This window comes from Euphorbia lathyris, chromosome 5, assembly GCF_963576675.1.
Source record: "Euphorbia lathyris chromosome 5, ddEupLath1.1, whole genome shotgun sequence".
Taxonomy (NCBI): domain Eukaryota; kingdom Viridiplantae; phylum Streptophyta; class Magnoliopsida; order Malpighiales; family Euphorbiaceae; genus Euphorbia; species Euphorbia lathyris.
In genome coordinates this window covers 4,957,008-5,029,096 of record NC_088914.1, presented here as the reverse complement: position 1 = coordinate 5,029,096, position 72,089 = coordinate 4,957,008, and the positions used below count along the sequence as shown (strand labels likewise).

Here is a 72,089-nt window from a genome sequence, read left to right as displayed (position 1 = left end):
AACGCCACTCCAAAAAACTATAAATAGACCCTCCATTCTTCCTAATAACACACACTCAACACAACAAAACCCCCCTCTCAAAGCTCCAATGCTTAATCTCTAGTTCCTTTTGTTCTTAGTTCTTCAAGTTCTTCTTTTTGTTCTTTAAGTTCTTAGTTTTAATTCCTTCTTTTAGCTTCCTTTAGCTTTAATCCAAGTTCCAATAGCCTTTTTCCAAGTTTTTTCAATTCAATTTAGCATTCTCAAGCCTTTAATTTGCTCAATTCATAGCTAGAATTCTGTTTTCAAATTAATTTTTCAGATTCGTCCAAGTACTTTCAAAGCCCGATTTCGTCCATTTAAATTCATTTTTTGCTTTCGATCCATTCAACAAAGTTGTTCCTGACGTTTTGAATTTCAATCTAGTATATTTATTTTTCCAATTCCGTGATCAGAAACTATAGTTACAATCCAATCTTTACAGCCCAAATTCCTTTAGCTAGTCTGTTTTCCAGATTTTTTCAGATTCGTCCAGTTATTTTCAACTCCCAATTTCGTCTACTTAGAGTCCGTTTTAGCCTTCGATCCCTTAAAGAAGTTTGTTCCTGACATCCCAAAGTTAAATTTAGCCTATTTACTCGTCCAATTCCATGTCCTTAAGCACTCAAACGAGCCCACCGAAGTCAAAGGTTAAATCTGCCCCATTTGCCTACCACACGTTTTGACATTGCCAAGATCGTACACCATACGGTCCCGACCGACCGCATTGTTCCAAGAACCTCAAGCCGACATCAAAATTCAACGTCCAGCCGAGATAGCTATTGTGGCTCCGAGTTTGTCGTTGAATTTCAATTTTATTTTAATTGCATTTCAATTCTTTGTATTGATTTGTCTTTTCCCAATTCAATTGATTGTCTATATGTTTAGTATAGAAATTTTTCAATTGTAATTAATTATCTAATTTCATGCTTGTTGAACATATCAAATCAATAAAATACTAATTTTTTCACCAAATCTCGTGTCAAATTCGTACTTTCAATTTCTTTATTTTACCCGTCTTCAATTCATACGCTTAGCTTAAATAAAATAATTAATCTAGCAAAGTTTTTATAACGGCGCTAGAGATCCAAGATGGACTTTTTCAATCCTTGCGTCCCTCGCCAATCGCTTCAATTAGAATTCATGTTTTCGGCGCACAATTTCATAAATTTAACCGTCTTTCATAATTGAGAAATAATTTTTCTGGCACGCCCGCACCCTAACCACACGTGACAAGGTTGAAATTAGCACATTTCGAAAATATCGCTAACAATTTTTGGCACGCCCAATGGGACCTTTTGATTTTTATGCTTTGCCAAAAATTTTAGAACCCGTTTTTGTACCTGTTTTCTTCCATAACCTTTTTTCATATCATATTTACTTGTTTTGCCCCACTTCCGCTTTACCAAAATTTATTAGCTAACGCTAACAATTTTTGGCACGCCCAGTGGGACCTTTTGTTTTTTTAGGCTACCAAAAATTGCATATAGGACCTAAAAATTTTTTTTACACAATTTATTATTTTTCGGACCTCGTATTGCATTTTTCTCGCCCCACTTTACCTTACCAAAATTTATTAGCTAACGCTAACAATTTTTGGCACGCCCAGTGGGACCAATTGCTTTTTTTTTAAGCTTAGCCAAAAATTTAAATACCAGTTTTCTACGTACATATTTTTTGTTTTTTCAATTGAGCTTTGTGTTCATTCTTTGCTTCACCAGTGCTTTAACCAATATTTATTTATTTATTTATTTTTCTTGCTTAATTCAAGTTACTAAGTAATCATTTTTGCTTACCGTATTTCATGGAGAATGCCTCTGAATATCAATAGGTGCAAAGCAATCAAACCATGACGAGGACATCATACGAAGATGCAAGGGATGCTACGATACCGGTGTATTTTTGTGGTTTCAATCGAGATCGATATTTTACAATAAGTACAACCGGATTGTGGGTGCATTGGTACACCGTATTTAGATGCTACAATGATGGATATATTCAGTTTATTCATAGTGACGAACATAATATTGACTGCAAGTGTTGTACTTATGTTCAAACTACATCATTCTATGATGATCGATATGCTTGCTATATGGAACAAGTCCAGGAGTCCCATAAAAATCCACATGGTCCTGATTATGTTGAAATATGGAAGCATCTACGGATGAGTAATCCTCATTACCGAAATAATTACATTTGTAACTATAGGGATGAAAACCTCCATTTTGATCGCCCTTGTCGGCAATCTTGCTTTGAAAGGAGTATGTTCGTGACTCCAGTCGAGCATAAGACATATGAAAATGTTGTGTGCTCTAATATGAGTTATGACCGAAATTCTTTCAAGGATTCTAGTCGTGTGGAAGAGGTGGAAGCAGTCCAAGTTGTTGAGGATGATGGAGAAATCGAATCATTACTTATGGAGGAGAACCAATCAAAGGACGATGAATATCAATGATTTTTGGATCAACTCGAGAAACAGACGGCTAATATAACAGCTTCTTTCAGAGCCTGCATTGAAGGCTGTATCGGGGCCATCCAAGATGGAATACTTCATCATAATACAAAGTTAGAAGCATTTTCCACTCGCCCGACTCTTCCAAAAACGAAGATTCCTAACGGTGAGACGACAATAGAAAGTCAAGAGGATGGAGACGATCCCTATGACTATGATTCTAAGTCCATGCAAGAGGATGACGTCGCTTCCAATGATCTTGATTCGGGGGGCATCCATGAAACTCCTATAGAAATTCAAGAAGAAGAAGGAGATGTTTTTTGACTCAGAATCCAACGAAGTGGATGATGTCGTGTTTAGTGATCTTGATTCGAGGGGCAGCATAGAGGAAGCAACTCAATAAGAACCCACTCTAGAAGTATTGCCCATATATGCAAATCCCCAAAGGTCAATGGGATTTTTATGGAGCCTCGACATGAACGAGAAGGAATTTGTGCAAACTCAAGACGAGGATGAAGATGTATCTCATGACCTCAATTCAGGTTCCAGCCAGGAGGATGATGACCTATCAGATACTCTGAACTCGGGGGGCACCCACGAAACTACTATAGAAATTCAAAAAGAAGAACGAGATGTTTCTAGGAGCTACGTTTCAGAATCCAGCGAAGAGGATGATGTCGTGTCTAGTGATCTTGATTCGGGGGGCAGTAAAGAGGAAGCAATTCAGCAAGAACCCACTCTAGAAGTATTGCCCATAGATGCAAATCCCCCAAAGTCAATAGAATTTCCAGGGAGTCCCGACGTGAACAAGAAGATAGTTGTACAAGCCCAGGAAGAGGAGGAAAATATATCTCATAACCTCAATTCGGATTTCAGTCGGGAGGGTGACAACCTATCAAGCACTTCTAACTCAGAGGGAATCCACGAAGGACCTGTAGAAATTCAAGAAGATGGGGAAGACGTTTCTTGGAGCTATGATTCAGAATCTAGTCAAGAGGATGAGGTATCCAACCCGGGGGGCATCCAAATGGAAGAGGTGCAAGAATTTATTCTAGAAGAATCTCTCATTCTTGTGAAGTCTTTAAAATTAGAAGATCTTATCAAAAGTTGTGATATCGAAGAAGAAGCGGCTTCAGAAACACAGGAAAATAAAGAAGATATTTTCTACGATTGTAAGTCGCAACTCAGTCATGATGAAGAAAACTTCTATGATCATGGTTTGGGGGGCAGTCAAGATCAAGAGATTAATCGAGAATCCACCCCAGAAATACCTCTAATGATTCTTCCAACAACTCATGTTTTTCCAGAGCCTATGATCACTATGAAGTTTGTTAACTCGAGTAGAAGATCAAGTTTGCAATCCATGATTCTACTTGTCATCAGTCTACTTCAGTTGTCCTACCATCCAGACAAGTCACAAGGTTTTTACTTCTTAACCGTGTTTATTCATTTAGACTCTAGTTTACAAATACTTTTTATTATGCGGAAAGAGAGTCATAAAAATAAAAGTCTAGACATAGAAACTCATATCCCTCTTGTAGAGATGTTACTGAGCATTTTATTGTATGAGGCAATAACATAATGTTGTACTTACAACGTAGCTCATAATTCGTGGCCAAAATAAGTTGGCGTTTTTGCCAGCACAAAAAAAAAAGACGAAGCAAAAACAAAAATCCTAAATACATTCTTTTGTGTACAAATTTTCAATCCTAGTCAATTTATACACAAAAGAGGGGGGCAATTGTTGGCCCAAAATAAAATAAATTTTATTTTATGTATATAGAAAGTTTGGGTTTAATTTTAGGGTATAGTTTATATTCTTCTAGAAAAATAATAATGGTAAAATAAAAATAAAAACACATATGTAAACTAACCTCCAACCGATAAGGGCGTCTTGCACCACGCGGGGCGTAACACCAGAGACGCCACGCGTAAACCTTGGCAATAAGACGTTCCAGGTTCAGAAGTGGAGTGGCATTCCGCTCTTCTTCTCCGCTTCCTTGCCTTCAACCGGCCTTCAAAGTCATAGTTTTCCCTGCTGGCCATTCATCAGGTTCACTTCTCTGATCTTGGCCTGTGATTAAGAGGAACTCCTTGCCAGTCATAAGGGTCCCTCCTCGGCAGTCATAGTGGCTGCGCTCCTTTCCTCTGTCTTTGACTTTGGTCCCAGAGTTTTGAGGCTGGCTTTATTTAGTGGTCGGTCGGCCTTCCTACCATCATGCCTCCGTGGACATTAGCAATGTGGCTCAGTCTGAGTGAGGTTAGTAATAGAATAGGCTCGACCTTTACTTGAGGGAGAAGTTCGACATTTAGCTCGGCATTTAGGGTAGGCATTCCAAGGGGCGAAGAGATAATAGCTTTACTTCGAGTAGGTCAACCACGCGGGGTGTTCCTTCTCATACGCGGGGCGTATACCACACATCCGAAGACGTTCTAATTCAGAGACTCCTTTACGTGGGGCGTACCTTCCTATACGCCACGCGTAAAACGCATCAACAAGACGCATCAGGTTTACAGGCTCCATTACGCGGGGCGTAACCAGACTTACATCGGGATGTGTTCTTTGTCTCGGCAAGCTAGAGGCTAGTTCTCGCCCAGAGCCCGTTTTCGGTCACCGACTTCTCCGAACGCGCCCGAACACAACTACGAGCTCACCCCCACACCTAGGCCCAAGCTTTGAGAATCTTTCCAACCACAAGGTAGTGGAGTGATGTGGCATGGTAGTTAGTGGTGGTTTGTGGAAGTTGAGGAAGTGGGGTGATGTGGCAAGATAGTGGGCAAGGTTAGAGAGAATTTTAAGGGTTAGTTGATAAACAATTACCAAAATACCACTCAATAATTACCAAAACACCACTCCAAAAAACTATAAATAGACCCTCCATTCTTCCTAATAACACACACTCAACACAACAAAAACCCCCTCTCAAAGCTCCAATGCTTAATCTCTAGTTCCTTTTGTTCTTAGTTCTTCAAGTTCTTCAAGTTCTTCTTTTTGTTCTTTAAGTTCTTAGTTTTAATCCCTTCTTTTAGCTTCCTTTAGCTTTAATCCAAGTTCCAATAGCCTTTTTCCAAGTTTTTTCAATTCAATTTAGCATTCTCAAGCCTTTAATTTGCTCAATTCATAGCTAGAATTCTGTTTTCAAATTAATTTTCCAGATTCGTCCAAGTATTTTCAAAGCCCGATTTCGTCCATTTAAATTCATTTTTTGCTTTAGATCCCTTCAACAAAGTTGTTCCTGACGTTTTGAATTTCAATCTAGTATATTTATTTTCCCAATTCCGTGATCAGAAACTATAGTTACAATCCAATCTTTACAGCCCAAATTCCTTTAGCTAGTCTGTTTTCCAAATTTTTCCAGATTCGTCCAGTTATTTTCAACTCCCAATTTCGTCTACTTAGAGTCCGTTTTAGCCTTTGATCCCTTAAAGAAGTTTGTTCCTGACGTCCCAAAGTTAAATTTAGCCTATTTACTCGTCCAATTCCATGTTCTTAAGCACTCAAACGAGCCCACCGAAGTCAAAGGTTAAATCTATCCCATTTGCCTACCTCACGTTTTGACATTGCCAAGATCGTACACCATACGGGCCCGACCGACCGCATTGTTCCAAGAACCTCAAGCCGACATCAAAATTCAACGTCCAGCCGAGATAGCTATTGTGGCTCCGAGTTTGTCGTTGAATTTCAATTTTATTTTAATTGCATTTCAATTCTTTGTATTGATTTGTATTTTCCCAATTCAATTGATTGTCTATATGTTTAGTATAGAAATTTTTCAATTGTAATTCATTATCTAATTTCATTCTTGTTGAACATATCAAATCAATAAAATACTAATTTTTTCACCAAATCTCGTATCAATTTCTTTATTTTACCCGTCTTCCATTCATACGCTTAGCTTAAATAAAATAATTAATCTAACAAAGTTTTTATAACGGCGCTAGAGACCCAAGAGGGACTTTTTCAATCTTTGCGTCCCTCGCCAATCGCTTCAATTAGAATTCATGTTTTCGGCGCACAATTTCATAAATTTAACCGTCTTTCATAATTGAGAAATAATTTCTCTGGCACGCCCGCACCCTAACCACACATGACAAGGTTGAAATTAGCATATTTTGAAAATATCGCTAACAGATCCTTAGTTAAATTACTAAATATTGCATGGCCATTATAGTGGGTACGTAAAATTGAAAAGGAGAAGAAAAAGTCGATTTTAATTATTAAACATATTAAATTTATTTGTAAAATCAATTAGGTCGGTCTACAATTGATTTTCTTTTTTCAAATTAAATTAATTTATAAATAGGTTAATTACATATAAATGTTTGGTTTCACCGATTTGCGGATAGATATTTTTTTTTTTTTTTTTTGCAAAGTGGAAAAAAAATGTAATATTTTACAACCATATGGTTACGTTTGTAAACAGTGAGATTCACATGCGAGAACAATTCTTTTTATTTTGAATTTGAATTTACCGGATTTTGGATTTTGACTTTATCATCATCGAGTTTATTCAGTTCTCGTGGTCACATTTTCCACATTTTCCCTACTTTGTGGTTTAGGAAAGAATCTTCGTGGGTTTTTAAGGACATGATCTTACGATATCGTGAGATTTGGGTTTCGATTATCAACAGGACGAACATCTGTTCTCGAAGAGTAACGAGAGTTGCCATTCGGTTTCTTCCACTATATACCAAGAAATAATTGGTATAGCAGACGCTGCAATGAGACTACCATACCATTAAGAGAAAGAGTCTGTGGACTTAACCAAGCATCACTCTCACCATAGCCCCTTATTGTTCTGATACTTTCATTGCGACATCAGGTTATCCCGCTTCAGATTTCAGTCAATGTGGGTCTCTCACTCAGGCCTCAAGGAAGTCATAAAGGATTTTTAGGACGACAATCATCCACCACTTGATCCAATGCATTTGCTCTGTCACAAGCTTCATAGCCTCCGGACTGTTCTGCGCAATTGGAACAAAGCAGTTTTTGTTAACTTGGACAGAAACATCTCGGAAAGTGAAGGGAAGTTGCTTAATATCCAATTTAAGATTGAGTCTTCTGGTTTCACCACTGCGCTGCATCAACAGGAACTAGAGGCACACGCTTAGTTAGATCAACATTTGCTTCAGAAAGAAACATATCTGAAGGAGAAAAGCAGGGTGAATTGGCTTTAGGCTGGGGAACGAAACAATACGTTTTCCACAGAATCGCCACTTAGCGGCATGCCTCTAGGGGGATCTTAACGCTTTTAATTGGGGATGAGTTGTCAACTGAGGGTACACTGATTGCGGATCATATAATAACCTTTTAGGCCTGTCTGTTTTCCAATCCGTCAACTTCACAAACTGATCTGTCTATTATTCAAGATGTAATTCCGGGTTTGGTCACATCAGAGATGAATGATATGATGCTCCACTGTCCGTCGAATTCAGAAATCAGTAGAATTGTGAATGATATGAGCTTAGATAGAACTCCTGGACCTGACGACTTCATTGTTAAATTTTTCCAATCTTTCTGGGAAATTATGGGTTCAGATGTTTGCAGGATGGTGAGATGGTTCTTTACCACATGGGTAATTAGTACGGGCTTGAATTCTAACTTAATGGCTCTTATTCCTAAGATTCATGGTGCAGTGCGTATAGAACAGTTTTGCCCCATTATGATGAGTAATTTCGGCTTCAAAATCATTTCCAAATTACTTGCGAATAGGCTTGCTGTGGTGGCTAATTTGATCGTGTCCCTCAACTAGTTTAGCTTTATAAAGGGTAGAATCATTCACCAAGGTATAGCCCGGGCATCTGAAGGAGAAACAATTTATAGAAAAAATGCTTTGAGGGTAACATGAGCCTAAAGATTGACATTACAAAGGCTTTTGACACTTTTGACACCAGTTCCAGGAGGGCATATACGTGGGGCGTACTCCCAAGGGCGCAGAGCGTGAAGACCACCCTCGAGAACCTTCAAAACTAGAGATGCACTCACGCGGAGCGTGAGAAGATATATGCGGGGCGTGCCTCATCCAAAGAATACTTCCTCCCCAAGTTCTTCATGATATGGACCACTCCTTAATTACACCTTTGCCACTCCCTAATTACAACTCTACCACTTCTATATTTACAATCATACCACCCCTTTACCATTAACCCAAGTTACCCTTATCTTTATCATTTTAATTAGTTAATTGATTTACCCTTTTATATAATTTGTTTTAGGGTTTTGAGATTGTATAAATACATCTCTTTCTTTGTAATTGAAAAACTTTTATCAATACAAAATTATATCTTCTTCCTTGTGAAGTTTGTTAAGGTTTGAAACCTTCAACAATGGGGAATCATTGATTTCCTACGGATTTATCCGTAAAACCCGGGATTCACTCCTTCTAGTTTAGCTAGAGAAGAACATCTTTGTTAGTTTACGATTAAAACTAACACGTCCCAAAATCGATCTGTATCAGTTGGTATCAGAGCCGATCGTTTTCCTTAACGGAGACTTCTTTCGACTATGGTTCAACCAAGTTCATCTCCAAGATATGAAGAAACCTTCAACGAGGGGTTGGAAAATCTCAAAGCCATGGTGAGAAGGAATCAAGCGAGTTATAGGGAGGATTTTCGGGTGATAAACGAGCTAACGAGGAAGCTTACGGCATCCGTAGAAAGTCTCAAGTAAGAATTCTGAAATAGCTCCCAACCAACCATGGAAGTCCCTCCTAAAGATCCATCACCAATATTTTCTCCATCACACGTTGTAAAGGTAAATCCTAAACTTCCTATTTCTAATATTGAAGTTGTGGTTAGTCCTATTGGTAGGAAGAAATTGGATGTTTGTGATATTGTTTGTGATGTTTGAGGGGATTTAGATTCTTCTTGTGGATTTGTTGATAATGAAATTGTGGAGGAGGATTTAGATTCATTTGTGGATGAGGAGGAAGGGATGCTTGTATGTGAGAACATGGGGGAGGTTGACTTTGTGTGTGCTAAAAATGAGAAAACCCATGTAGCAAGGGATGCTTCTTTTGTGTTTGATAAAATGCCCCTTGAACATAACTTCATAGATATGCTTGAGGGAAGTGAGGGCATTGATTTTGAGGTTGATGAGAATGAGGAAATCACATTATGTGTGGAGATTGATGGTTATGGAGATGGAAGAGATGTTGGTGGTTCAACCATGTTGGGTGGTTGCACGTCTTTGGATTCAAGCAGCTTAACATGTGAGTTAGTCGGCTTGGACTATGGAGAGAAGCCATTAGGAATGATAGGTCATGGGAGAGAACGGATTGAGGATGAAGAGGGAAGCGAAATGGCGTATAGTCAATAAGAAGATGATCTAAGAGAGGAGATTGATGGGGAAGGGAACTTCGACATTGAGCTAGTTAACGATGACGAACTTGACTATGATGAGCGAGAGTTCTGGAAGGGAATGGAGGAAAGTGGTGATGTTGGACCAACGTCCGAAGATGGGACGTATGTGTCCTTCAACGGACAACCACTGGGCATTCTACCTTTGGGGAAGATACCACGTGACATTGCATGGGATCCCGGAGGTCGTGTGCTATTTCTTCCTCATAGTCACTTGGGCTTCAAGGAAGCGGATAAAGAGTACGTTGTGACACCTTTAGGAAGAAATTAGACTCCTAGCACATGCACCTTAGCAATGGACCGAGCCTCCTACTTGGTAAATTCGGAACTTGTTGTTGTGCTCTTGATTGAGATGTATGTGTTGGGATATATGTTGTGTTTGTTGAGGGGACATCAACCCTATGTGGAGATCAAGGAGGTTCGAGGTTGGTCGGTTCAACATGTCGTGGGAGTGTGGAGGAGCTTCCAAGACATTGTGGAGGGTTGGTTCGATCAACTTCGTCGAGATATTCCGCTCGATGTTGGTCGGATATTAAGGCGAGCATTACGGGGGATGAGCACCGGGGGCAAGACACAAGTTGAGGTGTGGGGAGAGTTCATGAAGAGAAGGAGAAACCGACAACATATGGAGTGGATAGCACCTACCAAGCACCATTCTTGTTCTATAGTTGAGTTGGGAACCAACTCTTTTGAAGAAGAGGAGTATGATGAGGGCATCTTGCACTCATACACGAGGCGTAAGATAGAACACGCGGGGCGTGAATCCGGAGCCGAGAGAAAGGAAGAAATCCACGCGGAAGGGGGATCAGTAGGGCATTCCACGCGGAGCGTGTTGTCCAGTACGCGGAGCGTGGATCAAGCCTTTGGGGAGAACCAGTTCCAGGAGGGCATATACGCGGGGCGTACTCCCAAGGGCGCAGAGCGTGAAGACCACCCTCGAGAACCTTCAAGACCAGAGATACACTCACGCGGAGTGTGAGAAGATATACGCGGGGCGTGCCTCATCCAAAGAATACTTCCTCCCCAAGTTCTTCATGATATGGACCACTCCTTAATTACACCTTTGCCACTCCCTAATTACAACTCTACCACTTCTATATTTACAATCATGGCACCCCTTTACCATTAACCCAAGTTACCCTTATCTTTATCATTTTAATTAGTTAATTGATTTACTCTTTTATGTAATTTGTTTTAGGGTTTTGAGATTGTATAAATACATCTCTTTCTTTGTAATTGAAAAACTTTTATCAATACAAAGTTATATCTTCTTCCTTGTGAAGTTTGTTAAGGTTTGAAACCTTCAACAATGGGGAATCATTGATTTCCTACGGATTTAGTCCGTAAAACCCGGGATTCACTCCTTCTAGTTTAGCTAGAGAAGAACATCTTTGTTAGTTTACGATTAAAACTAACACGCCCCGAAACCGATCTGTATCATTCACATTCGGCAAAATAATAACAGTGTAAGGAAAAAAATAAAAAAGGGTACAAATGAAAAACTAACCTTCTTTATAGCCTTGTCGAAAAGGCAGTTAATAAAATCTCCTATTGTAGACACCGAGTCGGAGGACCTGTGACGAAAACCTGAAAACAAGACAGTCGAAGCGATTGATTCCGGAAGTTTTGAAAAATATATAAAGAATAATAAGCGGAGGAAAATTAACGGCACGGCGCGGGCACGCAACGGCATCCCGCAAGCGGACGACGATGGTCGAACGCCCGCTTGACGGCTCGAGACGTGCGCGGGGCGTCCGTCGGACGCACCGCGAGTGGCACGCTCTCGACGTCCGAGCAATGCCTGGGACCGCTGGCGGTGCGCGCCCTCGTGGGCCGTTGAGCGCACGTGCCTGGCAGCGTGGGGCGCGCGTTCAGCGGCCGCGACGTGCGAGCGTCTGGCTGCGCGAAACGCGCGCTCGACGGCCATGGAGTGCACGCGTCCGACGGCGCGGGGCACGCCCCGAGGGTCGCCGGGCGGGCACCCAACCACGTCGGGCGAACGCCCAACGCATCGGGCGGACGCCCGACGAGGATTGGGCGCTCGCCCAACGCCGTTGGGCGATCGCCCAACATTGTTGGGCGGCCGCCCAACCACAATGGGCGACGCCCAATTTTTTTTGGGCGTCGCCCATTGTTCCGAGATCCGTTTCCCTATATAAGGGCACGGATCCCAAGGTGAGAAGGAGGCCTTTTTTTGGGGAGGAAAAACTTTCTCACTCTAAACATTTTTAGAGAGAGAGAGTGGATTTTTTTGAGAAAAATATTTTTTTTCGCAAAAATTCCGAATTTCCTAAGTTCAATTTTTACTAAATTTTTATTAAAATCGGGAGCTCGCGGTTCGTGGAATCAATCGGCTTCGACTGTCAGATACCGAATCAAAGGTATTATCCGAGGACTAGACTCTTTATTTTATTTAATTTATTCTCTCCTTCTATTTATTTTTTTTTATGCTATAGTTCTTATTCCTTTAGTTATTTATTTATTTTGTCACGTTTTATTTAGTTAGCGTATTTATTTAATTTTCGTTTCGTGTTAAATAAAATTCGGTTTTGTTTTAAAATAAAAACCTCATTTTGGATATCCCAATACGAACCGTGATCCAATAAAAAGGTAGTTCGGGTATCGAAAACGTTGTAATTATAAGTTTTTTTTTTAATTTAAAAGAGGTTTCCAAATAACGTTTTAAAATAAAAACATCGTTTTAGGAACTTCCGTTTTCGACTATGATCCATCTTTGGTAGTTCGGAAGTCCAAAACGATTGAATTAGATTTAATTTAAAGCTTTTGAATAAATCTGGAAAATATTGGAGTGCTGCTGTAATTTGTCAATTCTGTCACTAAATGCTGTTTACCGACGGATTTTCCGTCGGTAAATTTGTCAAAATGTAAAAAATGTCATTTCGGTCCCTTTTTCTTAACTTTTAGACTTTTAATCCTTAGTATATATATATATATAATTATGTAATATATTCTTTTCAAATTGTTTTAAAACTTTAACATATATAATTATTTTAGGAGATTGGTATTCCATTTTTATTCTAATTTTTTATATATGTGCATATTACTTTCTTTTTTATTATTATTCATTTAAATTACATTAAATTCTATTTTAAATGTTATTTACTTGGGCATTTTGGGAGATAATTAGTAGATATTGGGGGATGAACATATAGTCTTGTTGACATTAGGATTATATTAGTTATGTATATATATAGTTTTGGGGTATATTTGGGTTATCTTAATTATTGTTAAATAAAATTATTTTGAGTGATAAATGCTATTTTCTTATTTATGAATTTCATTCACTATTTTCTTATGTTTAAAGTATAAATATATTATTTTCATTATTCTTTCTTATATATGTATTATTAGATAGTATATTTTCTTTTACTCTTATTTTATGTCTTTTGGGCTAAAATGTGTAAATATATATCTATATTATTTTCTTTATTTCTTTTGGTCATTTATAAGTCCATGTTTCAAATGGGCTTCACTTGGAAAAATTAATTTTTGGGCCTAAATGTGTTTATTGATGTAATTATAATAGGTAGAGAGTCCATTAAATAAGTGGGGAAAATAAATCACAAAAAGAGAGTTTTCAATTGAATTACTTAAACTAATGAGTTTTTAGAAATTTCTAATGTAAATAAATAGAGTCATTCTTGTTAATATTGCAAATCGCTTCTCAAAACACCACGTTTTAAAACCTTAGTCCGTTCCAACGACGGATTAAGCGAACATTGTAAATAAAATCGTTTTCTTTATGAATAATAGATTTTTTTTGAATCATTTTCTCAAAAGATTTGTACAAAATAAAATTGACTTGTATGTTTAAACACGTTTTTCTCATTAAAAGGTTTTTATCTCAAACGTTTTCAAACATTCGAGTCGTTCCAACGACGATTCGGGTAAACTTCATCAAACGGGGTTTTAAAACGCACCTAAATCGTTCCAACGGCGATTAAGGTGCGAACCATGTAAATAAACTCGTTTTGGGGAAATAAGTTAGCGTAGAATAGACACACGACATAATATTTAATACGGTTGTAAATAAATCACTTCTTTCTTCCCCCTCTCTGTGTATGTATAAACATAAATGGGTGATTCTTTACTGATGTGGCTTTTCAATATCATATGCTCAAAACGGTTTCTAAAAAGAGAAAGAAAAGGGTTTCAAATGAATTTTAAACTTAAAGAAGTATACGATTAGTCCGTTATCGCCTAACATGCTGAGTAGGAGGCCGGTGGTTCATAACCGGGCGATGTCGGGGTGCCTAGTAGCCTTTCTCCGGAAAGGAGCTAGCCTTCTCGGCTCGTACCTAAGTTTTCCGAACCCACACCGGTCTCCCGCAAGGGATCGGTGTTCATTTTCCCATTCGTGGGTGGCGACTCTTCCATATCTCCGAGCTCCGGTCCTGCCGAGCAGCTTGATTCCACGATTGGTTGCTTTCGGTGCCAATCACCGCTTACGTCGCCATGAGGTTGTCCACCCCCCGGTCCGCCCGGGAGATTAGGCCGCGGCACCTCGTCTAACACCTATGTTCCGAGTTCTCCGAATCATTTATGAAGGCGAAAGGGTTCCTTCTCAATCAGATCAAAGTTATATACCCATTCATTGTCATACTATAATAAATGGTCTATAAATCACATCCATCAATCACTCAAGAAATGTCGATTATTCCTTGAGAATCGCGCATCGAACAACAGACATTTAAGTTTTTAAGGGATAATTTCAAAAATAACTCTTGTACTTTTGCTAATTTACAGATCGATGTCTATGGAATTTTTGTTGCAAAAAGAGGATTGGGGTTCTCCCCAAAACCAATGACTTTTAGATTGATACTCCCAATTTGACTGTTAATGGCCTCAAAATAGAAAATTTTAAGAATTAAATTTGTTTAGTACCATATTTACCATGGAACCATATTTTTTATTTTTCAAAATCAGCTCTCCTAACCAAAAAACACCTAAATGACCTCAAAACTAAAAAGTTGATAGAATATCATCAATTCTTTGAATTTTTTATTTTAAACCTATAATTATTTGGTTTCGCAAATAGACGAGGACCCCGGTCCTTTTTTTGCAACAAAAAAAAACTACATGTACCCATCTGCAAATCATCGAAAGTATATGGAATGTTTTTAGAATTATCCATTTTTTATTTCGCATGTAATGATTCGAAATACACATGAGGGGGAGGACATCTGTTAAAGATCTTCTAAATTAAAGATCGAGGCCCAAATGAGCTTGAAGCTCTCAAGAGGGCTCATCCCTCTAATGGATATGGAAAGCTCTCTCTCCCTACAGTTGACCTACAGCCGCCATCTTACCAGGGATAGCAAGGTAATTTCATTCATTGGGACCCTATAAAATGTACTTTCCTCTCTTTTTAGGATATATTCTACTTTCCACTTTTAGTATTTTTCCTGAAAATTTTACTAACTTTGGCATCGGAGATCTCACCCCAGTGCAAGTCAAACTCTGAAGGCATAGTCATCAATCGAGTTCTTGTACCAGGTCTAACAAAGCTTAATAATCCAACAATACGGACGGAGACTAGAAAATTCTAATGGACCAAAATCTTAGATTTACCAATAAGTAACTAAACCGCAACCGACCTACAACCACCATCTTACATAAGGGTACTAAGGTAATTTCACCCATTAGGATCCCTATAAAAACACTTTCTCTCTTTTAGGACATTCTACTTTCCACTTTTAATATGTTTCGTGACAATCTTACTGATTTTGGCATCAAACTATATCCAAGAGCTCATCCCACCGCAGATCAACCTCTGAAGGCAGAATTATCGATCGAGCTTCTGGGTCAGACCCAACAAAACTTAATAATCCAACAATATGGATAAAGACTACAAATTTCTAATACCAAAATCTTAAATGTCGACAACTCATAGTTTCATTTTCTTTTATAAGAAGAGAACCCTTATCTCTTATTTTACTTAGAATACATAAAAGGCTTAATACATCTCTAACCCCCCAAGTTGTTCAAAAACTGCAACTGACTTTTAAGCTTCAAAACGTTACAATTAATCTCATCAACTTGCTTATTTTGAATAAATAACCCCTCAAATACCAAATGGCAACGCGTGATTAGCAGGAGGTTAGTTGTAATATTTTGAAGTTCCAATCACACGCTACCATATGGTATTTGAGGGATTATTTGTTCCATATAAATAAATTGACAGAGTTAGTTACAACGTCGTGAAATTCAAGAGATCGATTGTAGTTTTTGGACAATTTGAGGAGCTCGGGATGAGATTAATTGTAACATTTTGAAGCTCATGAGTTAGTTGCAGTTTTTGGACAACTTGCTTATTTGGAACAAATAACCCCTCAAATACCAAGTGGCAACGCGTGATTAGCAGGACGTTAGTTGTAACGTTTTGAAGTTCCAATCACACGCTACCATATGGTATTTGATGGATTATTTGCTCCATATAAATAAATTGACAGAGTTAGTTGCAACGTCGTGAAATTCAGGAGATCGATTGCAGATTTTGGACAATTTGAAGAGCTCGGCATTAGATTAATTGTAACATTTTGAAGCTCATGAGTCAGTTGTAGTTTTTGGACAACTTGCTTATTTGGAACAAATAACCCCTCAAATACCAAGTGGCAACGTGTGATTAGCAGGGGTTAGTTGTAACTTTTTGAAGTTCCAATCACACGCTACCATATAGTATTTGAGGGATTATTTGTTCCATATAAATAAATTGACAAAGTTAGTTGCAACATCGTGAAATTCAGGAGATCGATTGCAGTTTTTGGACAATTTGAGGAGCTCGGTGTGAGATTAATTGTAACATTTTGAAGCTCATGAGTCATTTGCCGTTTTTGGACAACTTGCTTATTTGGAACAAATAACCCCTCAAATACCAAGTGGCAACGTGTGATTAGCATGGGTTAGTTGTAACTTTTTGAAGTTCCAATCACACGCTACCACATAGTATTTAAGGGATTATTTGTTCCATATAAACAAGTTGACAGAGTTAGTTGCAACGTCGTGAAATTCATGAAATCGATTGCAGTTTTTGGACAATTTGAGGAGCTCGGCATGATATTAATTGTAACATTTTGAAGCTCATGAGTCAGTTGCAGTTTTTGAACAACTTGCTTATTTGGAACAAATAACCCCTCAAATACCAAGTGGCAACGTGTGATTAGCATGGGTTAGTTGTAACTTTTTGAAGTTCCAATCACACGCTACCACATAGTATTTAAGGGATTATTTGTTCCATATAAACAAGTTGACAGAGTTAGTTGCAACGTCGTGAAATTCATGAAATCGATTGCAGTTTTTGGACAATTTGAGGAGCTCGGCATGATATTAATTGTAACATTTTGAAGCTCATGAGTCAGTTGCAGTTTTTGAACAACTTGCTTATTTGGAACAAATAACCCCTCAAATACCAAGTGGCAACGTGTGATTAGCAGGGGTTAGTTGTAACGTTTTGAAGTTCCAATCACACGCTGCCATATAATATTTGAGGGATTATTTGTTCTATATAAACACGTTGATAGAGTTAGTTGCAACATCGTGAAATTCAGGAGATCGATTGTAGTTTTTGGACAAATTAAGGAGCTCGAGATGCAATATGCCTACATAACGTCGTGAAATTCAGGGGATCGATTGCAGTTTTTGGACAATTTGAGGATCTCGGGATGCCATATGCCTACATAAAATGTGAGCATCGGTCATGTTTAGGTTTTACCACTAAGTAACTTATGTAAAAAAAGAAAGAAAACAAAAGAAATGAAATGAAGAAGAAAGAATAATTTGGAAGCTAAGTGGGGGCACGTGGGTGAGGATTATGTGGTTGTGTGTTAAGAATGAATTTTGCTATTAATTTTCCACTTGTCATGCACCCAAAAATGAGTTCAATACGCACACTCTCTCTTCTTCTCTCTCATTCATTCAATTTATATATATATATGTACCTATCTCTCCCTTCTCCTCTCCATCTCCATGTGCTCTTCTCTTCTTCTTCTTCCTTTTCCTAAAGTACTACACATAGAGAGAGAAAGAGAGAGCTTTGTTTTTTTCTTTTTTTTGTTCTTCCTATACATAATCTTAGAGAGAGAAAGTTCAGAATTCTAGAGAGAGAAAGAAAGTTCAGAATTCTAGAAAGAGAGAGAGAAAGTTCAGAATTTTTGTGTGTAATTATTAGTTTTCAAGAATATTATGGCTATAATTAGCACTCACCCTCCTTTGGCATTTGCATTTGGCCTTCTAGGTATATATATATATATATATATATATATATGTATATATGCATTCACTTCTACAATATTTCTTTCTTTACTTCTATTAATTTATGCATTCTTGATTCCTCTTCTTCAAGGAGAATTGGAGTATATACAACTTCACCTTCAGTAGTTAAGGGTCTCAAGTCACTCAAGCTAGATCTCGAGTTTGAGTCCTAGCATACTTAGAAGGTTTTAGTTGAAAGAATCCACCTAGAGAGTGTCTGATAAGTTTCGAATCGAGAAATCAGTAGTTAAGGGTCTCAAGTCGCTTAAACTAGATCTTGAATTCGAGTCCTATCGTATATAGCTTTAATGGAGAGATAATCCATCTTTAAGGTGTTTGGCGAGCTTCGAACAGAGAAATCAGATAAACTATATATATATATATAAGTATATACAACTTCAATTATACTTCAAAAGAATGTAGTACAAAAGGAGAGTATGCGGAAAATTTTGATCATTAATTAACGTGTCTCGTAATGAGTCTGTTTGATTTAGTTGTTGTTATTTAATATTTGTTTGTTGATATTTTTACTGGGTTTTTAGTATCGAGAGTTCTTTCTCAATTTTATTACTGGGTTTTCAGTATCAGGAGTTGTTTCTCAATTTTAACCAAATAATTTACGTTTACAATTCATAACTAGTTATAATTAGTTAGTTTCAAAAAGAATGCAAAGTGAATGAACACACAATATGATTAGTTTTTCTAATCTAAAACATTGATTACTTATCCATCTAATTTTGCTAATTATATTCCTAATTTTGAGTTTGAGTGTTTGTTTCTCTAGATAATAACTTGTTCTATACTAATGAATATCTTGTTTTTTTTTTTTCTTATATAGGTAATGTTATATCATTCTTGGTTTATCTAGCTCCAATGTAAGTCTATATTTATTTTTATCTTACCCATAATTAATTGATAATTAAAAATTTATTAATTTTTTTAAATAGATCTAATTAATTAAGTTTTATTTTTCTTACAGGCCAACATTTTTGCGGATTTTCCGAAAAAAATCAACAGAAGGTTTTCATTCCGTGCCTTACCTCGTAGCATTGTTTAGTTCAATGCTATGGCTATATTATGCAATGTTGAAGAAAGATGCATTCCTACTCGTCACCATCAATAGTTTTGGATGCGTTATCGAGACTATATACATTATTATGTATATTGTATATGCGACAAAAGAAACACGGGTAATTATTTTCTTTATGATATGGAGAGAGATTGTGTGTGTACAGAGAGTCCGTGCATTTCTAGATGCCCCACTGCTTTAGGGTACAATAATTGCACCGACATATATGAAATTCTGACTCCGTCACTGTTTACTGCTAATTAATTTCAGTTAATAATTGAAATTATGTTTATATATGTGTAGGTATCAACTTTCAAGTTTCTTGGATTGATGAACATGGGTTTGTTTTCTTTTATTCTCCTTTTCATAAATTTTGTGATGAAGGCCGGTTCAGTTCGTGTACAAGTTCTCGGTTGGATTTGTGTTGCTGTTTCTGTTAGCGTGTTTGCCGCACCGTTAAGTATTGTGGTAAGCTCTCATATACAGATTCGAATCCTCTCAATCTCAAATAGGAAAAATCTAAAATGATTCGGATCTATTAGTATTAGAGATTCTAATAAACTATATTATTGAGATTGAAACCACTATTTCTTAGATCAAATGTTTCGAGCCGCCGCTATTTCCAGTAATTTTTATTATTATCTCTAATAATTAGACTTAAACAATAAGAAATTGACATATTAAAGTGTCAATTTCTTATTAATTAAGTAGATATGAACTAGAGCATTCTAGAATTGATTTGTAACCAAAAAAAATTGTACAATTAATTCACTAGAATATGATATAATGGGAAATTTCCACCATTCATTTTTAAAAACAACATAGAACATGACCTATCATTAGGGTAATTTAATCTGCATTTATTAATGAATTTTGAAGTTTGATTTTGATTTTGATTTTGATTGTAGGCACAAGTTATTCGGACAAGAAGTGTTGAGTTTATGCCATTTAATTTATCACTATTTCTCACATTAAGTGCTATTACATGGTTTGCTTATGGTTTAGCCTCCAAAGACCTATGTGTTGCTGTAAGTATTTTGTTTATTTATTATTATTATTTTATAGAGCAAATTATTAAAAGCATCTGGTTCTTCATGTCAAATGTAGGACATTTCATACATATTTTGACACGTGTAAGACGGATCCACTTATATTCTAAGAGGCCCCACTATTTTAATTATTACGCGGGGTCACAATACACGTGTCCAAATGTGAATTGGGGGTCCTCCGAGTAACATGGAAGACCTGATGCTTAATATAAGAACTCTATTTTATAGTGTTTCGATTTCTCGGTTTAAAGCTCGTTAGACACCTTTTAGATAGATAGATTCTCTTGATTAAAGGAACTTTTTCCGTATGTTAGAACTCGAATTCGTTATTATTTATGGTTTTACAAAATTGGAAAAAAAAATAATTATTATTTATGGTTTTACAAAAAAAATTAAAAAAAAATATCCAAAATTATGAGGTATTATTATATATCAGAAAAGTCATTTTTAGTGATATTTAAAAATAAAATAATACATGTAACAAAAAGTAATACTACTTTCTAAAAAAAAAAAGTATACAATTAAAATTATTTTAAATAGGTATATTAATAAATAAAGTGGGACAGAGAGCTCTTCATGCATGAAGCTTTGGGATTCTAGATTCAACACGTAGCAACTCCTCTTTCTATTTCATATATATATAATAAATAAATGGTAGGTGTAGAAGCTTTGGGATTCTAGATTTTCTTTTTAAAATAGTTTTTTCTTTATAAATTTTTAAAATAGTTAAATTCTATTGTACTCTCGTGTAATACATCCGGCCAATTAAAAGAGACCACTTATAGGTGTTTATTTCTTAACACCAGACATATTTTATGAGTTGATATCCATCATTCTTTTGATTGATCGGTGTATTATACTTGGTGTACAGTAGAAGTTCTCATTAATAAATGTGAGAATTTTTACTGTATACCAAATGTAATACACTCGACCAATTAAAAGAGGGATGAATCAGTTCATGGGATATGATTTGTGTTGAATATATACAAGTGGTATTATTTGATTGGACAGCTGTATTGCACTAAAGGTATAATAGATTTTTTCTAATAACTGTTTTTTCGACTCTAACCAAACACTTATAAATCTACTTTTTAAAAATGAAAACAATACAAAAAAAAAAAAACCAAGCGACATTAAATCTTGAAAAAAATTCTATTGTGTGGACGGGACCAGTAATGACGCTTCCACTCATATGATACCATGTTATCCTAACTGTTGATGTGGTATTATCTAACTGGAGGGATCACTACTGGTCTTGATCCACAGTAGAATTTCTCGTAAGTCTTCTAATACTAATCAACTAACTTAAAAGCTTAAGTTGATAGAATCCTCAAACTCTAGATCTTAAAGAAGCACTAATACTCTATGAATAGTGGTAAATACATAACTGCTATACTTGAACACCAATTTTACACATACCCATACAAAAAAATGACACGATATAAAATCTAACCACACCTTTTTCGACCATTTTTCCCAATCCCATCAGAGTCATTTTTTTCTCATTAAATAGATTTGCAAGGCCATCTTGCACCCCCCACTCCAACTCCTAATCTACCGGAGACAGGGAGCCAGAACCACCTTTGACAGGGGGTGGTTCCAAAGGCTATGGAAGTTGAGACCTTGTCAACATCCCTCTCTATCAGAGAACCAATTAACCAAAATCCAGAGGCCGAGGCCCCCCGGCTACACCCCTATCTATGAGAGAACCAACTAACCGAAATCCGGAGGCCGGGGTCCCCAGGTTACACCTCTATCTATGAGAGAAATAATTAACACAAATTCGGAGGCGGAGGACCCCTTGGCTCCCCCTATCTACACCTTATCTATGAAAGAACCAATTAACTGAAATCTGGAGGCCGAGGCCCCCCAGATCCTCCTATATATACCCCTATCTATTAGAGAACCAATTAACTGAAACGTTTAAGCTGATAAAACGTTTGCTCTCTAAATTTAAGAGATTCTGATATCATGTTACATCGTTTATATCATTTGTGACGAAATTTAGCCCTAATTTATGTGATGATGAATGTTTTGCAGCTTCCAAACGTGATTGGATTCATCTTGGGAATGCTTCAAATGATGCTACATGCAATATTCAGAAAAGCAAAGGTAATAATAATAACAACAATGGAGGAAGAAATGAAGAAGAACAAGGTTCAAGACAACAACAACATCAACAATAACAACAACTTAAATAGCATTGTAATAATAAGTTCATTAGGAAATTCAGATCAAATACATCCAATGGATGTTCAAACTCCTCAACCTCAACCTCAACAAGAAGAAGAATCCAATGAAGTTATTATTATTACAAAAAACCAACAAAACAATAATGACAAAAACATAGGAACTTTAATCCCAAATAATGAAACTTATCATGTTGTGTGATTGATTGATATCATTCACATGCTATTGTATGTAAACTTTCTTCCAATGTTTTTATACTTTTTTTCCTTTTTTTTTAAATGTACTTCTCAATGATTCTCTTTGGTAAAAGGGATAATAATTATTGTATGATGATGATCATGATGGGAAAAAAAAATATTGTTCATTTATTTTTTATTATATAAATAGTGACTCGTCATTGACTGTTGCTGACTCATGTTTATATCAGCACTCGTTGGATTTATATTTAGTTTTTTTATATCAATGACTGTCGTTGACTCAAGTTTATATCAGTAGTAGTTGCTGAGTCAATTTTATACTATTAAAAAAATTACTGTATATCAGATTAATTTATTTCATTTAATATAATGATAGTTAAAATAATAATAATAACTTAATTGGAATGTTCGCCTTCCATTCATTTGTTTCTTCCCCATTCTTATTAAAAAAAATCCACATTTTTAGAAATAATATTATAAATAAAATACTATTTCTACATCGGCTAACTGCCTTGTTCATGGTAGTCGCTCAATCAACTTTATATTATTTAATCAGATTAAAAAAATTATTTCGGATTAATTTATTTCATTTAATATAATGATAGTTAAAATAATAATAACAACCTAGTTGGAATGTACCTAATTGGAATGTTTGCCTTCCATTCATTTGCTTGTTCCCTGCTCTTATTAAAAAAAATCCATATTTTTAGAAATAATATTATAAATAAGGAACTATTTCTGCATCGACTAGCTTCCTTGTTCACGGTAGTCGCTCAGTCAACTTTATATTATTTAATTAGATTAAAATAAATTATTTCGGATTAATTTATTTCATTGAATATAATGATAGTTAAAATAATAATAATAATAATCCGTATTTTTAAAAATAATATTATAAATTCCTACCAAAAAAAATAATATTATAAATAAAGAACTATTTCGGAATTGTTCACTGTATTTTTTAAGATAAGTAAGTTAAGTTTCCTAAAATAGTACTTCATACATTCTAAAATATATGTCAATTAAGATAAAATTTTATAAATTAAGAAGTCATTAAGTACCGCTTAAAATAAAATACTATACTATAATCTTATCTTTAATGATTAATTCTCATACGATATTCACTCTCTTCTCATTAATTACAATTAAAAATAGATAAATTTGTAAAGTGACATAATTTTTTCTTTATTCTAACGCAATATTTTCTCATACACTTTTCATATTCTTAAAAATATGAGTTATTAAAAGGAAATTTTGAGTAAAATGAGTGAAATTTAGTACGATTTATAATTCAGAATGTACAGTATTAGGTTACTCTCGTATATTCAGTCTTACAAACATTTTCTTCCCGATATCTAACCTTAAAATGTGAATGGTGTGTTAAACATCCCATATTAACTAGTTATAGAAAGAGTTTGACATTTATAAGTATGAAACAACTCAAAATATCTTTTTGAGTTAAGCTAATTTTTTGAATAATTAATCTAAATTGGATATGATAATTAATTATTATATATTAAATAGAAAACGTGCCCATAATTTTATAATGTTTTTGTTGCATATACAAGTTGATAACTTGACTAATAATAATATGATCAAACAACACTTCTTCCATCAATTAATTGTATTCTTTTTTTTTTTGTCTTTATTTATACTAATAACTGTCCCTGACTCACGTTTATATCAGCACTCGTTGGATTTATATAAATGTTTGTCGCTGACTCAGCTGCTGCTGAGTCAGCTTTATATATTATTTAAACCATTTAAAAGAATTTCTTTTATTTTTAAAAACTTTTAAAAATATATCTCATATTAAAAAATTATTTTTTATTTTAAAAAGTATTTTAGAAAATAATATTATAGATAAAATATTTTTTAACTAATTTTTTAATTTATATGCTAAACTTGATTAAATTATTGATGTTAAGTATTTCGTATTTACTAACTTGTGATTATTAAATATTTATATATGAGTATGAATTAATTCTCTCCGTTCAAGGTATCTTTTAGTTTGGATATGTAAAGTTTTTTAAAATGATATTAAAGTCGCATTGTATAATGATATGTTAGCCGCACTACAAATTTTTCGTTTTAGATGTTCAAACCCGAGTATGAGATGCGTTAAACATCTCATATTAACTAGTTATAAAAGAATTTTGTATTTACTACAACATAACTCTCTTCGTTTAAAGCATAGGTGAATACAGACTATGAAAGCTGGAGATACGAATTTGCACATTGTCTCCATAAAAGGGGGTTGTATCACATCTCTCTAAGTTCTTATATTAAGCACTCGGTTTTTCATGTCACTCGGAGAATTTCCGATTCACATTTGGACAAGTGTATTGTGACCCCACGTAATAATTAAAATAGTGAGATCTCTTATAATATGTGTCAAAATATGTATGGAAGGTCTTCCAAGTGACATGGAGAACCGGATGCTTCTAATAATTTGCTCATCTCTCAAGAGTGGTTTCCGGAGATCGAGAGTACTCTGACACCCTAAATCTTCTGTCTCTGCCCCTGTTTTTAAGTATCTTTTCAAGCCCATTAGGATAAGTTTTTCAATAATTAAATTATCATACATGAAAACAAAAAAAATGTGCCCATAATTTAGAATTTTGTTGTTGCATAGAAGTAGATAACTTAATTAACATGCATGATGGTCAAGCAACACCTCCATCAATTATTTTTATTTTTTGTCTTCATTTCATTTGTAATTATAAACTATTCAATAAAAATAAAGGTGGTTAAGGTAATTGGATCAGTTTAACCTTTCAATTAGGGATTGAATTCTGAAGATGGGAATATAACTGTAATTAAAATATTTGGTGTGAGAGCTTTACCTTCCTAGGATGATCTGTAAATGCTAAATAAGACTTAGGGTCCGTTTGTTTTACCTACTGTTTGCTGTTGCTATTTGCTGTTTGCTCTTGGAAAATGCTGCTTTTCCAAAAAAAACATGGATTCTCTGCTTTTATAAAAATACTACTTTTCAGTCGTAAAAGGCAAACACGAGATCACTAACCAAACACCTAAAACTCTCATTTTTTAAGTGAAAAGGCAAACAGGAGCATGAAAATGAGCTACCAAACACCCCTTTAATTGGAATAATTTTTAGCTTAATTGATTAGGGTTTAGAAGGTGTATATTTATACAAGAGATTGTTTAGTTGTTCTTGAACTCTAATTAACATAAACCCTAGATAAGTATGGGATTTACACGATAAGTGTTGACTGTTTTATGAGGGATATAATTCCTAATGAGATATGTATTGATAGCCCCCCTCAAGCCGATATCGGAGGATGAAATTCCAGACAATCCTGAAGAAGTAGGAAGCGAGTGCTCGATAGTGGCTTGGTTAGGATGTCTGCCACTTGATCATCGGTGGAAATGAACCATATAGAGATGAACCCATTAGCCACTTGCTCACAAATAAAGTGATAGTCTAATTCAATGTGCTTGGTCCGAGCATGAAATATTGATACCATGTAAATGCTAAATAAGACTTAATTGGAATAATGTTTAGCGTAATTGATCAGGGTTTACAAAGTGTATATTTATACAAGAGATTGTCAGTGCTTGAACTCTAAGTAACATAAACCCTAGATAAAGGGATATAATTCCTAATTAGATATATACTGATAGGATCTACCCGACTCGAATCTGAATTAGTCTCGGTTGTCGGCGTAGTATATCAAATAGTTATACACCAAAAATAAAATAAAATAAAGCGTGTTACAAAGTAGAATGGGAGTTTCAATTGTTATTGTTAGCTATTTACATGTTATTTGTAACTCGTATATATAAACTCGAATTAATGGGACGGTCAATATTCGAACCCTACTACTTGATCTAAGAGATTTTGATAATGTTTTAATGAACCAATTCAACGAAAAGATTAAGTTGATATGTAATTAAGGTCGAATAATAACTTCTTTTTTTACCTTTTATTATTATGCTATATAAATATTTGTTTCAATTTTAACTATAAATATTTTATATCTAATGTAAAAAACTTCAAGCAAATTAAAGAAATATTATGAATGATCTTTTATTAACATATAAACAATTACAACTTCTACATTCTTATTTATAGCAGATCTGTTCATGGGACGAGGTCGGGCAGGGATCAGTGAGCTTTTTGCCTAAAAATACTCAACTCAAGCTCAGCCCGTTGTTAATTTAGACGGCGTGCGGTGCTCGGGTTCAAAAATCAAATCTCAAGCACAGTCCATATAAGCCCACCTAAATATATATGTATAATTTTTAATAATAAAAAATTAAATTTATACTTACAAATAAATATTAATATTAAATATATAAATTTATTAATTAATGTTAATAGGTGGGTCGGACCAGACTGGCCCATGCTATTTTTATAAATCCCAAGCCCGTCCAAAAAGAGACGGATTTTAGCGGGTCTGGGTCAGGCTGGACCTAAAGACAAATATTTTCATGTCCAAGTCCGGTCTAGGGGACACGGGTCTGGGCAGGGCGGGTTACCCCGGCCCGTGAATAGGTCTAATTAGTAGAATCTAACACAAGAAAGTCATGAACCTCTAACTAATCTTCCGGCCAAAACAACTACACGATCCCTCACGTGAATGTCCTCTATGTTTCAAGCGTGTACAATACAAGCTCATCTTAATATGTATTGAAATTTAATCAATAAATGGGGTTGCTAGGATTCCGACCCTCGACAACTTAGTTTAATAGACTCTGATAAAATGTCAAGAAACCAATTAAACTAAAAAATTAAGTTGATAATTAAAACCTGAGATTAACTTTTATTATTATCTCTGACATTAGCTGATCAAAGTAAGTGAAACATGGTTAAACCATATATATCTCAAAAGTTAGACTTATTCAGGTTTCTACCGAATAAATGGTCCATCTGTAGATGGAATGTACCTAACCCAAAAGAGAGAATGAGTCTCTCCTTATAAACAGACAGTTAGCTGTCTAAATCTAATACAAAAAATTACTGAAAAGACGAGACTGGCTCTCTCTCTACTTACCCTATGTCGCCCCCTCTCTCACACACAACTACAGTCGTTCTTAGCTCGTGGATCAGTTGTTTCCTTTCTCGATTAACCTCAACGTAGTTGAAGCATGACCAGTAATACAAAGATCGTGGCGATCCGTACTTCCACTCCAAATCACATCAGAAGTTATCCGTACTGCAAAAAGTAATCCGATAACCCCTATAATATTTATCCTTTATCAAATTTAAAAAAACCCACAAAAACATAAGGAAAACCCAAAATACACTAAATAATTGGGGGTAGAATTTTGGTATTAATAACATGATTGCCTAATAATGGTAGTGTGAAATAATGTTGACTTGAAAGAGTTTGTAAGAAACATAAAAGTTGAAAATAGTGTTTGTCATGATATGGATGAAGATTGATTAATGTGTATGTAAGCTTTATAACATGGTTTGGCTCTTTTTAGGCTATCTTTTTTTTTTTTATATAAATTTGTGACCCCAACTCAATCAATTTGCTTCAATACGTACTCTTGATTTTAGGCATGTTTGTCCAAAGTTATGCAACGTGTAGAACTTTCCAAACATCCTTTGTTTTTATTTTAATTAAAACGTGGTCCTAAAAGTTTAGAACAATTTTCAAATAGTATTTAATTATCAAATTTTCTTATGTGGTTCCTCATACTTCTAACATAATTAATAAATTTTGTGGAGATTGATTTTCAATTATCCATAGTTGCATCAGAATTTCAGTGTAAAAAGATATTCAAGTAAAATGTTGAAGTTTGTAGATAAAAATAGAATAAATAAATAAAATATGAGATTCTAATTTGATGATAATTTAGGGTGATATAAAGAAACAATGTAGTCAAATTTATTATTGTAATCATTTTGTTAAATTTTTAATAGAATTTCATTGATTTAAATTTTAGTGTTTTTTTTAAGAATAAAGTTTAGTGTTAAAGTAATATAAAATTCAAGAATTTTTATATATATATAAATTAAATTTAGGGGCTATGTATTAATGAGGTTATAGTTTATGTTAGGATTAATTCGACCCATCCGAAATGGAACGGATCAGACCCATCTTATGAGATGGAGTAGTTAGAGTTTTGGGCTCTATATAAAAGGAACACCACTAAACTCTAATCAATGAGTTCTTATATTAAGCATCCGGTCTTCCATATTATTTGGAAGATCCTCAATTCATATTTGGACATGTGTAGTGTGACTCCATGTAATAATTAAAATAGTGAAGTCTCTTATAATATATGTGGGTCTGTGTTACACGTATCAAAATATGTATGGGAGGTCCTCCGTTTGACATGGAGAACCGGGTGCTTCTAATAATTTGCCCTAATCAAGATATATAAAAAGCTGATCATGATCAAATACACTGTCTCCCTCTTTTCTCTGCCTCATGCGCCTCTTTATCTCTCTCTCTTTCTCGATATCTCAATCAGTTCATCTTCTAGTCTGTGGAACACATTCTTCCCGAGCTAAACACCGAGTGGTTGATTGTCTCCGGTGGTGACAAGCTCAAATCTGCTCACGCTTAAAGCTTAAAGCTGCTGAAGTTAATAAAAGAAACTGAAACAAATTTAGTGAATAATGATGATGCTAATGATTGCATCATATGGTGTATTCTTCATGTATTGATATTGATGAGAAGAACTTGGGGCGAATTGATGACATAAACTTATATCTTCTAGAAGAGAATTCCCATAATTGCCATTAAGCGTGGATGTCGTTTGAATAATATGATCGTTAATATTCTGTTACCTTTTGTGCGCTTTCAACTAATTTCAATACATTTCATTTGTAGTTTCATCTGGTTTTTCATAAAATAACGTATCTCTCCTCCCCCTCAAACTTGTCTAGGAAATGGTTAAAGAGGTCAAGTTTGGAAAGAATGAAACAAAGTTGTGGAGAATGTTGAGCTTTAGTAAAAAGGTCAACACGTCTTAAGGCCGAGGAAATATGCATAAGACGAATCAAGCCAGGTTGAACCTAATCACAAAATAGTATGGAAGGGGTTGTTTGTAGGATAGAAAGATCCCTGAGAAGGTTTAAGAGCCAATAAAGTTTGCATGATATGGATGACATGACATACCCGACTCGAATTTAGATTAGTCTGGAATGTCGATCTAGGACGAGTGTATGCTATCGTATCAATTAATAAATTCGGTAAAGACCGCGTTTCAAATCCATAAAAGTTATTATTAAGAAAGTATTGTCTTACCAGACTACCTTAATGTTTGGGCGAATAAAAAAAAATTATTTTGATTTTAAATTAATACTACTCCTACTCCTATTTTATGTGAGATGTATTTTTAGCATGCCTTTTTCCAACTAGCACAAATAAGTTGAAGTGTGGTAAGATTGATTCAATGAATTGTGTCCTAATGTTCTAGCTTAGTTTTATGCAAGTAATTATATTGGTCTAAATCTAATCTCATCAACCCCCTTCTCATGTTAATCAACCTTTTTAGCCCCGCTACGGTCGAACATAAGCCTAAAAACTAAGAACTCGTAAGTACTCGTGTGGTTGTCAAGCCTATAATTTTTGGAGGTTTTAGTCCCATTAAGGTACACTCGTATGAACTTGGATGAAAGATAAGGTGATTTGGACACAATTAGAAAAAGGAAAAGCAATCATAATAATCAAGTAACAAAAGATTGAACAAGTATTGAAATCAAGATATGTAATTGTATTGATGAACACAAACACTTGAAAGATAACAATCATACATACGAACTAAGTTCAACCAAGTACTATATATCCTAAGAGAGAAATAGAAATCTACCATTCTAACAATATAATTGTTAGACATTTTCTTATCATGATTAGTATTAAGTGTGGAGTTCGTGTGAATAATATAATTGTTAGATATTTTCTTACCGTTGTGTGTTTTTAACTGATTTCAATAGATTTCACTTGTAGTTTCAGCTAATTTCGGTTGGTTTCTCCTAACATAACTTGTTATAGACGATTGCTTAATTATCGATAATGTTTATGTATAGTTAGAAAAATTCAATTTGTGATAATAAAAGAATTGAAGTTTTATGTGTTCTAACAAAATCACATCAACAATTTTCTAATAATTTCAAGTCTAAAATATTAACTAATGCTTAGAACTATCAATTTAACTTAATGTCACTTAAACGCCACGTGTCAAAGTTCAAATATCTATTGCTTTTGGATAATTCATTAAATAAGGCCACATTACCCAAATTTTTCAACAATCTCAAAAAAAATCATTGACTTAGCATTTTAGTTTTTGTGATTCATATTACATATTATTTAGAGAACTATACAGAAATTAAAAATATTAAAAAAAAACTTTAATATCTTTTATTTATTAATTTCATTATTTATTTTATTTTATAATAAATTTATTATTCTAATTAATCTCTATAAATTCACGTTTTATAGTATAAATAATTTGATTTAATATATATTAACCATATAATATAACATGCATTATAAAACAAAAAATAATTTTTAAAAAACATATAATATGAAAATGAGGGAGTACATATGACACTAACATAATATTATATGGATTAAGTAATCATGATTTGAAGACTCTAATATCATGATTTAAAATATCATTTAATTTTTTAATATACATATAAATTTTTTAATTAGAATAATATATTTATTTAAAAGTATTTGATGAGTCTCTGGATCAAATAATCGGATAAATTATATTAATAATAAAAAAATTCATTTAATTCAAAAGCCTAGACCATATATAAAACTTCAAAAAAAAATTATTATAAAAGATAGGCTTAAAGTACTTTTTGGCTCTTGACCTATCTAAAATTTGTGCATTTGGTCCCTGATCTATTATTTGGTCACATTTGGTCCCTGACCTATCAAATTAGATAAAATTCAACCCATATTGAATGAAAAATTAACGTTCTTGGAAAATTAACAGCAGTCATCAATACAAAAACCACACATGACACATAAATAAGATTAATTTTCAACTAGAGATGGTATCAGTAACTATTTTACACAGTAAAAAAATCCTAAAAACTTTTTCTAGTGTTCCGATAGAGTGAAAATTAATTTTATTTATGTGCCATGTGTCATTTTTGTATTGGTTACTGCTGTTAATTTTCCAATACAGTTAATTTTTCATTCAATATGGATTGGATTTTATCTAATTTAATAGATTAGGGATCAAATATGACCAAATAATAAGTCAGTGGCTAAATACATAAATTTTGGATAGGTCAAGGGCCAAAAAGTGCTTTAAGCCTAAAAGATACAATGAAAGTTAAAATTAAAATTATGTAGATAATACATAATTAATTTGGAATAATTGGTTGTCTTTTAATAAGAAAATTTGACTGGGAAAATGTTTTTCTAAACGACAATAATAATTATTCACAAGCAAACAAAAATATGTATAATTTAAAGAAAGTGGATTTACTTTATAAAAATAATGAGATCCTTGGACCCTATTCTTTCAGAAAAATCTTACATTATATATGTATATATAGATATAAAAATGTTGTCTAATACTTTATCAAGTGGACCATAAAAACAAAATAGATTTTATTTCAAGGTAATAATAGTTTTAAATTTAACATATATATTAAATTATTTATCAATTATAATTGGGCATATTAAATATTTGAAGAATTTCTGTGGCCATCAGTCTCACCCATAGAGGTGCAAACCATCTGCGAAAGTGAATAGCCACTGCTATCGGCGGCGGATACATTTACGAACCAAAAAAAATATTTGATTGGTAGGGAATTAATTGTGAATATAACACTCTATTAAAAGACTATTATTTATTTCATAAATTAAAAACTATATTTAAGATTTTAAAAATAAATTTTTTATGTATGATATAGATATAAAATATTATGAAAATGTCATTTCTAGCAACGTAAATAAAATTTTCAGACTGTGAAATTAGTAATTTGGTAATCATATTTAATTTATATAATTATAATTGAATTAAGAACTCCATAAATTAAATTGAAAAATAAAAGATTTAATAATAAAATAAAAGCTTATTTAATTTAAATGTTAGTTGACAGCTTTATATTAGTATGTAAAATGTTTAATATAGATATATTTTAAATTAATCAATAAATAAATTATAAAAAATATAAAATATGAATTTCAAATATAATTCATGTGGTTTCGCTGATTTAAAATTTGGTGGATAGTTTTTTTTTTTATCGTAAAAGGAGGATTGAGGTCGTCGTCGTTAGCAAAACTAGATATTTTTAGATTAGCACTCTCAGTTTTGACTGTTGATGAACTTTTTAATTTTAGGGTCATTTAGGTATTTTTATTAAGAGAGAGAAAGTGCACGTTTAGAGAGTGAACGCCGGACATTATGATTTTCAGACAACCGAAAATGCAGTTCATGGTAAATGTAGTACTAAAAAAAATTTATTCATAGAATTTTCTAATTTGAGGTTATCAACGGTCAAAACTGAAAGTATCAATCGAAAAGTTCTTAGTTTTACTAACGGCGAAAACCTTAGTCCTTTTTTAGCAACAAAAAAAACACAAGCACTCATTTGTAAATTGGCGAAATCACAGTGTTGTATTTGGAATTTACCTAATAAAAAATACAATCCAAATTAATAAAAATAATCTAAATATCTAAATAATAATTTTATTAAATGAGGCAAAACCTTGTCCTTTTGGCAGTAATGTTATAGAAATATAAATAATATTAAAAAAGTTTTATCAACATTAAGGGGGTGTTTGGTTATTCCATTTTCTCCCCTTGTTTGTTTTTTTACTTTAAAATTGAGAGTTTTAGATCTTTGGTTAGACAACTCATGTTTGCCTTTTATAACGAAAAAGTAGCTTTTACAAAAGCAGTGAATCTCTACTTTTTTGGATTACAACTTTTCCAATAAAAACCCATAACAGCAAACAGTAAATAGCGACAACAAACGGTAGGTATACCAAACTTTTCATGAAAAACTCATTTTTCGTGAAAAGCTCCAAAATGTTGTTATTTTCACATAAAAAATGTTAAATTGTATTGTTATATAAACCTAAGCAAACATTATATTTTCTGCGTTTTGAAGTGAAACGCTAAACGTTGCTCCGAAAAGCAGATACAAACATTCTTTTTGGATATTTTCTTTTTATTTATTTGAAATATAGGTTTTAGTGTTTCATTTTCAACCTTATAGCATAGCTTTTCTAAAAGCTGATAATGGCAGGCAGAATATATAGATAGATATATATAATATGAATATATGAACACATGTTAGAGTATTGATAATTACGTTACATGATCAAATATATGGCCCTCAATGTTATCTTTTCATATTAAATTTTAGAAAATGATAGAGGGGCCATATGTGTGAAAATTACATTACAATAATATGTAAGTCCAATTTTTTGGAACTTGTTGCAAATTTGTATGAATCAATATTTCACCATATATGTAACGTAATTATCACTATTATATGATAAGGTATCTGTAATAATAATAAGGTAGGGGCACGGCTAGGGAGAGTTACTGAGCGTTGGATATTGTGGGTACGTCTGTAAACGAGCCGAGTTTGAGCAGGCCAAAGCTCGGCTCGAAAGCTCGATTAGAACATTTATAAACAAATTTTAGTTTTGTAGAAAACTATATAGTTTTGTGTTAGTTCACAATAATATCTAAACTTAATATTATTTCATTTGTTGTTAGATGAGTTCGTTCACAAACATAATAAATGAGTAATAGACGAACTATTTGTAAACATCTTGTTTATTTATTCACGAACTTTGCTTGTGAGCTTGTTTATGTACACAATTAAAGAGTTATTTGCAAGAAAACTTCACAAATATAATTAACGATTTACTCACAAACCATTCATGGTTAGATAATTTTCTTAATGAACCAAGTCCAAAGAGGATTTTGCGCTTGAAACAAGCTCGAAGCTCGGCTCGAGCTCGTTGAGCAAGCCAAAGCTCGGCTCGGACTCGAGCTCGTTGAGCAAGCCAAAGCTCGGCTCGGACTCGAGCTCGTTTATTTTATAGCGAGCCAAACTTGAGCAGGTCAAAGTTTGGATCGGCTCGATTACCGCCTTAATTATGGGTGGGTCATTCTTTATGGAACCCGGTCTGATTGAATGAAAAGACATGACTTTTAATCGTGACTTTTCATTCTGTATATAAAGAAAAAGAAACGTTCTTTTTCAAGGTTAATTACAGTAATACTAAAAGCATCCCTAATAGAGGTTACTTTAAAGAGTGTCAAAACTTAACACATCATATTAAAATATAATATTTTATTAACTTAGTTATCCACATCATTCTTGGCTACTTTTGTTAAAAAAAAATGTTTCAATAATAAGCAACTTTAAAAGTTGCCACAATGGCCCTATTAATCATTACTTTATATATAATTTATTTTAATTATAAATATTATCAACCAATAGTGAAATGAGAAAGACTCCTAAAAAATATACATCAGTAGTAATCAAATAAATCACTTTTTTTATATTAAAAAAAGTTTGGCAACCTTAAAGCAATGTTGTCGAAAAGTGGTAATCTTGCTAAGCAACTACCCTTACTCAAATAGATGGCGGGTTACCTTTTGAAAGTTGCTAAAACAATTGTCACATCACCAAGCACTCTTCCAAGCACCCTCTATTGAAGATGCTCTAAAAAACAGAAAACGCTTCCTCTCATCTCTCGGATTTCTTCTTTGTGATTGACAATCAGAGTTTCTACTTGGGAATCCTACAAGAGGTATTCATACCGTGAAACTAATCTTCATAGTTCGTCATTAGGTTGATGTGATTGTGATTCAATTAGAGTTTCTATTTGGGAATTCTACAAGAGGTATTCATATCGTGAAACTAATCTTCATAGTTTGTCATTAGATTGATGTGATTATGATGTTTGTTTCATGTTTTATGATTTTAGACATGATTAATTGTGTGTTAATCACTTAATATATCAACCGCCTCCTGATCTTATCCAAAAAAACTTGATTGACCCTCTGAACTTTGAATGTGTACTAATAGTCCTCAGGCCTTCTAAATTTTTATAAAGTGTATTTAATTTAATTTAATTATTGTACGAAGGTATTTTATGCAACTTGGATTAAACACCACTTTTTATTTTTTATACTAGGCAATAATTTTGTTATATACATACCAATCCTTGCATTCAAATCAATATTATGGAAATCCACAACAGTATCAATTTGGGTTTCCCATATAAAACATTACTTTTTATAAAATAATATTAATTTAGACTTGGATAATGAAACATGATATAAAATTCATATTATGTAGTTTACGATCGTTACCTATTTGTAATTGTTGCTTCAAGTTTTGCAAAAACCATTTTATAGGGTCCATAAGTTCACCAACAGCTCCACCATTAGTATGTTATTATCCGCTTTGGGCCAAGCCCGTATGGATTTGTTTTTGGGCTCCTTCTCAAAATGCCTCATACTAATGTAGTTGGTGAACTTCTTTATAAACTATGCAACTCCCTTGTATCTTTCCAATGTGTGACTTGGGATGTATACCCAACACACTTCAATTGCATAAATGGCATGTCAGATTTCGTTACCGATGTCTAAATTGATAATATTTTATAAACATTAAGCATGCATTAATTCTATTTTGTACGTGAAATCTAAATTGATACTCCACCGAAAACCTTAGGTCTATTTTGGTACCTTATCCCATGATTCGGACGTGAATCTTACGTTTTTTCCATTTTCACTGTTTTTCTCGTTTTTTTCCGTATTCTTCATTTTTCTGGTTTGCTGTATTTCCCAATAATCTACGTTTTATTATGTGTTTTTCATGTTTTCTTATTTTTCATATCTTTTACGTTTTTCTTGTATTGTGTATTTTCTGATTTGAAAACACAGTCATGTGCTTTGTGCAGTTTGGAGTTAAAAGATTTACAAGTCAATTTTTCAGTCAAAAAATATTTGTGGTATAATTAATTTGTAAAATCAGACTTTATATGTTGGGTAATTTACAAAGTCATCATTTTCAATTGCTATAAATCGCTCCCATCTTGGGTTAATTCCGATTACTTTTTTTCACGGAATGTACGAGTTTGTAAAACTGCACAGACCACAAACCTCTATTTGGAAGTTTCAAAACCGTTGCACTGTGTTTGCGAAAAGGTCAAATTATAAAGTTTATTTTTGCCTTTACCAACAATAACATAGCTTCTAACTATTTTATTCTCTGTAAATTTTCTAAAAGATTGATCTTTATTTAGTTCTTCATGATCCAGTCAAGAGTTAATTAAATTTTATTTTTGTTAATTTAAATTTATCACAGAAATAATATATGAAAGTTTGGCCTAGAGCCTCTAAAATACTGAAATCGCCCCTAATTACTTCCATATTGATAGGTTATGAGCTGCAAGTAAGGACCATTCTACATTTCTTGGCGATTTGGGTTTTTATGAGGGTTTTTCTATAAGAAGATGGGTTCGAACCTACAATCTCCCACTGCTGATTCCAGAGGTGTACCAATTGAACTATGCTGCTTTAATATCTACTAATACTATTAAATTCAAATTTATTTTTAATATTTATCAAACAGTTACACTATATAATACTTTCAGCATTTATAATATTCAGTATTCAATATTTATACTTTCATTACTTAATTTTCATTTTTATGAAACATCATAATATCATTATTAATATATATTGGTACAAATTTTTGGAGATGGTTGTAACAAGCATTGTGATTATCAATAATGTAAGATGAGATATTCAATTCGGTTTATAAAGTAAATTACACCAATGATCCTTTAACTTAGTCTATTTTTATAATTTGGCTCGTTAACTTCATTTTATAAAAAAAAAATTACTTATAAACTTCATTTTGGAAAAAGAAAGTTCATATTAATTAAAAGTAGAATATATATTTCACTTTATTTAATGTTGATGAGGGTTATAAATGTGCCAAATATATATATGTATATATATATATATATAATCAAAGTTATCTAGGACAAAAAAATCATTAGCTATATATTTTGATAATTCCTATTAAAATTGGACTTTTGTGTTACATTTTAATGAAGTTTAAATTTTTTTTTTGTTGCAAAATTAAGTTGATAGGATAAAATATAAAAAGAGTTTAAGTAGGAGGACCATGGGTGTAGTTTAACTGTTTTTCTAAAACCGTTTAAAATTACATTTTAAAATTAGGATAAGGTATCAAAATAGTCTCGAGTTTTTTTTTTTTTTTTTGGAAAAGAGTCAATTTAACTGCACAATTTCAGTCTTAACATTTATCAAATGACACATTAAAAGACAATGTTTGTTAGTTTGTTATTATAAAAGATGAAAGTGATATTGAAATTGAAATTTGTGAGGCTTAGGTGTAGAATGGTTAATTTAATTGTACCATTCGACAAAATTTGAAACTTAAATTATAATTTTTTTTTGATACGTGAAGACTAAATTAACTCTTTCTCAAAAATCTTGAGACTTGTTTTGGTAGGTTGATGATGTAAATGACACATCATCAAAATATCGCCATATAGAATATATATATCCAGGTAAAATATACCAATGGCTACGAAACTTCATTCATTTCCACAGTCGGATCACTAGACTTTAAAATGTAATATAAAAGTCACTCAATTTTATATTTTCTAACATTGTAACTACTAAATTTCAATTAACATTTCAAAATTACCGTTGATGACCTCAAAGTGAAAATGTTCAAAAATTAAAGTTGTTCAAAACCATATTCTTTATTTTCCAAAATCACCACAACGTCTAAATAGCATCAAAACAAAATTTTGAAGAATTACTCACTTAAAATATCATCAATTTTTAAAATTCTATATTTTAAAATCATCAACGATCATTTTAAAACATTAATTGAAGTTTAATGATCATAATATTAAAAATAATATATAAAATTAAGCGATTTGTGTTACATTTTGAGGTTCAATAATCATACCGTAAAAATAAATAAAGGTATAATTTACTCCTATATTTCCATCAAAATTTTGCTAACCTGTCATCCACATGATATTTCTCGCCAAACACTTGATATTTCCGGCGAATGCGATTACTGTGCAAAAATACCGAATAAAACCAAAATTAAAAGGCAACTACTTTCTCGTTAAGAAATTAAAATTTACGATATTTTTATTCTATTCGTAATACTTGGAGAACCATAGACGTAATTAACTCGATAAATTTTCAATGAAGAAGAATACAAAATAGAGACATCAGAAACGTTTTTTTTTGCTCAGTAAAAACCTACAAGAGCAAGCAGAACAGGACACCGGACATTTTTACCCTCAAATAAAAAGCAACAGAAAAAGAAAAAAAAAAAATCTTGTTCTTCTCTTGCTCTTCTAGCAGATATAATGTACACTCTCAATTTTGATTTTCTTCTTCATTAAAATTTACCCGCTCTAAGTTTTCGACAAACGGAGAACCGAAGAAATGAGAAATACGAGTTAAAAATATATCGGCAGACCCGACCAGACCAGCTCGAAGATTGAGCATCGAGTGCATCTTCGTGAGTCCGGTGGTGACTAAGTCGCGCGAGCCGAAGGAATGATAATTGCGGTACTAGGCTGCTACCCGTTAGTGCCATCGAAACTACCTTGAGCGCTTAGTCTTCTTTTTTCTCGCCAATTTTCGCCCCACATTTTCGCCTCAGCAACAGCTCGTTCTCTATCTAAATCGCGGTTTAGCATCCTCGCTGTTTCTCTCGGAGAATCCTCTTTTTCGGACCCGTCTAGATCCCATCTCCGTCCTGATCCTCCACCTTCTTCGTTCTTAGACAACTGTCCACCTCTGTCGTCTCTACTTCTTTTCTCTTCTTTCTCTCCAGAACCACCTCGGTAGCCATGCCCGGTATGCGGTTCATAGCTTTGGTTTGCTAAATAAGAAAGAGCAGTGACCACGTCCCCGATGAGAGGCCGTGCAGCTGCCTGTTCTTGGATGCACATTGAAGCCACGGCTAATGCTTGGTAGAGTCCCCTCATCGGATATCGCCCCTGCAATTGCGGATCAGCCAATTTCGAGAACTTCCTCCGGTCATTGAATAACGGACGAGCCTGCATATACGCAAAAGCTATCAACATTTCGCAATCTTTACAAAGACACGGACAAATGTTTCGCAACATCGAATTCGTGCAAATGTTTCGCAACAATCACGAATGATAAATCCAAGCTAAAAAAGTTCATAATTCCATTTGCCGTTTCATTAAAGTCGTACATTCCGCATTTCAGTCAACAAGAGACTGAACAGCTAATCCACATCATATCTCATAATATCGTGTTACCGAGCCATGTCAAACGATATTTCTAGTACATAAAACGCGCTTCATCTACATTAACATAATCCTAAAACCAAGCCGTTTCATTATTAGCCGGAACATAGACTTTAATTGAAAGAAAAGCCAAATCTTAATTCTCTATTGTGGTGCCATTAAAGTCGAACATAAACTTCGGATCTCAATCAATCGGAAGTCGAAAAACTAGACTCGCAAGTCAACATGTCATATCATCTACAAAAGAGAGGCTCCATATACAATAACCAAATCCTAAAACCGAAAATCCCTCATCAATTTTTCCGATAATATGATCTCTTTCAATTTTATTGGTCGAGAAGTAGAGTTCATAACTTTGAGGACACGACAATAACGATTATGTAATTAAGGGTCAAAATAGCGCTTAAAATCGATAGATATGATCAATTTGACAAATTAGCCGCGTTCTTAACTGTGAGAAACAAAACGCTAGCCCTTTTGTTTCTCACAGTCAAGAGCGTTACTAGCACGGAGAGGGTTTGATAATATTTGAGTTAATTTGTCAAATGTTGTCAAGTTTAGGGCCGAGTTAATACCTAAGATTCGGTTTACTCTAGAAACCATTTTGACCCTTAATTCAGCAATTACAAGTTTTCTAATCCGAATTAATTTCCCGTGTTCATAGCGAAATATTTTCATAAGTTTGATGAGCATTAGTCCATGTTGCACGGAAACATTAATTTTAAAGCATTTCAGTTTTCGTGATTGGAAACTTGTTTCGTAGGATGTACTGTGTATTTAGAAGAATATCAATGATAATCACAGAAGTAATTCCTATTATTTTCTAGATCATCTTTATACAAACTTTCAAAAAAATATATTTTTTCCCTCTATTATGTGACTTGTATATAATTTTCTTTTAATGTATATATATAAAAACAAAATTAAAAATACACGCTTATAATTTTAAAAATTTATATATATACCCTTATATTTTTATGGCTAAATATATGAAAGGCCCCTGAACTTGGCCAAAAAACTGATTGGCCCCTCAACTTTCAGGATGTCTCGTTAATCCCTGAACTTGCTTGAAGTGATATGATTTAACCCTCTAGCACTACATGGCAGAATAAAAGACAGCTTTGAAGTATCACTGCTATAAAGTTCAAGGGCCTAGTAGCTCATTGTAAGAAAATTTAAGGAGCTAATGAGAAATTTTCACATTCAAGAGGTCAATTGGTTTTTGAGGCCAAATACAAGAGGAGCCTGGTATATTAAGCCTACTTTTATTATTTATAAGAAAAGTACAAAAATAGGTCGATTTGCAAAGATAGTCACGTGGTTTACAAGTTTGCAAACGGGGTCCGCGCTTTGTGCAAATTACAAACTCGGCCATTCCGTGAAAAATTATTGTTGTAACTATTTAGCCAGAGCAATTAAAAAAAAAACCGACTTTGCAAACTATCCCATATATAAAGTCTGACTTTGTAAATTAACTAAACCAAAAATATTATTTAAACGAAAAATTGACTCCCATCTTTTAACTGAAAACTTCACAAACCTCAGACCCTCTATGTAAACTGTTAAATCACGAGACTCTGTTTTCAAATCGGCCCAAACACTGGGTTTAGTTTTGTACGTTTCCTTTATTTATATGTTTCCCCGTGTTTCGATTTCCTATCTTTTTTATAAACATCATTTCTTGGTTTCCATTTCAGTTTCCCCGACTTTACGTTTTCTAAAAAAAAAAATACAAATATCATTTCCCATTTTTAAAAATGCTTAATTTACCCTCTGAACTTGTTTAAAGTGATCTATTAACCCCTAAAATCCGTGTGGCAAAGTAAGGAGATATTTTGAAAAAGTTGAAATGTGTACATTTTAAGCAAGTTCAGGAGCTAACAAATCACTTTTTTACACCCCACCAACCAACCATTCCCGTGTTTTTATTTCCGTTTCCGTGCAACATAGCCATTCATTAATGCATCCATTTAACCCCACAGACAAAAGGGTAGACAAGAAAAGAAAAGAAAGATGGGGCCAAAAGGAGTGATAAAAAAGAAAAAAAAGACAATGTTACTGTTGAATGACTTATGTTAATAACTACAAAGTTGAATGAGTTTTATTTTAGGTTTTAAAGTTGAGTGCCGTAATATTAAGGATAAATAATTTATTAGTCCCTACATTTTTACTTAAGACATTGTTTAGTCCTCGTACCTTAATAATACACTGTTTAGTCCTTTGCTTTTGTTCTATTCAACAGTTTAGTCCCTCAATAAGGGACTAAACTGTTGAATAGAACAAAAGTAAAAGACTAAACAGTGTTTTATTAAAATATAAGGACTAAAAAGTATGTTAATTAAAAATGTAAGGAATAAAAAATTATTTACCCTAATATTAATAAGGATGAAGTTAAGTGGCCCGGCTTTTTCACATTTTTTGTCTAACCAAATACCGAAACACAACTAAATCTACACCGATTCCGAACCAAAATGTCAAAAAACAAACCGAATTGGATCAATCAACCATATAGCCATTCCAAACCAAATACCAAAATCCACCTAAATTTACATCAATTCCGAACCAAAATGTCAAAAAACCGCACCGAATCAGTTCAGTTTTGTCATTGACTCGTTTTAACCAACAGCTCAAGCTGATAATTAAAGGTCCACTTCATATTAATATCTGACACACGCGAATGCCCACTGGGCTTGAAGCGTACCAACACAGGCCCATATTACCATGTCCTACAATTAAATCAACAAATGGGGCTGCCAGGAATCGAACCCAAGACCACTTGGTCACACTAGCTCTAATACCAGTGTGACCAAGTGGTCCAGGGTTCGATTCCTGACAGCCCCATTTGTTGAGTTATTTGCAGGACATGGTAATGTGGACCTGTGTTGTGCACGCTTCAAGTCCAGTGAGCATTCGCGTGTGAGGGTGTGTCAGATATTAATATGAAGTGGACCTTTAACTATCAGCTTGAGCTTTTAATTCAATTGGTTCCATGACAGGTTTTAAGCGAATAATGCACACCCTAACCATTCCCGTGTTTTCATTTCCATTTCCAAGCAACATAGCCATTTGTGCATGCATTTAAACCGAATCGATTCAATTCAGTTCGGCCTTTTCACATTTTTAAGCGAATAATGCCCACTGGGTTTGAAGCGTGCCAACACAGGCCCATATTACCATGTCCTACAATTAAATCAACAAATGGGGCTGGCAGGAATCAAACCCAAGACCACTTGGTCACACGGGCTCTAATACCAGTGTGACCAAGTGGTCCAGCGTTCGATTCCTGATAGCCCCATTTGATGAGTTATTTGCAGGACATGGTAATGTGGGCCTGTGTTGTGCACGCTTCAAGTCGAGTGGGCATTCGCGTGTGGAGGTGTGTCAGATATTAATATAAAGTGGACCTTTAACTATCAGCTTGAGCTTTTAGTTCAATTGGTTCCATGACAGGTTTTAAGCGAATAATGCACACCCTACCAACCATTCTCGTGTTTTCATTTCCATTTAAACCGAATTGATTCAATTCAGTTCGGCCTTTTCACATTTTTTGCCGAACCAAATACCGAAATACACATAAATCTACACCAAATCGGATTCGGTAATTGGGGTTTTAACCAAATAATGCACACCCTACCAACCATTCCCGTTCCGTGTTTTTATTTTTATTCCGTTTCCGTGCAACATAACCATTCATTAAATCATCCATTTAACCCCAGACACAAAAAAAGGTAGACAAGACAAGAAATGGGGCCAAAAAAAAAGAAGAGGTTGTAAAACTTACCCATGTGACCATATTCTGTTCACCATGTGGACGAATGCTGTCAATAGCTTTACGGCCAGTAATAAGTTCCAAGAAGACAACACCAAAGCTGTAAACATCAGACTTAACAGTCAATTGTCCAGTCATAGCATATTCAGGAGCACAATAGCCATAAGTACCCATAACTCTTGTTGAAACATGTGATTTGTCACCAGTTGGACCCAACTTTGCTAGCCCAAAATCAGATAGTTTTGGGTTAAATCCTTCTTCTAATAATATGTTTGATGATTTGAAATCTCTGTATATTACTGGTGGGTTTGCTTTATCATGTAAGTACTCTAATCCTTTTGCTGCTCCTGCTGCTATTCTCATTCTTGTGTTCCAATCTAGTGCCTCCTTATCTGGTGGTACATCTGCATTTTGCATTGAACACCCTTATCAGGAACAAAGACACCCCGACTCACACGACACGATTGACGCGATTCACTCAATTAATAACAAATTAAAGACACGTGTACACATGTGAAAAACAATAGAAAATGTTCAGTGTCCTTGATATGTTGTCGATGAGTGATAACATGACGCACATAAGCAGTGGAGATTAGAACAGTAGTACAGCCGAGTTTTAGCCTGCTCATACTCAGCTCATTAGAAAATTGATAAGATCGAGCTTGTTCATGGGCAGCTCGTTAATTTTGTTCATGAACTTCGCACGCAAACAATTCATTAATTATGTTCATTAATGACACCCCGACTGACACGATAGAGACAGCCCGACTCACACCACACGATTGACGCGATTCACATTTGATGCGATTCACTCAATTAATAACAAATTAAAGAGATGTATACACATGTGAAAAACAATAAAAAAAATGTTGATTTGTTGCCGATGAGTGATAACATGACGCACATATGAAGTGGAGATTAGAGCTGTAATCGAGCCAAGTTTTAGCCTGCTCATGCTCGGCTTAGAAAATTGACGAGCTCGAGCTCAACATCAAACTCGCGAGTAGCTTGTTAATTTTGTTCATAAACTTCGTTCGCAAACAGCTCATTATTATATGGGATAAGGTACTAAAATAGGCCTATGATTTTTGGGAAAGTATCAATTTAGGCCCCCCCACGTACAAAATAGCACCAATATAGGTTTAACGTTTCAAAAAGGTATCAATTTAAGTCTCGATAACGGAACGTCACACATCATTCATATTAATCAGTTAAGTTCTGAATGATGTGTTACGTTCCATTATCGAGGCCTAAATTGGTACCATTTTTTAAACGCTAAGCCTATATTGGTGTTATTTTGTACGTGAAGCCTAAATTGATACTTTTTCAAAAACCATAGACCTATTTTGGTACCTTTATCCCTTATTATATCCATTAATGACAGGCCGACTGACACGACACATTTGACGCAATTCGCATTATGCATAATCAATTGTATAGAATATATAAATAACATTAAAAAAAAGCTCAATGCATCTTTAGCCCCATGTACTTGTCTAAAACTAAAAAAGTACAAGGAAGTTCACAAAAAAAAGTACGAGGAGCTCGTTAATTTTGTTTATAAACTTCGCTCGCGAACAGCTCATTAATTATGTCCGTTGATGACAGCCTGACTGACACGACAGAGATAGTCCGACTGACACGACAGAGATAGTCAGACTGACACGACACGTTTGATGCAATTCACATTATTGTGTTCCAATCTAGTGGCTCCTTATGTGGTGGAACATCTGCATCCATTTGTTTTGTTTTATCAAATACCCTTATCAGGAATGAAGACAGCCCGAGTGACACGACACGACTGCATTTGCTTGACGCGATTCACGTTTGATGTGATTCACTCAATCAATAACAAATTAAAGACACGTACACATGTGAAAGACAATAAATAATGTTCACACTTGTCATTGATTTGTTGCCGTTGAGTGATAATGATGCACATAAGAAGTGGAGATTAGAGCAGTAATCGAGCCGAGTTTTGACCTGCTCATACTCGGCTCGTTAGAAAATTGAGGATATCCAGCTTGTTCACAAGCAGCTCGTTAATTTTGTTTATGAATTCGCTAGCGAACAGCTCATTAATTATGTCCATTAATAACAGCCCGACTGACACGACAGAGATAGTCCGACTGACACGACACGTTGGACACAATTCACATTATTGTGTTCCAATCTAGTGGCTCCTTATCTGGTGGAACATCTGCATCCATTTGTTTTGTTTTATCAAACACCCACCAGGAATACCACTATAAAATAATAATTGTAGGATGTAGTACACGATTTATCACACGATTTATAAAGACAGCTCGACTGACACTGACACGCAGCTCGACTGACACTGACACTGACACGACAGGTTTGACGTGATTCGCATTTTTGCTGCATATATATTAGAGATAATTTCAAAAACAGCCCTTTATGGTCTCTGCAACGATTTGTAGATAGGTACTTGTGGGTTTTTTTTTGTTGCAAAAAGAGAACCGAGGTTCTCGTCTGTTAGCAAAACTAAGGACTTTTAGGTTGACACTGTCAGTTTGACCGTTGATGACTTCAAAATAAAAAATTCCAAGATTGATGATATTTTAAACAACTTTAATTCGTGTTGTTTGATTAGGAGAAAGAAAGTACATTTTGGAAAATAAAAAACGAGATTCTATGGTAAATGAGGTACTAAACAAATTTAATTCTTGGAATTTTCTAGTTTGAGGTCATCAACGGTCAAAATGCCGGTGTCAACCTAAAAGTACTTGGTTTTGCTAATAGGCGAAAACCTAGGTCCTCTTTTTTCAAAAAAAAAACCATAGGCACTCATTTGCAAATCAGCCAAACCACTGGGGTTATTTTTGGAATTATCCCTATATATTATGTATAATCAATTGTAATAACCTGAAATAGATGTTTAATACATCAGGGGCCCCTATAAAAAAAAGGGTGGCCCGGTGCACTACGCGTCTCCGCTAAGCGAGGGTCAGGGGAGGGGTCCCACCACAAGGGTTTATACAAATGGAATTGACACTTTACCAGGAATAGCACCAAGAAAAATTTGTAGGGCGTCAATTTTTAACATGACAATACGATTTATAAAAAATAACCTGACTCACAAGACACCTTTGGCGCGATTCACAGTTTTGCTGCATATTTATCATATGTAATCGTATAGAATATATAAATAGCATTAAAAAGATTATGACATGACAATCCGAAATGACACTTTATCAGGAATATCACCAAAATAGTTTTAGGGTGTGAATTTTCAACATGGGTAAAATTACATTCATGACCCTTGAACTGTAACACTATTAATATTATGGCCCTAAATTTCATTTCTTGACATATAAATCCTTAAACTTTACATTAATGTAATATTGAAGTCCAAATTGATAAAAAAAAACGTTAAACGCATTAATGAAATTATGAGGATAAAATAGGTATTGACCATAATTTATGGTGGCATGGACGAAAAAAGCCAATCTTGTAATCAAACTTGTACATGTCATTATGTTGTTAATTCCATTTTACGGATTTTTGTTAATTTGGAGTTTAATGTTATTGTAATGTAAAGCTCAACGATTTTTACGTCAAGCATGAAGTTCAGGGGCCATAATGTTAGTAGTGGTATAATTCAAGGGTCATGGATGTACTTTACCGCTTTTGACACGATAACAGGATTTACAAAAACAACCCGACTGACATGTCACGTTTCACACAATTCACATATTTACTGCATATATAATATATATAATCATATGAAATATATAAATAGCATAACAAGATTATGACAGAATAACCCGAATAGACAGCCCTTTATAATTGCTGAAATGGCACATGGATCCAATATCATTTTAATCTGGCTCAAAATGAACTTCTGATATCATTACAATGTGGTCTTTCAACTTGGTATTTTTGGTCAAATTAGTTCAAAATGACACGTGCCACCATAAGCAATTAACGTTTAAAAAAAACACGAATCATATGTTACTTGCGGACAAATTTGAGCAAAACTGCTGAATAAATAGACCAAATTGATATTCCAAGTATATTTTGGGGTAAATTGATCTGTGAGCTAAGTTATTGGGCCAAATTGAACGTGTGTTCCTCAAATATGATGCTTAATCCCATGTTTTTACACCTATCAGTCAAAGAATTATCCAAAATCTTATACGATAATACAATTTACAGAAACAACCCGACTAACACGACCAACTTAACACAATTATCATTTTTGGCCCATTTATATCATATTTAAATATATGGAATACATAATTAAGGCTTAATACATCCTTAGCCCCCATACTTGTCAAAAAAAGTCAATTGCGCCCCCTATACTTTTAAAATATTCAATTTACTCCCTGAACTTGTTTAAAGTGGCCTATTAAGCCCCTAAAATCCACATGGTAGAGTTAGGAGAGATTTTGAAAATTTTTGAAATGTGTCACTTTAAGAAAGTTCATGGGCTAATAGGTACCTTTCAGAGAGTCGATTTGTCAATTTAACCAAGTTCAGGGGTAAATAGAACTTTTTCAAAGTATAGGGGGAAGTCGACTTTTTTGGACAAGTACAAAAGGCTAAAGACGTATTAGGCCCATATTTAACGTTAATCACAAAACTTTCAGCAACAAGCAGTTCTTCACAAGGGTAATTTAGTCCAACTACAATGGCTTGTTCATAAGCTCTAATAAACAAAGCTCGAGATTTGTAAATATCCGTCCTTAGGGGTGGTGCCGGAGTGGAAGACCCGAGTAAAGAGCAGCCCTAGAAAGGGCAGGAATGAACTGAATCCCACACTGAAAATGGAGAGGGAAAGACTTGGCTATATTAATAAAGTATGTTTTCAATACATGTAGACGTGTTTTAAAACCGTAAGGCTAAAGGAAGCGGACAATATCTAAATAGTATTTGGCCGAACTATTGCCATTGGTATCAAAGACAACTCTCCACGTACAATGTGTTGGTTCAGGAACAAGCGAGGCGGAAGTTGGTGTGCCTATGCCGACCCGGTCCTGAGATATTGTACCAAATAGATATTGCCGGCTTTAGCACAAGTTCCATTCTCTAAGCCTCGCGGCTTTAAAACGTGTTTGGACATATTGGAAGCACTCTTTACTAATATAGCTCAATCACTGGCTCTCTATTTCGGATATGGGATTCAGTTCATTCCTCCCCTCCATCAACCTCCGCTTCTTGGTCGGATCTTCTACTCCGATGCCACCCTCTCAATACCGGGTCATTACATTATTATATAATGTACAAGAGAACAAGAAAGACACTGTAATTATAGACAAACCGGACTATGAAATTATCACTAAGATTTTCCGTTTCCGTTTCCATGTAACATAGCTAGTAACTAATAGCAACGAACCCCGTTAGTTCTAATCTTAGACACGGATACTCCAACAGATTTAACCATACTATTGTATTCGATTACCAACGATGGAAGGCTCTCGTTTTAGCTAATCAACCAGAGAAATAAAATTTAAAAAACCCGCAAGTTCAGAAAGGCGAAAAGCAATTACCGTGAAGATGATCTTCCAACGATCCCAAAGGCATGAATTCGTAAACAAGAAGCCTTTGATCTCCATCCGCACAATAGCCAATCAAGTTAACAAGGTTAGGATGATGTAAAAGGCTGAGCATCAGAACTTCTACCAGAAATTCTCTATTACCCTGAAGCCCATTTCTATCCAATTGTTTAACAGCAACAACCTGCAACGAGCAAAAAAAGTTTAGCAGAAAACTCTGCCTCAATCTGTGAAAAACTGCTTCGTCAGCCACCAAACAATTCGGTTTGCCTCACCGAGAAATCATGAATTTGAACTCAATGTCTAGATTCAAAAACAATACTACTCTCTCCACTTTTTAATATATGAAAAACCTTAAACGACATGTAAAAAAACGGGGAGAGTATTATGCTACCGCAATTGAGCTTGCCTCGGGGTCCTAGTTCCGGTTTAAGTTTCAACTAACTTATATGTTCAGATAAACAGTAACAGTAAACAATAAACAGCAACAGTTTATCGGAACCAAACATGTCCTAAACCGAATTAAATTATCATGAGAAGTTCAGATTCAAGATTCTTGCTATCTTCGCTCTTTTGTGCGAGGAAAAGGTACATTTTATGAAGAACAAGAGGAATGGCTAAAATCTGCACAAGATAAGTTACCTGACCGGTGGTCTCGAGGCGGCCTTTATAAACTCGTCCAAATCCGCCTTCTCCGATGAAACACTCTGGCCTGAAATTCTTTGTTGCAGCAGCAAGTTCGCGGAAGGTGAACGTTTGAGCAGCAATTTTCCCGCCTGGTCCATCCTTTGGACTTATTATTAATTCTTTCTTTGACCTTCCAATATTGCTTCTTGATTTGAGTCTATCAGCTCCTGTGAATCAAAGAATTTCGAGGCGAGCGTGTGAGGGACACAAAGCGAACTACAAAAAATTATATATAAAAGGTTTAATACATCGGGGCCCCTGTACTTGGCCAAGTAATCCGATTGGTCCTCTGAACTATAAAAATGTCTCGTTATTCCTCCTGAACTTGCTTAAAATGACATGATTAACCCTCTAAGTCCTACGTGGCCGAGTAAATGGAGGAATTAAGTAAGTTGAAGCGTATATCACTTTAAGCAAGTTGAAGCACATATCACTTTAAGCAAGTTGAAGCACATATCACTTTAAGCACGTTTAAAGGGTCAATGGGTTAATTTAAACAAGTTCAAAGGGCTATTGAGACATCTTTAAATTTCAAGTTCGGGATTATTTCGCTAAGTACAAGGGGGACCCGATGTATTAAGCCTATAAAAACGATATATAATGTCTGAAATGCAATGTTGTATGGAAACTCTTCTTCATTAGCATTTATGTGTTTCATATCCGTTTCGGTTTCTTTTCCGTTTCCATCACCGTTTCCTAGCTATAATTTTTAAGAAATAACATTTTCCGGTGTCGGTTTCCATTTTCATGCAACGTAGCTAAAATGCAACAAATAGTCAGATTCTATATCAAAATCATTTAATCGTAAATTCTAGCATGAAATAAATTCTGAATTAACTACTAACTCTTTCGTGATCATGTCACAAAATTTTAAATATAAAGACTAAAAGTTCAATCAAATCCTAAGTTAATTAACTAATAGTCCGTATTCATCAAGACTTAAGTCTCTATAGTCCGTATTCATCACTCGTCAAAGTCATCAAATTCATATACAAGGTTCTCAGTCTCATTCTCTTCATCTTCAAGGTACTCATTTACAAAGTCAGATTGTTCTTACTCCTCGTCTCTACGAACAATAGGAGTTCTTTCTCGATCGCTATAAGATGGTGCTTTAGCCCGGCCTAGGCCTAGCACTTGAAGTAGAGGTATTCATGATATAGATAGGAAAGGGCTAAGATTGAAACAGCCACTTTCTAACTCCAAATCCTAAAAAAAACTGCCGAACTTATCAAATTGCACCTAGGCGCACCTCCAGCAAGGCGTTAGGCTCACAAATATGTTCTCAGGCACGCACTTCTTGAACAGAGCCCGCTTTTTGGGTTCTCAGGCTACATGCCTGGAGCCTGGCAACTTTTGCACCCAAGGCAGCCTCCAGCAAGGCGCTAAGCTCACAAAGGCACGACTCTTGCGCCTGAGGCGTGCCTTTGATAATTATGGTAAGCACTTTCTTCAACCGTAGATGATATACATAGGAAAGAGCTAAGATTGAAACAGCCACTTTCTAACTTGGAACCCGAAAAAAAACTGTCGAACTTATCAAATTGCACCTAGGCACACCACCAGCAAGGCACTAGGCTCACAAAGATGTGCTCAGGCACACGATTCTTGAACAGAGCCCCGTGTTTTGGCTTCTCAGGCTACATGCCTGGAGAGCCTAGCAACATTTGCACCCGAGGCAGCCTCCAGCAAGGCGCTAAGCACACAAAAGCGCACAAAAGCGCGCCTCTTGAATAGAGCCCCCACTTTTTGGCTTCGCAGGCTACATGCCTGGAGCCTTGCAACTTTTGCACCCAAGGCGGCCTCCAGCAAGGCACGCCTCGTGAACAGAGCCCGCTTTTGGCTTCTCAGGCTACATGCCTGGAGAGCCTAGCAACTTTTGCACCCGAGGCAACCTCCAGCAAGGCGCACCTCTTGAACAGAGCCCACTTTTTGGCTTCCCGGGCTACATGCCTGGAGAGTCTAGCAACCTTTGCACCCAAGGCAACCTCCAGCAAGGCGCACCTCTTGAATAGAGCCCGCTTTTTGGCTTCTTGGGCTACATGCCTGGAGAGCCTAGCAACTTTTGCACCCGAGGAAGCCTCCAGCAAGGCACTAAGCTCACAAAGGCACGACTCTTGAGCCTGAGGCGTGCCTTTGATAATTACAATAGTACCAATTCATCAATACATAGATTCGGATTGGATTCCTAGATTCAAAACCAGCAAATCATCTTCCAATTTCAACAGAAAAAGATCAATGAGCCGAAATTCCCAATCCCCGAAAATAGAATTAAGCTAACAACACACAGAATTCTCTAATCTTCTCATCAAACAACTACTCAGATCAACCTAATTTGATTAAAATTGAACAAAAAATCTCATTTCCTCAATCCTAAAACAGAACCAGGTGGGGTCTACAACAAACAAAATCCCAAAACTCTAAACCTCAAAAAAAAAAGCCCCAATCATCAAGTACAAAATGACATAACAAAATCAAAAAGGCAAAATCATCATCATCATCATCATCAATCATGATCATCATCATCAGAAGCTAAGTTAGCTACCCAGATCAGATCAAGTGATGACATGATTAACGAAATTAAAAAAACTGATTACCAAATATAGAAAAATAAAACTAACCAGATGACAATTTGGCAATGTTAGAAGATTCCAACCCCAAGCTTTGCTTTCGATCATCAGATTCCTTCTGTGGATTCAAAGTCTCTTCCTCCTTAGAATCAAAACAAGGAAAACACCCCATCTTTCTCAAACTCAAAAAAGAGAAACAATCTTTTTCCCCCTTTTACTCCAAATCCTCAATCTCCCCCAAACAAATCAAACCCCCATACTCCAAAATCACAAATTCCCCCAAATTCACAGAAATCCCATCAAATTGGTGTACCGATCAGATGAGTCAAAACATAGGAATCCAAGTTGAGAAGAACACCAATAATAAAAGAATAAAGAAATCGGTTGAAATCCAATGAAAAGAGACTCGTAAAGGAGAGCCGGCTTTGTCTTCGGGTTCGTTTATACTTTCACTACTGTGTTTTACACGCAGACTTTAATATATATAAATCGATATTTATATATATATAAATATCTGTTTCTCTCTCTCTCTCTCTTTATCTCTTTCTTTTGACCATTATTACTGTAGTGTGAGCTCGAGCTGTTCTTGGTTTAACTGTGAATTTATGAAAAGTGTGTCCATATCAAGCGGAAAGATTGACGGAGGTAACAAAGAGGATAGAAAGATAGAAAGATTGGAGAAAAAAGATTTCTTTTGCTTTTGGGTTTTGGTTGGGTTTTCAGAGTTTACTTTCTTCCTTTTTCAGAGATTAAGATTCAGATTAAGATTAAGATTTAGATTAGAGTTAAGTTGAGATATGATGGGATTTTCATTTCTATATGTATTCTTGTTCTTGTTTGTCATGTTTTTACATTATTAGAATATCCTTGGTGGTTAGGTGAGTTAGTTTTAAATTAAAAATGATAAGGTAGAAAAATACTTTTATTATCAATTTAGTTCAAATTTACTCAACATTGTAAATTGTAAATAGTTTGAGGTTTAATATTGACAAATTTGATCAATAATATCCTTAATGGAATCGCTTTTAAGTTATGAATCTTGTTATTTTATTCCATTTGTATGTCATATTATTTTATTGGAGGTGTCCAAAACGATATCTTTACGGGTATTTAAGTTGTGTGTGGCCTCGTTGAAAACTCTAATGCTAAAGTTAGTATAAAGAGATAGAGTAGAATGGTAATGAATAAAGTATTCAATGTGTCTTAGGAATAGAAGAATACATCTTTTATAGACCTTTGATTGGCGCAACGGAGACACGAGCGTACCCTTCTTGTGTAAAAGGCGGGTGTTTCCTTAGAGAGGTGTTTTATGGTGGCTGATAAGTGTAAAATGTGTATAATATTTTGTAACAATTTTGGGCATAAACGAACAATAATGCAACATATTGTTCTCATAATACATTGTTTTTGCAGATTGTTTGTGATAATGCAGCTACATGTTCGGTAGCAGAATCCACACGGTGAACAAGCAGGAAAGGAGTGCAGACAAGCGAAGAACAAGGAAGAGAACAAGAACTCATGGGAACAATTTGTACCCGAAGAACTTGATCAATCATCCTTGAATCATTGGAGACCTTTCCGGAAGAAGAATTAATGCTAGAGGCAGAACAACCATCCCTCACAGAAGAAATCATCAAGCATGTGCGGACTGCTGTGTTGCAGACTGTTCCTGACTGTCAGAACAGTCTGTCAGGCCATATCTTCTTTATTTTATTATAGCTTGAACAATGATTTCTGAACAATTTCGGGCTATTTAAGGAGCCCTCATTTTGTATGTGATTCATTCAGATTTTCGGATCTGAAGCCTTGTTGTGAAACTTTGTTTTATGTGTTTTAATATATTGTTGTTTTCTTCATTGTTGTTTTGTTTTATCTCATTCAATCATGAGTGAGTAATTCACTAAGCAGGTATGCAGCGGAGCAGAAATAGGTAAACAGGGCAGGTTAATTCCTCTCTAAATTCATTAAGTGTGTATGGCTTGGCTATTCAATGAGTAATTAACGATAAATAGGAGTAGCTAACCTATTTTTAAGCTGAGCAATCACGAGGAGACTCTCTTTGCAAAGCTGAACTTTCATTGAGCACATTTAATTATGACACGGAGACGTAATTGATTAAATGTTAAGGGTTTTAGTTGTTCCAACTAAATGCTTTCCTGTTCTTAAAGCTTAAAAATATATTAATCTCAATGAGACTTATTTTGATTGTTTTTAAAGAACGTTGGGAACAAGGGAGACCTGACTCAACCGATTTTCGTGAAAGATACCTTAAGCCAAAGCTGTTCCCACCTAATGAACAAGGAGAGGAGTGCCTGTTCTGAAACCGTTTTGTGTATGCTGTATACCTGTTATTTTCTAATCTGAATTTCAATTAAACTCTTTGATTGTTTTACGTATCATATTGCAACAAACCACCTTCAAATCACCTTAAGCTTTTGGTTACTTTTTAAACTCGGCTATACATACTTTTATGGGAGTAAAAGTGTGGTTGTTCTATCCTCGTGGAGACGATATCTACTTATCACTTTATTACTTGGACCTAGTGCACTTGCTAGGGTAACAAGTTTTTGGCGTTGTTGCCGGGGATAGGAAAGCCAAACATTTCTCTCCAAAAGTGTATATTAGTCGGTTTAACCTGTTTGTTCTAGTGTGCATGGGTCTACTTGATCTATTCGTTTGTTCTTAGCGTATGCGAAGAACAGGTGCCCCACTTATTCCTCTTGATCCTGAAATCGAAGCAACTCTCAGACGAAGAAACGCTATCAGGAGAATAAGAACAAGGCAAAGGCTGACGAAACCAAATCAGCCCAGAATAGAGCAACACCCTGAAGCTGAAAGGCAACCGAAGGGACCTCAACCAGAACAACTGGAGAACAGGGAGGAACAGCAAGGAGACAACATGGACGAAGAAGACCAACGTATTGACCCTCCACTCAGGATGAAGGAATACTCAAAGCCTTCAACAGAGGGACACTCATCCTGAGGAAGGCAACAATCTCTTCGAGGTGAAAGCCTTCATGATCCAGATGCTCCAAACAGCTGTTCAGTTTGGAGGACTACCAAATGAAGATCCAAATTCTCACATCCAGGACTTTGTCACAATGTATAACACCTTCAGAACCAACAGAGAGGTCTCAAACGATGTCATCCGACTCAAACTGTTCTTTTTTTCCTTAAGGGACAAAGCCAAAAGCTGGATGAAGAGCCTTCAACCAGGTTCTATAAGTACTTGGGATGCAATGGCAAATGCGTTCCTCACCAAATATTTTCCACCAAGACAAGCCATCAAGCTACAAAATGTCGTGTCTCACTTCGCACAACAAGAAGATGAGTCATTGTCTAAAGCCTGGGAACGATACAAAGATCTGTTACGGAAAGTTCCAAACCACAAAATTCCCATGTGGATGCAAATCCAAACTTTCTATCACGGTCTTACCAATGTGCACAAAATACAACTCGAATCAGTGGCCAATGGGGATCTTGAGGAACTCGAGCCAGAAGCACTGTACGAATTGATCAAAAGATTGGTCAACACCAGTTACAAATGGCACTCTGTCCGAGAAGATGGAAGAAGGGAAGCCAATTCACATGTAGCAGACGAAGTGTCCAAACTCACCGCCCAGGTTGAACTCCTGAGCAGACAACTCACCAGGATGAACGCAGCTCCAGTCAACAATGTGCAAGTTGTTCAATGTGATTTCTGCGAAGGGAAGCATCGATCAGCTGATTGTTTGTGCAACCAACCTAGTCCAAATCAAGAACAATGTGATTTTGCAGGAACAAGTCAGAGACCACTCAATCCTTATTCAAACACCTACAATCCTGCCTGGAGGAATCATCCAAACTTCGGTTGGATCTAGCAACCGGACAAACAACCAAATCAACAGTACCAGACCAATAAGAACAATCAGGGCAGATACTAAACGAACAACCAACTAAGGGAGGATAAGAAATTGGAAGACATGCTAATGCAATTCATGCAGCAAACGCAAAACTCTTTCAAGAACATGGAGACACAGATCCATCAGCTCACCAACATAGTCATACCCAAAAACAAGGGAGTCCTTCCAAGCAAAACAGAGGTGAACCCCAAAGAGGAAGTCCAAGCTATTACACTAAGAAGTGGTACAGAACTACCAGATCGAGCTATGAAATCACTCCCTACCACCTCTAAGCCGCAACCAGACGCAGCAGAACAAGAAAAGACCAAGGAACAAACTTCGATCTAGGAGAACAACCTTGGGAATCAGGATGAACCTGCGTATCTGCCACGTATCCCGTATCCAGAAAGGCTTAAGCAGCAACAAATGGACCAGCAATTCGGGAAATTCCTAGAAGTGTTCAAGAAACTACACATCAACATTCCGTTTGCTGAAGCATTAGCCCAAATGCCCATGTATGCAAAATTTTTGAAGGAACTGCTTCAAAACAAGAAGAAGTTGGAAAACGTGGCGCTGGTGCAGTTGAATCGAGATTGTTCTTCCATTTTGCAGAACAAGGAACCTCTACCGCAGAAATTAAAAGATCCAGGGAGTTTTTCTATTCCTTGTTCCATTGGAAATCTTAACATTGATAATGCATTGTGTGATTTAGGTGCAAGCATAAACCTGATGCCATATTCAATATACAAACAGTTAGGATTAGGGGAACCCCAACTCACTAGAATGTCCATTCAATTAGCCGATAGAACAATCAGGTACCCAATGGGGATCATGGAAGACGTCCTTGTCAAAGTCGATAAATTCATTTTACCTATGGATTTTATCATCATGGACATGGACGAGGATGTACATGTACCAATCATTCTAGGGAGACCCTTCCTAGCCACCGGCAGGGCCCTAATTGACATCCAAAACGGACAGTTGATTCTAAAAATACACGACCAAAAAGTGGTATTTAAAATGAATGAGGCCATGAAACACCCTCCATCTAGTGATGATGCCTGTTATTTTATGGATTCTGTTGATGAGCAAATCTTTTTGCAGGAACACCTACACTCTGAACAGGAGGAAGCAGAAAGATTCGAAGAAGACACGACGACTCATTCCGTCATGTTTGCAAACCGACGACCTCTTTTTGAACCTCTGAATAATACACCAACAACAGTGATGAGACCATCCATAGAAGAGCCACCCGTGCTCGAATTCAAAACACTCCCCTCTCATCTTGAATACGCATTCTTAAATCCTCCAGATAAACTTCCTATTATCATCTCCTCCGCACTGACACCCGAACAAAAAGAACAACTACTGACCATACTTCGCCAGAACAAGGAGGCCTTGGCATGGAAGATTTCTGATATCAAAGGAATCAGTCCAGCGGTATGCATTCACCGCATATTGATGGAAGAAGTTCACAAAGCTTCAGCACAACCACAGAGGCGTCTAAACCCAAACATGAAGGAAGTGGTGAAGGCAGAAGTAATTAAATTACTGGATGCAGGGATAATCTATCCCATATCAGACAGTGTGTGGACGAGCCTGGTACAAGTTGTTCCGAAGAAGGGAGGCATGACTGTCATCACGAACGAGCGAAACGAACTAATCCCAACCAGAACAGTCACAGGCTGGAGAGTATGCATAGATTACCGGAAGTTGAATGAAGCAACTAGGAAAGATCACTTCCCCTTGCCCTTCATCGATCAAATGCTAGAAAGATTAGCGGGATACGCTTTCTATTGCTTTCTTGATGGCTACTCAGGATACAACCAGATCGCAATACACCCACTTGATCAGGAAATGACCACCTTCACCTGCCCGTTCGGAACTTATGCATATAGGAGAATGCCGTTCGGATTGTGCAACGCCCCAGCTACATTTCAAAGGTGTATGATGGCTATCTTTCATGATATGATCGAGAGAACAGTCGAGATATTCATGGATGATTTTTCGGTGTACGGAGAAACATTCACAAGCTGTCTGAACAATCTTGAGGCTGTTCTAAAACGCTGCAAGGAGACCAATCTTGTTCTCAACTGGGAAAAATGCCACTTTATGGTAAATGGAGGAATAGTCCTGGGACATAGAATCTCAGAACAAGGACTCGAGGTTGATCGTGCAAAGGTAGAAGTCATCGAAAAGATGCCTGTTCCCGCCTCAGTCAAGGATGTACGTAGTTTCTTGGGACATGCCGGCTTCTATCAAAGGTTCATCAAAGACTTCTCCAAGATCGCACTACCGTTATCTGGCCTACTCCACAAGGATGCTGAGTTCAAGATCACAGAGAAATGCAAACAAGCATTCGAACAATTGAAGAAGAAGCTGACGGAGGCTCTTATCCTAGTTGTGCCCAACTGGGAGCTACCCTTTGAACTGATGTGTGATGCAAGTGATACTTGCATTGGAGCTGTTCTGGGACAGTGGATTGACAAACACTTCAAACCTATATACTACGCAAGCAAGACTCTCACCAAGACTCAGCAGAATTATACCGTAACAGAGAAAGAACTGCTTGTCATCGTATATGCTTTCGATAAGTTCCGATCATACCTTGTTCTTGCCAAAGTCATTGTCTTCACAGATCATTCTGCACTAAAGTACCTCCTTTCAAAGCAAGATTCCAAGCCACGACTCATCAGATGGATTCCGCTGCTTCAAGAATTCGATTTGGAGATTCGAGACAAAAATGGAGCAGAGAACTTTGCCGTAGATCATTTATCTAGATTAGAGTCGAACAAGCATGAAGAACAACATGACATTAAGGAAACGTTCCCGGACGAACAGTTGTGCAGCATTCATGTCAGGAGCACTCCTTGGTTTGCAGACATAGCCAACTACTTAGTTCGAAAGATCATTCCGCACCAACTGACATACAATCAACGAAAGAAGTTTTTCTCGGATGTAAAATACTACCTATGGGAAGAACCATTCTTATTCAGAATTTGTGCAGACCAAATTGTCCGAAGATGTGTGTCACAGGAAGAAGGCATGCTAATCCTCAACCATTGCCACAATAGGAAGCAGGAGGACATTTTGCTGCCAATCGAACAGCCGTAAAGGTGTTGGAGGCAGGCTTCTACTGGCCAACTCTGTTCAAGGATGCTCACAGGTTTGTATCATGTTGTGATGAATACCAACGAATAGGTAACATCTCGTCACGAAATGCCATGCCTTTGTAGAACATCATGGTATGTGAAATTTTTGATATTTGGGGAATTGATTTCATGGGGCCGTTCCCAACGTCTTATGGGAACAAGTACATACTTGTGGCCGTAGACTATGTGAGCAAATGGGTAGAAGCCATAGCCAGCCCAACAAATGATGCCCGAGTTGTTATCAAATTTTTGAAACAACTGTTCTCACGCTTTGGAGTACCCAGAGCAGCCATAAGTGACCAGGGCACCCACTTTTGTAACTCACAGTTTGAAAGGCTCTTAGGGAAATACGGTGTCACCCATAGGATAGCCACTCCTTACCATCCGTAAACAAGCGGACAGGTAGAAATCTCGAACAGGGAAATAAAACGTATCCTAGAGAAAACTGTAGGTTGTTCCCGTAGAGAGTGGGCGAACAAGCTGGACAATGCCCTTTGGGCTTATCGAACAGCTTTTAAGACACCAATAGGCATGTCACCCTATAGGCTCCTCTTCGGCAAAGCATGCCATCTGCCCGTCGAATTGGAACACAAAGCCCTGTGGGCTTTGAAATTCTTGAATTTCGACGAACAAGCTACAGGAGACCATAGGAAGCTGCAGTTGAGTGAAATGGAAGAATTCCGCTTGTTCTCATACGAGAACGCCCTCATGTACAAGGAAAAAACCAAACGTTGGCATGACCAACATATTCAAACAAAAACCTTTGTACCAGGTCAAAGGGTATTGCTTTACAATTCTCGTCTCAAGCTGTTCCCTGGAAAACTTAGGTCTAGGTGGTCCAGGCCTTTCACAGTCACTCAAGTGTTCCCTCATGGGGCAATTGAAATCTCCAACGCAGCACAAGAAAGGTTCAAAGTAAATGGGGGTAAATTACATACGTAGTGTACAACCTTTACCCATAATCACACTTTGGTGTCCAACCAAAATTTTGTCACACTAAACCGTACAATCTTTTAGTGACCTCCCACTAAAGTGTACAGCCGGTAATTTTGACCGGTCAACGCGCCACCTCATCAATTTTAACCTCCTAACAAATAAAAGTGGGTCCTACCTAATATTAAATGACTAATTTACCCTTACTTGTATTTTCTTTTATTTTTTATTTTTCTTTATATTAATATTCATCTTTTTCTCTCTCCCTCTCTTCCGCCTCTTCCATCGTCTTCACCGCTCCTCAAGATCTCTGCAAATAAACTCCTAACATGTCAATTTGACCTGCGTTCTTCACCACTCCTCAAGATCTCTGCAAATAAACTCCTAACATGTCAATTTGACCTGCGCCACATGCTTGCCCGCAGAGAGTTTCGAGCGCATTTCCCATTCCGAGTTGTCGATCCATCGTTCAACATTAGTTTTTTCTTTTTTTAATCAATGGAAAATAGTTCAAATTAAATCGAGTTTTAGGGGTTACTGATTGTACCATGATACCAAACATAAAGCCGACGATGACTGAGTTCTCGACGGAGACCGCATCGAGATCTAGAGTGCCGACTTGGCCAGCGAAAGTTTGAGTGACGGCGCCGAGGGAGTACTGACAGATTCTGGTGAAGATTGATGGGCCAACAGTTTATTGGATTGAACTCAAAGTTTTGTGACTTCAATTTTGGATTGAACAAGACACCTTTAAAACTCCCGAATTCTCGAACGAAATCACCAGGGCCGTTGATTGTGGGATGTCATCGGCGTCGGGGACAAAGGTGGAGAAGGAATTTGAAGTGTTTACTATAGGTGTGTCGTTTCCGTTTTGGTGTTCTCCTTCAGAGAGAGAGAGAAGTGGTTGCCTCCTCCACATGAAATAAAAATAACTAAGGGTAAATTAGTCATTTAATATTAGGTGGGACCCACTTTTATTTGTTAGGAGGTTAAAAGTGATGAGGTGGCGCGTTGACCATGTGTTGACCGGTCAGAATTACCGGTTGTACACTTTAGTGGGAGGTCACTAAAAGGTTGTACGGTTTAGTGTGACAAAATTTTGGTTGTACACCAAAGTGTGATTATGGGTAAAGGTTGTACACCACGTATGTAATTTACCCAAGTAAATGGGCAAAGGCTTAAGCTCTAACTTGCCCCGGAGAACAACCATACGGAGAATCTCCGTATCTTAGAGGCCTCTTGAAGAAGCAGCCTCGTTGGTGTCCTCTCCAAACACCAATTGGAGAACAATGTGTCCGTTTGTGTTTTATTGTATTCATTTGCTAGTATTTTTCTTTTATTTTTATTTGCATTTTGCTAACAATAAATGAAGATATCGCGTGCAGAGCAGCCATCTGACATGTAGGTGATACAAAGACCATTTTGCCCTCCAAAAATCGGAAAAGAACCAATCAATGCAAGGGGCAAGGAGGACAAAGAGAGCCGGAACAGTTATGACAGAAACTTCCCACTCCCCTCTTTCTTCGCGGAACCTTTCGACTTCCACTCCACCTACCCATTAAATACCCACATTTCTGGTGCTCCATCACCACATTTTCAAAAACTCCCATTTTCTCATCTCCAGAAATTCCCCCCCATCACCACTCTGAAAATGTCGAGGAGCACAGGAACTGGTCCGGTGAAGAAAGAGAAGGGTACCCCCTCCAACACCAACCTTTCCTCTGATCAAGGCGAACGCCTACGAAACCGGTTGGCCAGCTTCATAAACCCTAAGGAGAAGGTGAGGTATGAGCTGTTCAAAACCATGGAGTTTCAAGCCGCTATAACAGTTTTTTGGAAGAGCCTCCGCACCTTGGGAGTGGAGGAAGATGTTCGTGAGTTGCTGGATGGAGCTGGGCTACTCGAGTTCAGTAGCATAAATGAGCCCGCCTATAAAGAACTGACACTTGAGTTCATGACAACGTTCTCGGTGGACACTAAAATCACCGACCCCGATGACAAAATGCGGTACAAGTTCCGTCTTATGGGTGTGGATATGTTCACCTCATCAACACTTTCAACCTCTACCTGGGAGCAGTCACGGACGAAGAATTGATGAGTGAGGACTACAAGAACAGCCTCATTGCAATGCCGCCGGAGTTTGTTGCAGAAGACTTCTGGCTTGAACTCACAGGAAACACCTCCTACAATCCTAGTGATTCGAAATCCTCACAGCTGCCAACGCACCCTCTGCGCTACCTTCAAAAGTACATCGCATCAACCCTATTCGGCAGGGCCAACAAGAGCAACATCCCCAGTAATGATCTGTTTGTTCTTTGGTGTATGGTCAATGCCAAGAGGATCAATGTGGGGCATTGGGTTAGAATGCATCTAGCCGGTATCGAAGGAACAACCAGTAAGTGCCTGTTATGCGGCCCTTTCATCACCAAGATCGCAAAAACTGTGGGACTGTTTAATCCCCTCCAGCATTCCCTCATTCTAGCTAAAACCATGGATCCATTCGACTGCAAGGCTATGAATAAGCTCTCCATTTGTCACAAAGTGGGTCGAAACTGGGTCCTAGTAGCTGAGGAACCACCTGCAGAACAATCGGCAAAGAGAAAGGCCTCTAGGGAGCCGCACTATGTCGAACCCATCCAGATGGCATTCTCGGAGAACAAACGCAAAATGCTTGACAGTGGAGAAGGGCCAATTGATGCAGGGGACATTTCCATGAGGCAGATGATGAATTACATGGGACAGCTGTTCGAGCACAACAGACACCTGTGTGAACGGGTTAAGGCTCATGATGGGGAGATAACTGAGTTACAGCTGCAGGTTAAAGAACTGCAAAACAAGCATGCACCTTCCAAAGAACAAGCAAACAGCACTCCTGCAGCACCATCCCCATCCAAGAACATGTTCCCCGAGCCTACAGATGGTAAGAACAATGCTGGTGAGACCCCGATGCAAAAGGGAGAGGACGAAGTCTCCTCTCCTGTTATCGAAGCTTAATGCTTCTCTTGCCGTGTGGATTCTTTTATCTGGTAAGGTGTTCTTATTTCTGTTTTCTTTGCATATCACAGATGGCTAAGTATACTTTCTTCCCATATCTGTTCTTGCATTGAGGACAATGCAACATTTTGTGTAGGGGGAAGGTTAATTGGGAACTAAATATGCTGGTATTTTAATTGTTCTAATATTATACACTACCACCATTCATGATTGTTTTGGGGGTAACCATTGCACGATTAAAACACCCCCCAAGTTATTGTTTTTTTAGAGAAGCTACCCCTTTGAATTATCATACGAAGCCATAATGAAGGGTAGGTTATCTTGAATAATTGCATAAAGGAGTTAATAGAGGTCAAAAGAGCTAAACTCATAAAGACTGACTGTTCGTAATTTACATTAAATCTGAAATTCAACATTTTTGAGGAAACAACCCTTAGATCTAAGAGTCCAACACACCAATCAAGTGAGGAATTGAGCCAACACAATCGGTTACTATTTATTTTTGAGAGGACCATCTTGAACAAGGAGTCTAGGACTTGTTTTGGATTCCTGTTCGGACCTTAGGAAAGGAACTCAATACCAGCATGATTTGGGCATTAGGATACTCCCCAACAAACACATTGGACCACCCTTTTCTCCATACCATTAGAACAACCACTTAAGCCCAAATACTTTCCTTCGCTAAACCATCTTAAACTCCACCAAACCATCCTCAATTTCAAAAGAACCCCAAGAGGACCGTCGAATCCATAAAGAAAGCTTGAGCCAAGAAAATCATCATTTAAAAGTTTGTTCTGTTGAGAATTAAAATGAAAAGACAAGCCAATAACGGTAGAAATCATTAGCTCGTGTCTAAGCATTCAACAGGACACAAAAACAATCATGGAAATTGCACATCTCTGTTCTGGCTCAAAAACAAAAGTAATAAGCTTGACAGTCCTCAATAGCCAAAAATTGCCTTCACTACACACCCAATCACCCTAGCCCCATTACAACCCGCAAAAAGTCCCAATGAGGGTATAGGTTCCTTTTCGAAGTGTCAAAACGGACCGATTCTCAAGTTCAAAGGACACACCTATTCTTGCATTGGTTGCATAAGGGAAACAAGCAATACCCCAAACACATTACCCTGGACTTGGTGATCGGACTGCAAGTCAAATATATTGAAATTTAAGATTTAATTGTAGAAGCGAACATGGATAGTTGGAAACAATAAGGTTCTTTTTTATTACATATTCTCTCCTGTTATTGCAATTATTCCTAGCTGTTCTAACCTCCGTGAAAGTTAGTGGTGATATGAAAAGAAGGAACAATCTCTATAAAGATAATTGCTTGAGGACAAGCAACACATTATTTTGGGGGTATTTTGATGAGTGTAAAATGTGTATAATATTTTGTAACAATTTTGGGCATAAACGAACAATAATGCAACATATTATTCTCATAATACATTGTTTTTGCAGATTATTTGTGATAATGCAGCTACCTGTTCGGTAGCAGAATCCACACGGTGAACAAGCAGGAAAGGAGTGCGGACAAGCGAAGAACAAGGAAGAGACTCATGGAAACAATTTGTACCCGAAGAACTTGATCAATCATCCTTGAATCATTGGAGACCTTTCCGGAAGAAGAATTAATGTTGGAGTCATCAAGCATGTGCGGACTGCTGTGCTGCAGACTGTTCCTGATTGTCAGAACAGTCTGCCAGGCCATATCTTCTTTATTTTATTATATCTTGAACAATGATTTCTGAACAATCTCAGGCTATTTAAGGAGCCCTCATTTTGTATGTGATTCATTCAGATTTTCGGATCTGAAGCCTTGTTGTGAAACTTTGTTTTATGTGTTTTAATATATTGTTGTTTTCTTCATTGTTGTTTTGTTTTATCTCATTCAATCATGAGTGAGTAATTCACTAAGCAGGTATGCAGCGGAGCAGAAATAGGTAAACAGGGCAGGTTAATTCCTCTCTAAACTCATTAAGTGTGTATGGCTTGGCTGTTCAATGAGTAATTAACGATAAATAGGAGTAGCTAACCTATTTTTAAGCTGAGCAATCATGAGGAGACTCTCTTTGCAAAGCTGAACTTTCATTGAGCATATTTAATTATGACACGGAGACGTAATTGATTAAATGTTAAGGGTTTTAGTTGTTCCAACTAAATGCTTTCCTGTTCTTAAAGCTTAAAAATATATTAATCTCAAGGAGACTTATTTTGATTGTTTTTAAAGAACGTTGGGAACAAGGGAGACCTGACTCAACCGATTTTCGTGAAAGATACCTTAAGCCAAAGTTGTTCCCACCTAATGAATAAGGAGAGGAGTGCCTGTTCTGAAACCGTTTTGTGTATGATGTATGCCTGTTATTTTCTCATCTGAATTTCAATTAAACTCTTTGATTGTTTTACGTATCATATTGCAACAAACCACCTTCAAATCACCTTAAGCTTTTGGTTACTTTTTAAACTCGGTTATACATACTTTTATGGGAGTAAAAGTGTGGTTGTTCTATCCTCGTGGACACGATATCTACTTATCACTTTATTACTTGGACATAGTGCACTTGCTAGGGTAACAGTGGCACATATGCCCTATGTGTGTTGGATCAGGGTCGAGTCTGTCCCATGTTGAGGTTGAAATGGATCACTTTGTATCAAAAGTTCTCACCCTTATGTACTCATGATGAGCATTTATGTGAGAGTGGTATGTTATCGAGAGAAGCGGTTCAGGTACAAAACGACGTTGCATAAAAATATGTTCGTATACTCATTAGTTTTAAATTGTGGAGTCCCTCCCTCTGCCTCTTCTTTCACCTATAAAAGAATGGGACTTGGTTGTTTTACGTTATTTTGCTTTATTTACCTTCAATTGACCTTTATACCTTTCTAGAAGAACATTAAGGTAACATGAACTTATCTTCTAACCTCCCAAGATCAGTTCCTCTTATCCCTTCCCTATTTCATTTTTACTTTGTCTCCCATTTCTTTTGTTGCCTATCTATTCATGTATCCATGTCTTTGGAGAACCCTACTATGTGTGTGGATGTCGTTTTCGAAAAAAAAAACTTTTGCTTCTAGTTCGTCTGTAAACCCTGAAGTTGATACGACCAATACTGGGGTTCTGGTGCAGATGTATAGAAAGTTGTGGTTGCTATCAAAGAGAAGGATCAAAAGAATGACATGCTTGAGACCAACAAAATGCACCCTGTAAAGGTTCATTTGTACCGATTTCGAGTAGAGTTGTCACCCACTTTTAAGAGGCGGGTCCTCATGGTATCTGTCTATTTTTATGAAGCATCATGCGTGAAAACAAGAGATTTATGCCAAAGACTATGTATCAACTAAAGAAAAGAGCTTCACGCCCCCCACGAAACATGTCGTGAGGATGGCTCTTAGTGTAATTATTGCCTTTGATCTACCGTTAATGAGTTTGGATTACAAGATAGAGCAGTCGTATGTCTTGTTATTCCTTCCACAATAATTTCGTGTGATTCATCTAGTTGGGGTAAACCAACTAATTATCTATGAGCACCAGTTTGAGACGGGCATGTGTTTCCCTCTACTACCCTTTTTGTGGAGGTAATGGAAGAGTTTGGGTTATCTCAAGGTTAATTGACTCTGGATGCTTAGAGGTTGATGATCGGAGTGTATCGAGATTGTCGTGATGTGGGTTTCTGGATGACAAAAGTTGTATTCTAGAAATTTTTCAAACCGTTAAAGATGCACAACTCAGAGCATATGCATTTTGCTTATGGTTGAGGGAAGAAAGTATTTGAAAGGGTGATTATGAAGATTTTCATGGTGGCATCACCAAAACCATTTTATTTCCCTACAAAAGAGGAATCCATCTCTTGCCCTTGAGCCACGATGGTTATAACAGTGAGAACTTTCAGAGAAGGATATAGCTTTGGCCAATTGGTTTGATCATTTTGCCTATGAGGATCGAACTAATTGGCTAGTGTACTAGTTTCTACAAATTGGGGCTTTGGTACATTCTCCTTGGAAAGCATCCATAATCCATTGACTAGAACTAGGGGATGTAATATCACGGGCAATGTGTTGAGGTTTGTCCCCAAAGAATATTGGAGATCTAAAGGCTTCTTGAGTAAAAATTATTCGTTATGGCCCTTCTAATCTTGGTAAAAAGTTTTAGATGTATGACTTATATTGGCATTGTCGTTTTTACTTGTATCTAACTATATCGTGTGTCTTTATGTAAGTCATCTATCATTAGAGGAAATGGCGGGTTTGTGTGTTGATTTTGACTCCCTCAAGTTTCCTTTAGACGTGATATGTGAAAGGGAAGGCTTAGCTATTCCATTTGATAACTTGTTGTATGTAAAAGAGAGTGATATCATGCGGCAGAAGGTAGAAGAGATCATTGAGATGGGATACATGAGAGAAAGCATGAGTCTATGTATTGTCCTAGCCTTACTTACACCCAAGAAGGATGGGTCTTGGTGGATGAATGTTGACAGCATAGCAATCAACAAGATCACCATTCGATACAAAATTCCTATCCCACAACTGGATGATATGTTGGATCAACTTTGTGGACCTAAGGTGTTCTCCAAGATTGATTTGAGGAGCGGATATCATTATATAAGGATCCGAGATGAGGGGTGAATGAAAGACTACTTTCAAGACTCGAGATAGGCTATATGAGTGGCTGGTGATGCCACTCGGGATGAAAAATGCTCCTAGTACCTTCATGAGACTGATGACTCAAGTACTTCACCCAATGATTGGGAAGTTTATGGTTGTATACTTTGAAGACATATTGATCCACATCCGGACGTTAGAAGAGCATGTAGAGCACAACACCTATGGGTAGTCTTTCATCTGTTAAGGAAGCACCAATTATATGCCAACACCAAGAAATGTGACTTTGCCATGGAGAGTCTAGTCTTCCTCGGTTTGTGGTTGGCAAAGACGGGGTCTGAGTGGACGAGGAGAAAGTGAGAGCTATCAAGGATTGGCCTACCCCTATGAATGTGGGAGACATCCGGAGTGGGCTATGATAGGGGTCGAAAACCCATATCTTTAGGTACGGTTTTTAGGATAGTTTTGATTAGTTTTCATTCAATAAGCGAGCATTTCTTGCACTTTTATGCATGTGTGTGTGTGTGTGTTAATTAGTTTTAGTATATGTTTTATTTACTTTTGTAGCTTCTAGGCGTTTTACGATTGTTTTCAGGCAAAATATTGCCAAAATAGCACACATGTGAACTATCACTTATTTATTTCGGCTAATTGATCCACCAAATGTCGTACCAAATGGAGTTTTTACTCAAATCTAATGACTAGTGGGTCAATTTAGCCTTTGGACTAACGTAGTTTGGAGTTTATGTGTGTGTACAGGTTAAAACAGGATCAATTTCGGATGAAAATCGCGTCTTGTGGACCCCCGACAGTCGCTCGGCAAACATTAACTCATTCATAAATCCAAACATTAACTTGGCACATATTGTGAGCTGAATCTGACCTAGTCATAGCCTATAAGATTGACAACCTTATGGAAGATTAAGCCCAAATTTCTAAGCCTTAGAGCTAGTTTCGGTCTTATAAGGGAATCACGTGCTAGGAACCATAGAAGGATAAGTAGGGTTAATCGACTTAGGCACAAGTGACTCGGATTAGTTTTACAATTGAATGATAAAATAGGATTGAAATTGGTATCATCGTATCACCCCGTATCATTCCAGGTTAATTTACATTGTTAAGGATCACTTAGGAGTATGTTTAACTTAATTAGGAGTAGCTTTAATCTAATTAGGAGTAGTTTAACTTATAAACCTTCAATCTCAAACCCCTCATAGCCTAAATAACATTAGAAGCCTAGTAGTTTGGTACTTGCGGTATAAATTTTATGGATTCAATACCTGGACTTGTCCAGATTATTACTTGATAATGACGGGGTACACTTAAGCCTTAGTGAGTCCTTTAGAGCGACGGCTCTGGGGCGCATCAGGCTAGCAACCTTCTATCGACAGTTTGTCCGAAACTTCAGCACCATTGTCGCCCCGCTGATCGAGTGTTTGAAGAAAGGAAAGGGATTCGAGTGGGGAAGTGAGTAGGAAGATAGTTTCACCTTGATCAAGGAAAAATTGAGCACAACGTTAGTACTAGTCTTTCCTGATTTTGATAAGCTTTTTGAAGTTGAGTGTGATGCCAGTGGAGTTGGAGTTGAGGGTAGGGCTGTGCATCGGTTTAAAACCGAACCGAACCGAACCGAATCGAATTTACCGAATACCGAAATATCTAAAAATCTTGTACCGAACTGAACTGATGTAAGAACATAAACCGAACCTAACCGAACCGATTTTTTTGGTTCGGTTCGGTTTTTCCCGAATTAACCGAATTAATATAAAACTTTACAAATAATCTAAAAGGCACAAAGCTTTAATTCATATACTAAGTAAGAGCATAAATCAATGGTTATATTAAATATTTTTTTAAGGTAAATAGGTGTTAAATTAGAATTTAATGGTTATATATTAAATTCAAAGTTAAAGTAAATAGATGTTAAATTAGAATTTAATGGTTATATTAAATGTTTTTTATTTTTTGTAGAATCATAAATTAAAAAATTAGCAGGTTGTGTTATCATTAGATAAGTGTTGTGTATAAATTTAGGAAGGATTAGATTTTTTTTTCCAACCATACATGTATAAAACGACATAGTAGCAACTAATCGGTGCGGTTCGGTTATTTCGGTTTTTATTAGAAACCGAACCGAACCGAAAACCGATATTCACCAAAATAACACACCGAATCCGAACCGTGTAATAATAAAACCGAACCGAAAAGCCGAACTGTGTCGGTTCGGTTCGGTTCGGTTTTGCGGTTTCAAACCGCATAGTGCACAGCCCTAGTTGAGGGCATCTTAATGCAATATAAGAGACATATCACATACTTTGGTGAAAAGCTATGTGAGGCGAGGCAGAAGTGGGCTACGTATGACCGGGAGTTCTATATAGTGGTCGGAGCTTTGAAGACATGGGAGCATTACTTGGTGGGAAAGTAATTCATCCTCTACACATACCACTAATCTCTTAAGTATTTAGAGAGTTAGAAGCAGATCCGAAGCTCCATGCATACCTGATGGCCCGCCTTCATAGATAAGTTCCCCTACAAACTTATCCACAAGGCTGGAACATAAAACAAGGTGGTGGATGCCCCAAGCCGAAGGGTATCACTTTTGAAGATAGTGCATCTAGAGGTAGATTGCTTTGAGCACATCCGAGGAGATTATAAGGCGGATCCGGACTTTGGAGGCATTTGTGAGAGATACATGAACCAACATGGGGATGGGGAGTATCATCTGATGAATGAATATCTTATGAGGGGTAACCAGCTTTGTTTACCATGCACGTCCATCCAGGAGAAAGTCATCTGGGATTTACATGGCGAAAGTCTATGAGGGCTCTTTGGGAAAGACAAAACTTACGAAACAGTGAGCTCCATATATTTTTGGCCTAACTAAGATGAGAAGGGATGTCGCCTACTTGGTGGAGCGATGTTACATTTGTCAAACCGCCAAGGGACACACGACAAACATCGGCCTACATTTGCCACTACCGGTTCCAGAGACTGTATAGGAAGACTTATCCATGGATTTCATCCTCGGTTTGCCCAGAACCCATAGGGGTGTGGACATTGTGGTTGACATGTTCTCCAAGATGACCTATTTTATCCCATGTCAAAAGACTAGTGGTGCCTCAGCGATCGCCAAACTGTTTTTCAAAGAGGTCGTAAGATTACACGGGGGTACCAAAAAGTAATGTCTCAGATCGAGATATGAAATTTCTGAGCCACTTTTGGCGGACATTATGGGCTCTCATTGATATGACCTTAAAGTTCAATACTACCGCACATCTGCAAACTGATGGTCAGACAAAAGTGGTTAATCAGACCTTAAGGAACTTACTACGAAGCAAGTGTAAGGACAAGCCCATGATATGGGACTTGGTCCTAGCTCAGACAGAATTCGCTTATAACGGGTCTGTACATTCTGGGAAGTCACCATTTGAAATGGTATATACGAAGATCCTAGTCACACTCTAGATATAGCACACCTTCCAAAAGGGGATAAGGGGAATACAACCGCCCACCAGCTGGCGAATGAGTATCTGCAAATGCATCAGGAGGTGAAGGAAACTCTGGAGGAGCGAAATCAAAAGTTGAAAAGGCTAAGACATATGAGCATAAAAGGGATCTTCAATTCAAAGTAGGGGACGAAGTGATGGTTTACCTAAGCAAGGAAAGACTCGCCAGCGCTCCGAGCAGTAAGCTTCGACCAAGAAGGTACGGTCTATACAAAGTCGCTAAGAGGATCAACGCCAATGCCTATCACGTGGCCCTACCAAATTGGCCTGGCAAGATTTCACCAGCTTTCAACATACGTGATCTCGGCCCATGAAAGGCAGATGGACCCATTGAAACAACTAAAGTTGAGTTAGGGTCCAACTCTTTAAAATAAGGAGGGAATGATACGGACATCCAGTCAGAATCTGCCATAGAGCCCAGACCTAACGGATCCTCCCGTTAGTGCAAAGAAGAATCAGTGGGCGAATTAATCCTGGTGAATTATTTGGTAGACGAATCCTGGGATTACTTCCTCATCAAGGAGTTTTACGTTACTTCCTCACGAAGGAGACAAGTCTGACATCAGCAAGCATTGTCCTAATTATTGCCTGTACCACACAAT

At 36.4% G+C, this 72,089-nt stretch overlaps 2 protein-coding genes across 2 annotated transcripts; one reads left to right on the top strand and one right to left on the bottom strand.

Moving 5' to 3' along the window:
* Nucleotides 1–17,796: 17,796 nt before the first annotated feature.
* Nucleotides 17,797–22,805, top strand: LOC136230672 (bidirectional sugar transporter N3). Its single transcript, XM_066019825.1, has 6 exons — nt 17,797–18,083; nt 18,939–18,975; nt 19,080–19,290; nt 19,473–19,637; nt 20,078–20,197; nt 22,259–22,805. Exons 1-6 carry the CDS (start codon nt 18,032–18,034, stop codon nt 22,607–22,609), a joined length of 936 nt encoding a protein of 311 aa, XP_065875897.1. The 5' UTR covers nt 17,797–18,031; the 3' UTR covers nt 22,610–22,805.
* A 15,952-nt stretch (nt 22,806–38,757) lies between these two features.
* Nucleotides 38,758–53,181, bottom strand: LOC136228998 (serine/threonine-protein kinase PBS1). Its single transcript, XM_066017529.1, has 5 exons — nt 52,472–53,181; nt 49,809–50,020; nt 49,161–49,350; nt 43,660–44,051; nt 38,758–39,662 (listed from the first exon to the last, which is right to left on the bottom strand). The coding sequence occupies exons 1-5, from the start codon at nt 52,590–52,592 to the stop codon at nt 39,180–39,182; spliced, it is 1,398 nt and encodes a 465-aa protein (XP_065873601.1). The 5' UTR covers nt 52,593–53,181; the 3' UTR covers nt 38,758–39,179.
* Between the last annotated feature and the right edge of the window lie 18,908 nt (nt 53,182–72,089).

Coding starts and splice junctions, on each gene's coding strand:
- LOC136230672 (XM_066019825.1), top strand. CDS start 18,032: ATGGCTATAATTAGCACTCACCCTCCTTTGGCATTTGCATTTGGCCTT. Junction 18,084..18,938: donor ATTTGCATTTGGCCTTCTAG/GTATATATATAT, acceptor TTTCTTATATAG/GTAATGTTATATCATTCTTG. Junction 18,976..19,079: donor TTGGTTTATCTAGCTCCAAT/GTAAGTCTATAT, acceptor TTTTTCTTACAG/GCCAACATTTTTGCGGATTT.
- LOC136228998 (XM_066017529.1), bottom strand. CDS start 52,592: ATGGGGTGTTTTCCTTGTTTTGATTCTAAGGAGGAAGAGACTTTGAAT. Junction 49,351..49,808: donor GCCTCGAGACCACCGGTCAG/GTAACTTATCTT, acceptor TGCTCGTTGCAG/GTTGTTGCTGTTAAACAATT. Junction 39,663..43,659: donor AACAGAATATGGTCACATGG/GTAAGTTTTACA, acceptor GCGTATATGCAG/GCTCGTCCGTTATTCAATGA.